The following is a 60,948-nucleotide window of genomic DNA, read 5'->3' as shown; positions in this document are numbered from 1 at the left end:
TTTTAGCTTTAAAGCTTTTCAATTTTAATTTTTAATTTTTATCAATTTTAAAAAATTGTTAATTGATATTATTATCCTAACAAATAAAAAGTCATTTTAGGAAATAAATATATAATTTATGAAATAATGTATATATTTTAAAATATTTTTAAATAAATAAAAATAAAACTTAAAGTTGAGATTTATATATATATATATATTTTAATTATCTTATGTATCTTGTTTGCCTTTACAGACCATCATCGCTCATGAGTCATAAGCTTATTTTCAAACAAAAGAAGTGCTTTTAAAGTAGTAAGACGGAGCTCTAGTCATACTCCCACCACTTGTTGCATTACATATATAACATATCCTTTAATTTGGATTTTTAAAAAAAAATTAAATTAAATTTTTTTTTTTAAATTTGTATTAATCTACGAAGTTCAATTAAATAATTTAAACTGAAGTTATGTTTTAAAAGACAATTTTAATTCATATTTGAAAGAGTGATGTGGATTTGCAATTGCCATATTTGAATAAATATTAAAAAAATGTTATTTTTGTTACATATAATAATTTTTTTTAATTGGAATTTGTTCTGGTAGACATATATTTTATATTATTAAAATATCTTTTAATTAGTAGAGAAAAACAAAGATGGGAAAAAAACAAAAATAAAAGTATAAAAAAAGAAGAGTAACGTTGCTACATACATAGAATAGGTCGAATCACATGATCAACATGGTAGCCGTTACATTCCAGAGTGGGCCCCAGTTTTGTAGAGACTTTTAGTAGTTAGTGCCTTTTGTACACGTGTCGGTTGGCACAATGGTTGGGTTCTGTCTCCGGTCGTTCAGACCAAAAGTCTCTCCGGCTCAACCGTCAACTCCTCTATACAAACTCAATCATTTCGATTTTCTTATTTATTTATTTTTTATTTTTTTCCTTTTTAAATTAAAATTACCAAAACGTAAGCTCTGTGCATGTCGCCATGAACATGAGTTTAATTGAAGCTTCAATTTGTCCATATTGGATGTATTGATGCAAACTAGAACAAATCGTCTACTTAGACTTCATCTCCAAATTAATTGCCTCTTGTACTACGATCAATTGCATTTAGACACCTCTTACACTAAACTCCATCTCCTTCCTCTAAAGCCTCTGCCTTCCTTCAAATTCCAGTCCCCCTTCCATGAACAGACACACCAACATTTCACTCCATTCGGGCAAGGTTTTCGCCGGGCCGTTACAAATTCCATGAACTCAAATCCTACATTACTTTCTGTCGATAATTCACGTAACATAACTGGATGCCGAGGAGCAGCTTCCTTAAAGTCCGCCGTGCTCATGGGTGAGCGGCATATTCATATCCCGCTATTCTGCTATCCGGGTATTTTTGCTTTCCTTCATCAATGAAGAGATGGTATCTAGGATCATGGGGTGGTCAGTTTTACATTATTAATTACTATAACGACGTGTGCATGGCATAGGCCACAAGTTAATATGCGGTCAAGTCAAAGGATTTAAACCTTTGATTTATGGTCTGATACGAGAATATAGTTTGGAGGGTCACATGCGTCCATGTGGAATATTTTCGAAGTTGTGGTGTGATGAAGGTTTGGGCATAATCATTCACGTATCAACTGCAGTGGAATACCTAAGGGGTGTGTGGGGGGGAACATTAGACATCGTTCCCTATATTTTTGTCTAAATTTAAGTACTTTTTCTGGAGGGCTGTCCAAATCTAAATCAGCCCAGACTTGATTTGGATAAGCAACAAATCCTCTAGGATGATTGAATTTGGGTTATTTTAATTTTTATACTTGTGATTTTGTGGTCTAATGATTGAAGAAGATCCTGTTTAATTATATAATAATTATTAAGAGAAACAATCCTATTTAATTTCAAATTTCAATTACTTGTGTGGTTGTGCAGCATTCCTCTAAGCAGCTGTATCAGATTGGGGCAATCCGGCCCACCGAGCCTCATGGAGAAGTCTATTGTGGGAATTTTGGGCTTCACAGTGAATGAAAATTGATGGGCCCCAGGGAATGCCAAGCCCACAAGCTAGTTCAAGGCCCAACAAGACGATTGCTGCCTTAAGTTGTCAAGCACGTTATATGTTTGAGAAAATGTCAGGGAGTCCCTCCGTTTAAAAAAAATGGTAAAAATACGTAGATATTTTAGTATTTTGCCATTTTGTGGTGTAAGAAGAGGGTCCTATTCTGAATCGTAAGACACATAGTCCATAGACAGCATCACTGCTTCTCAAGTAGTAGAATATATATCTATGTCCTTGGAGCCAGCCAGCTCTGGGCCGAATCTTCAGACCTGACAATTATGCAGAATTTTGTGGACATGTGTATGTCAGTAACTGTCACGCTACTCACAGGGACGGTGTCCTTAGGTTGGGGAAGATAGGAAAACTTGGGATATAGTTTTCTAGCAGAGAAAATGGGAATTATTACTTTGGAAAGTAATAAGATTATAAATGATATAACCATTTTTGGCAGCAGAAGAAATAGTCATTCTCTAGCATAAGAGCTGTCACTAATTCCCTGTAGTGCAATGCTTAATGATTTCGTAGGAAGGAAAATGATGATTTAGTACTAAAGCGAGGTCAGCAAGTACTAGAATATGGTGCAGAATGTCTTTTGATATTGTATAAAAATAATATCACATGTAGCTGTACTATAATCAAAGAAGCAGTTCCACAAAGCGCTTGCACATGTTTGCAATTTTTCTTGCCTTTCATCCCAAATGTTTTGAAGTGTGGAAAAATCTAAGTAGTAAAGCAGTTCATCTTCCAGACAGGCAAAAGAAGAGAAAATGCTGAAGAAAAATACAAAGAAATAAAGATTTCAGTGATATGATTTTGCAAAAAATTTTGAACTGGCATGACATATTCTATGAAGAAGTTTTTCTGAAAAGCAATTGGGAAAATCATATGTTTCCATTTTTACAGTGATTTGAAGGTGGAGATCATTCTTAAGTACATTATCCAAGGCCTAAATCAGAAGTATTGGAACAAAAATCAACACACTATACCAATCTTTCATCAATATTAGATCCCTAGACTAATTAGAATGAGATTACACAACCAAGCTATCTGGTTATATAACCCTAAAATGACACCCAAGATCTTGCTTCTATTTAAATAAATCAGTCATCAATAAAACCCTTGAGCTCTATCTTCCTTTCACCTTTGCACTCAACCACAATTTGAGATTCAAATCCAAGGAACGTTCATGCCTGTATGATATTTACTTGAAAAGACCAATATAGCAAGAGTGTGAGAGACCTCTATGGTCACTATTGATAGATTGATCAACAGCTTTAAGGGGGCATAAATCTCATCATTGTGTAAGAGAAGATCACACATAATGGTCTAATTGATCTGCTTAAATGATATTAAAATGTAACTTTACAAGACCCTCAAGGAGCCAATATCAGAGTGAGTGCTTCTCCTCACACCTACACACTTCATACATGAAAACTGCAGATCTGATGGAAAATAATTGCCTTGTGAAAACAAGGGAATCCAAAACTTTCCCACATCTTCCCAAATAGCTAAATAAAGAAGTTAGTGAGGGATCCTCTTAATGTAGACTTTCAAAAATTGTTGAAGTGGAAATTGGCATTTTGGAAAGGAACTGGAAATCAAATCTGGGAAATGGCACATCCAGATGGGGTATAGTTGAGAGTCACATTCAAGTTTCCAGAAGGCAGTCAAAACTCCATGATTTTCATTATGTACGGCAGTTATAAAAATGATTGTATGTGAGACTTCATACGGATTCCAAACACATCAAATATATTTGTGAGAAAAGCTGGTGTCTGAGCTGAAAGCTGAAATAGAGAGATAAATAGGATTAAGATCTAGAGACAGAAAATGAAGAAGAAAAGCGAGGAAACTAAGAACCCTTAATGTCCATGAAATAAAAGCACACCATGATTATCTCATTTGTCCTTGCACACGAGAGAGAGAGATAGTAGTACAGACATACCTACTGTGCCCAGGTGGTTCTAGTACAGCAAAACTTTTGAGGAAAGGTCAGAGAAGCCACTACATCCGTCATCACTGAAATAAAAACTCCAGTTAACACATGGAAAATACAACATACTACCCCTTGGATCATGACCCAAACAGTCTAGCTCAAACCTGGTGCAACTTAGGGTTAACTGACAAAAAACCCTAACCATATCTGAGTCTCGACTGCCTGTAACAGCATAAACAGATGAAACACTTCCAAGAGAAGCAGCAGTTTCGAGACCTTTTTTTTTTTTTTTGGGATAATATATAGAGATTTTAAGATAAAGAATAGGGTTTTTGCAGAATAATTAACAAGTTCTGCCTTCATTGTTCGAACCTGATATTGTCATGATGGGCACCGTCCTCGATCTTCTGCAACTGTTTTGTGGTTTTGGAGATGATTTATATAAAAATTAGCCATTTATTGCCGCTGCAGCATCATCAAGATTCCCACATCAAAGAGCCATCGGAGTGTAGGAAGGGACCACAAAAGTCACCATCACCACCACGCACTGAGTCTCAATACTTGTGAATCTTGATGATGCTCCATCCGCAAACAGTGACTGGTGTCTTGAGATCTTCTTTCATCATATGAATCCATGCAAAAGTAAAGGAATAAAGAAAGAAAACGAGTAAAAAGAGATGTAAAGGAAGAAGGAACCTAGCCCTAACCTCAAGACCACATTCTATGAAGGAAAAAGTAAAGGCAAATGCAAGGAAGGACAGCAGAACGCTTCAAAACCATATCTCAGCTTATCAAATAAACAAGACCCACTTGGTAGAAAAGCTATTCTACGGTACTCTATACATGTACCCACAATCAAAAACTTGAAAAAGATGAGAGAATGTGAAGAGAAAAGCTAATAGTATCTGAGCAAAGGACTAAAGGAGGGACAAGAGGGAAGAGCTAGAGAATGCGGTAATATTTGAGGATTGAAGGTGTTAAGGGTATAAATATATAGAGGTTCACAAGTGGGAAGAGATGATTATGAGTAATGAATAGGAGAGAGGAGGATTGGTTGGTACTGAGAGATATGTGAGGAGAGAGGAGTGCTGGTGTACCCACAACAGTTATACATCGCAATCCTAGGTACCAAATTTACCAAATCCTTTAATCCTCACTGACCTAGCTCTCTTCCACAGATGTCAAGGGAATAATAGCATCTGAGAATGGAAAATGAAAACTTGCCCGGTAATGTTGGCGTTTAGGTTTGGAGGATATGTTGCGTCCCCTACAAGTATTTCTAGTGGGCGGAATTGACAGGGCCCTGACCGCCAAAATATCAAGAGAGGTGCCCTCTTCTAGGGTTTTTTGGTTCCTTGTCATCATCCCTCAGTTCCCATTTATGGCTCCTTCTTAAGCTTTTTCCTGGGCTAACTGTTGCAAGTTAATGGCCAAATATAGTTCTCTTTTAAGTTTTGGTGTCTCTCTAGCGCATTTTAGATTTTGTTTTGCCAAGACATGTACGCTATCTATGAATTTCTCTTAGAAAAACCACTCACATAATAACCTTCCTCCTCCCACATGATCAGGTTCTACACTCTTAATCCTTTAGTGCCTTGGATGATTGGATCTTTTTGTTATTGGAAGTAGCCCATGCATATGTTCCTCCCCATATAGCTAGAACACTTCAGATTTTCTTTTTAAGAAGAAATTCCATCTATTTTTTTTCTCTAAATAAGTCATTTCCTTTCATCATTTTATGCTTGTAAGTTTCTTCAGTCCTCATTCTGCAAGACAGGTAACATCCAATGTCCAATACAATGAATTTATAAAACCTTCCTGTAAGGTTACCCTTTGTTTTGTTGGCAACATTGACTCATTGGTAAATGATAATGCTGAGATTTTGGGATAACTGATCAATCTTCAGGACCATAATTCTGCTTATTCTCTACATTTCCTGCCTTTCTTCAAAGGCCAAAATAAGTATCTTGTTGGTGCAGTTTCCAATCATCTCTAAGTAATCCTTCTGTTTTTCTGAGAATGTGTTTGCTTGTAAACACATTTGAGCTAAGTGTTTTACTAGCTAGAAACTGTTTTTCATTTTTGTTTTAGATATAAACACCTCTTTCTCCTATAGTAAAGCCTATTATGCCTTAATTCTTACTGTTCAAACTACAATCCATTAATTTTCAGCCATACTTGTCACAATTAAATTTAGGTGATACACCACCAAATTTGAAGTGGTCCCTTTTCAACCTTCTCAAATCCTTATACCGTTCTTCTTTCGCTTCTTTGAAAGGCTAACTTTGCAGCATTGAAATTGAAGTCTCTCTAAATTACCTATTTGGTTTCTGCCACAGCAACACTATTTTATGCTTCCACAGTACTACCCTTCTTATAAATTACTGTGCAAATCACCTGACCTAAACAAAAGGGAAAGTTCTTTGCATTCAAATGTTTAGTGGGTTTAACATAAGATCACATGATTGAATCTTTTTATACAAATTCGTATCATGACTCGCTACTATTTGCATACGCCGCATGCGCACTACCTGCAAAAAGGCGCGACTTAGGAGAGACGCATTAATATTGTTATTTTCAACAAGAAAGACAAAATATGTTGATAATATAATTATGGCAATTAAGATAAGTTTGAATCATTAGGTTAAGCAAATATGATTTAACATGTAATTAAGAATGAGAATCTTAATTGTCCCTCCATAGTTAATAGAAATTAAACAAGTGAATTATACTTCAGATGACTTCTTTTCCCTTTTTGTTTTCTCAGTAATCAAACATATCTCCAATATGAAACATATTGTGATATTGGCTCCTTATCAACTTATTAAATGCTATTAGAAGCAAACCAAATTTAGTTCATCCAATTTCTTACTAATTACTATGGAAAATTAAAACACTTCCCCAGGGATCAATTGCCACATTGTTCAAAGCTAAATCCATGGAAACTGTTCTAAGCTTCACCTCAATAGTCTTCACAAAGTGATGAACAAAAGTTGAAGATTAATGTTCCGATGGGGTAATTTCACCAATTCCACTAATGTGCAGACATGTTAGGCCCTGGTTTAGGAGGAGGAAAGCGAAATGGCCTAAGGATGTCCGCCACATTAGGCACAAGATATAGCAATGCTCAAAACATAAATCATGGAGTGTTTGAAATGGAAGCATCCATGGCAGCTGGAGGAATATTATCACAAGCATATAAACATCCATTCTGAATTTTCAACAAATAGTCAAGAAAGCTTTTAGTGAATCTTTTTCCTTTTAGATACATATGAATGAGAATATCAATATACCCTTAATATATACTATTTGTACTGAAGGGGTGACCTGAAAAGCCCTTGGGGAGCATCCTTGGACCAGGAGGCCATTGGAAACTTTAATCTTTCATTCATTTAAGGAGACGCCCCTGGACAAGTTGGTAATTCAGAGGGTTCATAGAGGGTATTCACTGTAAATAAAAGCAGATAATATATAAACAGAAACCAGAACCACGCATGTAGATGGAGGGGAAAGAGATGAGGACGTGACATTGATGGGGCTGCAACTGTACGGAATGGAGGAGAAAGGCGCAGAAGAGTGACAAGCGTCGAACACGGAGTAGTGGAGCATAGCCCACACATCCTCCTCGTACAAACTGCTCTCCCTGGATTTACTTTGATGACCGTGTACCATAATAATACCACTACTCTTTTTTAGTCAGAAACTCCCCCCTTTTTCCACTATTCCACGCGTCAGGCCACTAACTCCTTTGACACTCCTCTCTTCAATCTTCGAGGCTTCGACAGCTTGGCTGGTTCATAGTCACACCCACCAATCCCCTTTTGAATATCTCCAACTCCGCAACTTGTTTTTAAATCGTGATGAGTCCTTCAAAATCCTATTCAAAATATGTATGCATGTTTTCTTTTGAATGCTTGAAAAAAGATTAGGTCAGAGTTCTTGCTTGGTTTGGAAAAATGGGAGTGAAGACAACCTAAAACAACCTGGGTAGAATTATTTTCAAACTGTTTCTTCTTTTAGGGTCAGAATTTTGTTTTTCTTCTCCTAAAATAGGAAAATTTTCTTTTTCAGTAAGGAAATATTCTGGCATGTGATGAAGTCCGGTGTGGGGTAGAGAAGGAAAAATGATATGGGTATCATTCCTAGCAGCTTTATCTACTATTAACGGTAAGTTCTCTCATAGCAGAAAGATCTAAAACTCTTTCCATTGAATTGTTTGTTCTCATCAGCCCTCAATTAGGATAAGTGAGACTCAAAAACATATTATCAGGGGCATTTTCTGGATCATAGATAGAGGGTTTTATAAGCTACCTATAGTTTGCCATCAATTTGACCACCTTAGGAAACAATTCAGCAATCTCAATCAAATGAATAGGCAGCTGCAACTTGGGCACCAGAAAGATCCCATATTAGGATTAGAAGTATAAGGCTATATGATTATTGCAAGTGGATATCTCCTCATGTTAATTAAAAAAAAAAATTGCTAAGTCATGATAGAAGAGATTATCTAATGATTTGACTTAGCTTTAGTTGATATGCTGTCATTCCATTAGTCACATATATAACAAAATGAGCATCAGCAGCTATTGACTTTATTCTTCCAACATGCTACTCCCAACCTTTATGGTGCATATGATTAATTGTATTTTTAAATTCTTATGATAGGGCACAACACATGAATTATATTATGTAGAATTGTCTGATTTTATCACAAATTATCACCAAGGCAAGGGAAATTTGATTGTCATGCTATGTCCAGACAATTTAGTAAAGATAAGGCATGTGGATATATGTATAACTGAAATTGAGAACTTCAAAGTTGGGGTACAAGGAGGAGGCCTATGAACTTGGGGGGAAGGAGCTAATCTTTTGACAGTTACCATTGTGCTTTGCTTAGATGTCTAAAACAATAACAACTACAATAATTCTCTCCTGGGGAACCTTTGAGCCCTAGCCCTAAACAGAACTAGGTTTTTAAATCAGGTTTTACTCAAGTCTCCTCACTGGTGTGTCAAATCACACCCTCTTTTTCACTTTTGAAAACCCAATAATAAAAATACAAAAAAGCTTTAGAGAGAGGGGGGGTGACATGGATCGTCCTCTTCATCATCATCACATGCTCCCAGCTCAAATGTGGGAAAGAAACAAACAAAAGGGTCGATCATAAGTGTCTCTCTCAAGTTTCAACCAAGTTCATGTAAGCATCACTAAGATTAAGAGAGTGTAGAAGAAAACCTACTGTACCCTTAAGTCATGGATTTGCTTCAGATCTTCTTTTTACACGAGTGGGGGCTACGTGCTTTTCTCGTGGCCAACAGCCTTTTTCCTCCTTTCAAAACCAATTAAAAGCTGCTATTACTCCTTCACCAACACCTGATTTAGATATATAAAACCGGACCATTCTGATCTTCATCACCCTTGTGCTATTCCCAAGCAAGTTTTTCCATTATTTCCAGATAAATATCTCGTTCCTGTGAGTGGGTCATTGCTCGTTATCAGTTAGATATTTTCTAAATAATATCTAACCATGACAACTGGACTGTTCTTTTCATCCCCTTCTTTTTTTAAATTAAGGAAAATGATTATTATAATGCCATCACTATATATCATAGTGACATAGGCCCTATAAATTAACCACAGAAAGCCCTTATTCAACTAGATTGGACTAATTCTATTGCCTAACAACTTCATAAACACAATTATAAAAGTGCTCAATTTATTAGAAAGAAAGGTGCTGGGTCACTGTCATTCAACTGTATATACGTAGTTTTTTTTTTCAATTTTCAGTATTCAAATTGACTGATGCATTCACCCCTAATTAATTTCCTATCGAGTAACATTGCATCATCCGAGCTCAAGCTCCTTCTTCTAAATGCCTATTAGTGTTTTTAATGAATCAATACAGTTCATACTTTCTTGTCTTCTTCTTCGGGTAGAACCAGTGAAACCCTAATGTGCTTTTGTTTGGTCGTTGGGAAGATTAAACAGCACTGAAATGATTTGTCAAATATTACCCGGAAATTTCGCTGAAGACTGAAGATAGGCTTGGATACTACACAACAGGTGCTATGTTGCAGTAACTGCAACCATAGCTTACTCCAAATGGAAATTCCAATGTCCTCAGCCTACTGATGGTATAGCCTTCTTTCAGTTACTTTATTTCTCCCACCCACTCTATCTTAATGTCTTTCCCCACCCTTCTTTAAATTCGACTTTTTCTTTGCTTTCCTCGTCCTCCCTCACCACCTAAAGATTAATTTCAAAGGTGGTCAGTAATTCAATTCCAGTCTCAGTACCAGGACAGAGCTCCAAAGCATCCAAACAACCATTATTTCCCCAACTTGTTGCAGGGGTTCTGGGTTTCGTAATTACCGAGACAAATCCAAATCCAAGTTATGATTGTAAATAATGAAGAATTTTTGGGTATTCGTGTTTATGTCCTTGAGTTCAAAATAAAATTAACATCTTATCGAGAGAGGAGAAAGATCGGGTTTACTCGGAGGAATCTGGGTGGTGAAGTTGAGACTGAAAGATTGTTGAGGGCTTATGCGTTCGTGAGAAAAACAAGCTCCGTCTCATGCATGGTCCATGGGATGGATCGAGTTGCTATTTTGGTCCTCTCTCTTTCCCGTATGCCTTGGAGTAGGTGTAAGCATATGCTGTCCCCCTCTTTCAGTCTCACAAACTGCATCAATTGATGGGGTTTTAGTGTGTGATGATGCCATGCAACGCAAAAGGAAATGTGAGAAATGACTCCGCCACCAATTAAATTTCTTCTCTGATCATCTCCCTATCAGCCTGACCCCTAGAGCTCCCTTAGCTCCATCTGATGTGATGATCGATCAGTTGAGGACCACCAACTCATTTGATCTCATCTGATAAAATGTCTAATAAGCTGTCAGTTGAGTGAACTCTCTCTCTCTCTCTCTCTTAACGAGAGATGGATGATGTACATAGGCACGCGTCAAGATCCTATTGGAATAATATAAGAAAAAGTCATAGTGTTATACCTGCGGTTTGACTAATTCTCCTTTGAGCCCATGTATTCATGGCAATTTACTAAAATTTTACTGGCAAAACACATGCATGCATGCAAGGGTAGTGCCTTAAAAGAAACTGCCTTAAGTGTACCAACTTCCTTCTATTTTCTCACCACTCCTACCATGTGAAAGCTTGCTATTAACTTCTGTTAAAGCCCTAGCCAACAGCATTGAATACAAACCTATTTGGATGGTACTATTAACTCCTTTTTTTCTTTTTCTTTTTCAAAATATGTAGACGGTGTGGGCCTGTCCTGGAAGAAAATAATAATTTCAGAGGATTTGAGCTTGGGATTGAATTGATGGTATGAACCAGCCTGTTGATATGGAGGGTAACTTTTGGCATGGTTTCCATGGTGGTGGTCCCAATCACGCTGAAATAGTGAAAACATAGTTCATCCGGTACAATCGAACTAATAATAATGAATGTACTTCAAAGGGAAGAAGTGGTTAATAATAGAGAGATGAGATGGTCTTTTTGTTTTCTCTTTTGGGGAGCTTTTGGTTGAGAGCTGGACACAGGACATACATGAAGATTAAAAACCAGCAGGAGAGGCGTCAGCTAGCACTTGGTCCTAGCAGTTTTGCCAACAATTATAGCAGAAAGCTGAATCACCGGCAGGACACATCAAGTGGCAGCCCATATCATTTCACATTTAGCCATTTCTCGGTACCTTTTATCATTTCTCTCTAGTGTTTCAGGGCTGTCCTACAGACATTTAATTGCCTTTTAGTCCCTTTGATAAGGGGTTCATCTCTATTTAGCCTACCATATCATTACTACTGCATTTGATTGGATTGCCTTGGCCCAACACGAAGACCCCACTCAACCCCAAAAAAATATCAAAGATTCATGGTGTCTTCTTTATTCCGTGTGTAAATTTTGATTACCAAAAAAACTACCCAAATAGGTTACATGTGTGAATGCCTATTCTGCATGCATGTGATTTGGGCTGGCTGATGAAGCTAAAGGAAGCTGTTTGGGCCAGTGCATTGGGCGAGGCCTTTTCAGCAGGATGCGGGTACATAGTTGAAATCTCATGATGTTGCTATGGTGAAATGAGTTGGAGACCGTACAATGATGTAGCCATGGCCTAGGAACAATATAATAGGGTGGAGCCAATGGACCACCCCCTACCCTAGACCCTATCCATTAGGTCTTTATAGGGGGAATCCAATGTCCAAGTAAAACCACCGTACCCACACCCGTCAAGTACAAAAGTGCCCTTCGTTGAGTTAGTACAATAACTCAAATCCATCAGCAAGGCCTTATCCTCCAGGCTCTTACCAGTTACCACTTGCCATGACTTTCATAACATTTCTCGGTAATAATCTCCCACAGAATCATTACTCCCCAATAATATATCCTTCCCTTCCAATCATGAGCTCGGATGTTTTAAAGGGGGATGCAAAGTGGAGAGTTGTGGCTTGGGCATATCCAACTGGGCTACCCATATGCTGACAGCCCAGCCATTGGGCCTCTTCATTTTTGCTAGGGAGTTGATTCAATCAAAGTCCAGCCCCACCTCCCACATGGGCTGCTAATGGAGCGGGCTTTCTAATGGAAAATGGACCCTCAACTCTCAGACCCCAGACCAGGCCCGAGATCTGCTCAAAAGTTATAACATGAAAAGTAAAATCCACAAAGGGGGAGAGAAAGAGCTTCTGAATCTGAAAAAGCAAATAGCGATAAATAACCAACACGACAAACAAGAATTGCCTACAGGCTAGACATACACCATGCCCTTTTAACTTCATCAAAACAGACTACAATTATCGAACAATACTCTATCGTATATCAATCAATCCTCAACTACACTTGCCAAATCTGAATTATTTTCAGGTTTCCTGACCTCAAAGATAATAAATAAATCATATACGTAGATTACACTATCTACAATTCACCCAGTTACGCACAAGCTTCCCTCCTCGATGGAATCGCAAACAGAACCTCCAGATCCGGTGGCTGAAAATACCCATTCTTGGGCATCTCCTGCTTCTTATTATTCCCCTGAAATGGCTTCTTCTTGGGCGCCGGCGGGCACGCCAAGGCCGCCGGTATGCGACACCCACTGTGCCTGGGAGTCCTGCAGCCCTCCCCCGCTGCCTCATTCACCTCCATTGAGAGAGATAGATAGCTATGAAATGAGGATAGGTGGTAAAGTGTTGTTTTTCTGTTTTATACAGGCACCCAACAATCATGCAACAGCTGATATAGTGGAGAATTGTGGGTGGCTTTGGCTTCCTCCATAAGCCCATCCTTCAATTATCCAGGCTTGAGGTGGAAGCAACAGGAGGCGCCGATGACGTGGAGTCTATGTGGCCCTCTCAAAGTCATCACTTTGTGCCTGCGTGGATCATTGTGCCCCTACTTCCACCGACCTTCTTCCACAAGTCGGCGCGGGAAACTTTTGTGGTACCACATGCATTTAAATCTGGACCCTTCATTTTCCCTCCATTTTTCTTGAATGGGCTTTATGAAGATGCTTGTGGTAATGTACACGTGTAAAAGGTAAGGGTGGACTGCGTCGTTTTCGTACGGGACGTCACCGCCACGTGCAGTTGAAAAGTTGACACATTCTTTTCTCCGACCTGTTGGACTCATATTTCCTTGTAAAGATGTGTCGGCTTAAACCCAATAAACCTTATTTCATGCAACCAGGTAGGCCTCTGGATGGCCCAACTTTTCTTCGCTGTTCAATTAGTGAAATGGGCTGGCATCATATAAAACGGCCCATGAGCGCTCCTTAATAAGTGCTTTATTAAGATTTTTTATTTTTTATTTTTTATTTTGTTTACAAATTCTTAATTAGTATACATTTCTTTTTTATAAAAAATATTATATATAATATTTACAAGTTGATATATTATTGTAATATTATATATTTTTTTTTTATAGAATAAGAAAGGTTGTTAGAGATTATGAGATTAAAATGAGTTTATAAAGATTATACAAGATCAATAAAGATGTGAGAAATATTGAGAGATATCCAATATAGCGAGAGAGTTAACAGTAGGGTAGAGATACGAAAAATGAGGAAATATAGAATATTTCGAGAATTCAATGTTATATCTAATTATATTATTTGTAATGTTCTGGTTTTGATATCTGTAATATTTTTTATTATATAGTGAAATGATTTTCTTTCATCCATTAACGTAGATATGATTGGGTGAATTACGTTAAGGTACCATTTATGTTGATTATTTTATTTTTATGTTCGATTGCAATAAAGCTTTCATGGTCGCAACATTTTTTTTTTGCAGTTTTTTAATGAAATATATTTTATAGATTTATTTTGTGGTAGGTATAATCTTGGAGCTTGAAAGAATGTACTAAAATCATTGCGAAACCCGGTTCGACTCAGCGGTTTAAACAATCCGGTTCAGCACGGTTCGAGTTGCCCTTAATCCAGGGCAAAAGCAGAGGACAGTTGAACCTCAAAACCCCAGTGTCGTTCCACGGAGATAAAGAAAGAAAATGCCCTTCGTTTCCCAAACAAGTCTCCAGTCCGATTACACACTCTTCTCTTCCAACTGCCCCATTGTCATAGATAATGGTGGATCCAATTTCCGAATTGGGTATACCCTACACAGAGTCACACACTTCTTTTTTTCTTTTTAATTGAATGTATTTGTAATCTGGGAACGTTTGATATTTGGTTCAGATGGGCAGGAGAGACTGACCCGCGCATCATCTTCCGCAACATCGTTCAGAGGCCGCGTCACAAAGCTACTGGTACGCGATTATTCTTCGGTTTCCTATTTTACTTTTTTTGTGTACTTATTTTCCCGTTTGGTTCCTGGGAAAATATTGGAAAAGACGAATGAGTAAATTCTGTTTAGAAACGGCTCCTAGAAGCAAAAAAAACCACAACAAACATGTGATTTAGTATTTTATTTTATTCTTACTTAATTTTCACGGGAACCAAACAAACAGCTAGTTTAAAGAAATTTCCCAATCCACACCCCCGTCCTTAAATAAAAAATAAAAGATAAAAAAAGGGGAAAACTGGATGGCATAGATTGCATTCTGTCTTCTTTTTATAAAGGAATTCGATAGTTTGCAATAATTCTTTCCTTTCCCAATTACCAAACCATCTTTGCTTACACTTCTGGTTGCCTACTGGTTTTAGTGTTACCTTTCATTTCTCATTAGTGACCATGGTTCTATTTGGAAATTGTTCTTGGAAACAACTTTCTAACTTAGGAAACACGGCTGGCAAACTTCTGACAGAAAACAATTCTTATGAAGTTTTTTAAGATAAATTTTAGGTGTTTTTCAGCTGCTTTTGTAGTGTTATGAGCAACAATTGAAAATATAGATAACGCTATAAAAACTTTTGCATTTTACTTAAATGCTTAGTATTTTTATTGTGAATAAGCCCAAAAAACTGTTTTTCATATTTAAGTTTTCCAACATAACTTTGTTTTTAGACTTTGTTTTTGAAAACAATTGAGAATTAATTTAAGAGCTCTTCTTAAAAACTATTTTTGAAAATGTTCCTAAATAAACCCTATATTTCCAATTAATGCCTCCACAAGAAGAAGAAAATATTCCCTGTTCATAGATCTTGCAAAGTAATAAAGAAAGGGGAAAAAAAGAGAGAAAAAAAAGAGAGGGAGGAATCCCAAATTCTCTTATTTGCTTGACATGAAAAATACAAAAGTAAATTAAAAAACTGAAATTATTTAAAAATTTATGCATTTTTAAATTTTCATTCTCTATTTAAAACAGGAATAAAATCAGAGATTATGGGAAAAAATATTTATTGAGCTTAAACCTATTTTTTGCTTTCTTTCCCTTTCTCTCTCCTCCTTCTTTGCTTCCTTATTTTTTTCCTCAAACTTCCCATGATGCAAAAGAAGCATATAATCAAGGGAGAATTTTACCGCAGTATTTGCATAATGCAAACGCTTTTAACTTGGAAACATCTCATTTCTCTCTGTGTAACAGTAAGGACCTTTTGTAGGTCCATTCCTACCATAAAGCTCTCATGGGGTCTAACATTTTTGCCATTTGCTATTATTTCTTAGTGGTTTGAGACGGATTATAGTGTGCATTTTCTGCTAGTTTCCCTGTTTTTCAATGATTTTGAAACAGATATGAGGGTCTATTTTTTTAGTCTAAGCATTCTCTTTGGGTGTGTCTTTTTACTTGTGTAGAAGTAAAGATTGTTTAGAACCTAAGATTGTAGCTAAGATTCTGAATTTCCATTTTTGTGGTGTAACGTGCCATGGGCTGATATGTTTTTGGACGTCATAACTGGTAGTGTGGGTGGTCTGATATTGTTACAGACTTACAGTTGAATAAATTCCATCCACCTGGTTCAAGCTTTCTTTTTTCATGAATGAAAAAGTTAATACATCTTATACATTAAAAGTTATGAAGTAAAGCATTTTGTGGCTGTTGATTGAACTGATTCATATTTTATCATATGTAGGTGAAACTGTAACAATCGTTGGTGACCATGATCCTGCATTGATGAAATACTTTGACTGCACGCGCTCATCACCTCGCTCGGCTTTTGACAGCAATGTCGTTTATCAATTTGAAATAATGGAATATGTAAGTTCGTTTTAGTATCTAATTCTGACTACTTAATCACATGACTGTTCTCATGTTCTCAGTGTGCTAATTTGTTTTGAATTTTTCTATCCCCTGCAATTATCTGCCCATCTCGATCCTAATTCTACTTTTGGATGTATATTCTATGTTTGGTTCTAGGAAAGTACTATGGAGAGACAAAAGATACTAACAAGGAAAATAATTTTCTTATATTTGGTTTTGCTATGGAAAATCCAAAAGAAAATCAAATATATTTAAATTTAGTTACAAACTTATGCATTCTTAGATTATTTACTCTTTATATGGAAAAAAAAATAATGAAAAATTTGAAGTATCGTGCATATAAAAATAATTTTTTAACTTTAAATTTATTTTTTATTTTCCTTCACTTTTTCTTTCCTTCTATTTATTCTCTCTATTTTCTTTCCCCCACATTTTCCCTCAAATTTTCTAGGAACCAAACATATCTGTAAGGAGTTCCTGATTTATCTAGGCTTTCTATTGTCTCACCATTTTCCGTACAACTTTGAATTGTCAGGCGCTCACCCAAATAAACAAGAAAGGAAAATATCTACTAAAAAGAAAATGAACATCGGAGAGTAGAAAGTTTTACCATAAAACTTTAATCCATTTGCAATCTGGACAAACCACCCTAATTGTGGAACATCAGATCCAGGACATAAAATTTAACAATCTAGAAACGTTGCTATTATTTTCTCCCTTGCATTTGTTGTAAGGCATAGCATTGGAAGGTTGATTTGCAACCTTGCGAAATGTATTTGTTGAAGAAAAATAGAAGTCTACTGCATGCCAACTGCTCTGATAATTTAGTGCTTTTCAAAGATATCTTTTCCTTTTCTTTTCAAAGGTTGGATTTTTTGTGCTTCGCAATTTTACATAAATTATGCATAAGTCAATTTGCGATGGAGGATCAGGAGCATATGAGACATTGATTATTTTTGCATGTGTGCTTCCTGGTGTCTGTGTGTTGCTAATAAAGTAATCAATAGTATAGGTCTAGTAGCCTCACACATTATATCCTGCCTATTGCAGATTCTTGACTACGGGTTTGAGCGCATGGGCGCAGATGGATCACAGGTACAGAAAAAAACTGACAGTTTCTTTTCATTTTGATGTTTTATTGCTAAAAGAATATTTATCCAATGCCTAGGCATCAATTTTTTTTTTTTTTTTTGCACTTGACCGGGTCTGTTCAGCAGTTTCTGTTTCTGCTAAATTTTTCTTTAGCATTGTTTCTGGTTTTGGTTTTTATTGCATTGATTAATATAATCTCTTAATACAGTGCATTTTTCATTCTAAAAAGACTTACCTTTTGGATTCCTTGCAAATATGTTGAAATTTTATGGTTTGCAAGTATATCTCTGGACTGAAGTACGCTACTGAGGTAGGATAGGGCTATCAAATAGTTTATAATTTGACCCTTTTTTATTTATGTATAGTGGATTAAAAAAGATTCATCTTCAGAAAATATTGGAGTTTGGGAACTGCCTTGATGCAGTAAAGGCTGAGATCATGAGATTTAAGTTTATGCATGATAGGTTGTTCCATGGAGATGGTAGCAGTAAGTTTAATTCTTCAATCAATGGTGGAAGGAAATTAGTTGGTGATGATGGAAAAAAGGGACAACAAAAGGTCATTAAGGTAATAAGGTAAAACAAGGAATCGGCACCTAAGGTTCCATTAGGAATTGCTCTTTCAGAGAATTTGACATGCTACAAAAAGTCAAAGCACTTAATTTAATTCTAGCATATTTTTCCATGAGATCCCTTACATCCTTTTATTGCTTAGGTTGCTTTGTAACAAAGCAAGTACTTCCTTCTTAAGTAAAAATGTCTTATATAAGCTAGCAGTTCATAGTCAATTAACCAGTCTTACATCTAGTATAAGTAGCTATAAACAATTTAACTTGTAAAGGAAGAAGGCACTTTCCTTCTAATGAAGATAAATAGGGGAGTAAAATGTCCTAAAACTCAGCCTACACATTTTGGGTCTGGGCCCAGCCTAAACCTCCCTAGGTTTGGGCATGGCCCTCAATTTAAGGGCCGAGCCCCATTTGGTATGGTCTTTTGGCCTCGAATTGAAAAGCTGATCAATATCTGGCATTTCATGATGAGGTGGTGTCTGCATTTATAGCAGTGTTACATCCATAGGGGTGTTTGTATCCATGCCTGTCTTAATGATGCTGATTTAAGGAAAGAATTAGTTGGGAGACATGATGGCACACTCTCATGATCACCTTCTTCATTATAAAATGTTGGGAAACCAAATCATCTTAAAGGCTAGGGAAAGCAAAATTGAACTGTATGTATCAAATTGCCATCCAAATGTCCTTCTGATACAGGCATGACATCTATTACCATACTCTTACTTATGTTGCTATATTGATTTTGGACAGTTTTTAATGTCAATTTCTTCATGTTGGATACTTAAAGTTTCTGCTCGGTATTAAGTTGACAAGATTTTTTTTGTTTTTACTGTGTTCATTTGAGGGCAGAACAGGTTGATCATCCTGTCCTGATTACAGAATGTGTATGCAACCCAGTTCAGTCTCGCAGTAAAATGGCAGAGCTTCTTTTTGAAACTTATGGAGTTCCATCAGTAGGTATGAGCACTGATTTTCAATTGTATTAAAAAGTTTAGATTTTATAAACTTACTGATTGAGTATATAGGATGAGCTGTCTCAATAATCATCTAGCAGATGCATGGTCTTCCTTGTGCTTCTTCTAGACCATAAATTGGTCACATGTTTGGTTCTAATTGGTTAGGCCTGATCATTTAGCTATATCTGTTGCCCTCTTTATTTGGTGCATGAGATATGTGTGTTGAAAATAAAATTATTTGCATGGCTCTGGCCATGTATATTTCCCTTTTCTTTTTTTAATTTTTTTGGCTCTCTTTTCACATATCCTAATTTCCTTTCTTTCTTTTTCCTGAGATCACAGCATTTGGTGTTGATGCTGCATTCAGTTATAAATATAACCAGCAGCTTGGGATTTGTGATAAAGATGGTCTTGTGGTGTGCCCAGGATTTACCACTACTCATGTTATCCCAGTACGTCTTACTAACCTTGATATTTACTATAGTGATGGGATATTCCCACAATGGAGGTGGTTAGGATTAACTGTTTGGAACAAGTATAATAGCTTGTCATGATAGTAAGTGCAAATAGTCAAAGGATGACCTCGTCATAGCTGTTTCCTGCTTATATTGTTCTTTGACAAGTCTCATAAGTTATTATTGTTGTTGTTGTTCCTAAGACACGACCTTTTCATTTTATGTAGCATTCAGGCGTTAACCTTTTTTATTCTCTTTATGTTTTTCCTTACTTTTGCTGCATGTATGAGTGATACATAAGTTTCATGAGGCTTTATATATTTAGATGTAAAACTTTTACACTGTAAAATGTTTTAATGCTGTAAAACACTTTAGATGTAAGATCAATATGTTTTCATGATTCTTGTATGCCTGGTTGCCACTAGGATTTCAAATTGGACGGCTTCAACATGACTCAAATTCCACCCACCTTAAAGAGGAAATCTTGTGTTGAGCAGGGTTAATGTGACCTCAAATTGGGTTGGGCTTGGGTTCAAGGCATTGTTCTACTAATATAATACATGTGTTATCATTTCAAATATTTCCATGTAATTTGACTATATACTTGTGAGGTAGCAATTTTTATTTTTTATATTTTATTTTATTTTATCAAGGATAATGCAAAAATTTTAAGTTATGAGAGATTTCTATTGCATTTAAAATTCTTAGTAGCTATAAATATGATAACAAACCCAAATTTACATGATTCCTATTGTTTCTTCTATATAAAATTGTGATAAATTTCATTGTTCATTCTAAGTTTCTATATTGCTTTTATAACTTATGTCAACACCCCACTATTGATGAATTAGTTTGTCAAACAAGATCCTGCAGTATGTCTGATGAATTGAGGCTGTGATGGAGGTATTAAGGAACACTGAGTAGATTTGTAAAAGGAAGCACTGAGTAATCTAACCTGTCTGATCAACCTGACCTAACCCAAGCTCAGGTTGAAAAGTTGCAATTATGGTAGGATGGAGTTAAGCTTGGGCTGGCCTTCAACCTAATTCCATCCTTCCGAGTTGCAGCACTAACTTTCACACTGTAAGCCTTGTGAAATTTGGTCTTAGATGTTCTTACAATTGGGAAGAAGTCTGAACCAACTTCTATTTTCAGAGTCAGAGTTGAGATTTCCAACTGGACCTTTTTGACAAAGATGGATGGTACCAGAGGTTTTGGATTTGCCAACTGAATTTAATTATCAAGAAGAAATTCCTTGTAAATCCTCCCCATTTTTGGACACTGAAAACTCAGGAAGATTAGTACCCACCCACAAAACATGGAGAGATAACCAGGAATGAGCAGAGGTAGGTGACGTAGGTCATGACAACCAAAGGCCTAGTCAGCTTCTCTGTAAAGTGGACAGGCTTCTGAAGAACCAAGGGTGTCTTGATTTAAGGGCACACTGGACAGGTAGATGTAACCTGAGTTGTGCCAAAAGAAAGGAGAAGTAGTTTGCCCTATCCATCTACTGTTACCATTAAAACAATACATCTTCAGGTATTTTACTCCCTAAGACCTGAGATACAAGTTTTTATGCTTGATTGCTTTTACTTGGCTCCTTTTACTGTGAAAGAAAGGGAGACTAATGAAAAAAAGAAATATAAGGGGGAAAAAGAATTTTTCTCTGAAGAAAAAGAAGGGAAAGGGGAGGATTAATGCAACATGATAACCATAGTTGAAGCAAGGCAAGGTACTAGGAGGGTATGATGCCCTTTATGATCTTTTAAAGAATTGTAATGTGTACTATATTGATGGAGATAACCACATGTGCCAGATTAAAACTTGCAGGGGTTGACCTAAGTTACAGTTGCTAAATTAGCTGAAGATCTTTTGATTTTCACTATCTGTTATTGATGGATGTGCTGTTAGTAGGACTTTTACATTGGCCAGATGAAATGAAACAGTGCATTCACAATTTGTGTATTTCTTATCACACTTCTATATGTGTTCATATGCATAAATTTGGATTATCAATTTCCTGTGGGTTTTGTACCTTTACCCTATCATCAGCAAAAGAAGAGATACTCTACAGTGTCAATTTCTAATTCTACTTTCTAGGGTTTGCATGAATGCCAAGTTAAATCTATCTATATGCCATTTTTTGTATTGAAATAATATACAATTCCCATTTATATATTTCGTGGATGAAATAAAATTGATATACTGGATAAAACATATAGTCAAAGACTGTTTTGTAGTAATCCTTGTGAACGATGATGATGATGGTGGTTATGATAGTGATGTTTGTTGCTTCCAGTTTGTTGATGGCGAGCCTGTTTATAAAGCATGCTGCCGAACAAATATTGGTGGGTTCCATGTCAGTGATTACTTGAAGCAACTTCTTTCACTCAAATACCCTCATCACATGTGAGCATACCCATATTTGTTTCTTGCTTCTGTCAAAGGTGACCTTTCTATGTTTCAACTTCTAATTGTGTTTTTTAAAAACACTTTTAACAGGTCTAGAATTACATGGGAAAAGGTTGAAGACTTGAAGATGGAGCACTGTTATATTGCAACGGATTATGCTTCAGAAGCTCGATTATTTCAGGTACTAACTTGGTTCTTCCTCCAGTCATTTTCTTTGCCAATCATCCCTGAAGGTGATCCATTGTAATTCTATGACAGAAAGGGGGCAAGGAAGCTGAAGATAAAACCAGGTGTTGGCAACTCCCATGGGTTCCACCTCCAGTTGAGGGTCTACCTTCAGAAGAAGAGATTGCGAGAAAGGCAGCTATAAAGGAAAGACAAGGTCAACGATTGCGGGAAATGGCTGAGGCAAAGAGATCTTCAAGGATAAATGAACTAGAAAATGAACTTCAAGGTTTGGAATTTCTTCTTCAGCAGCTTGGAAATGTAGAAGAGAAAGACATTGCATGTTTCTTGGCGGAGACTGGCTATGTCTCTAAGCAGGAAATAGAATCTTCTCGTGCAAAAGTAATGCAGTCTTTACGAAAAGCAAAAGGTGAACCAAAGGGTGAACAAGCTGAAACTGAGGAGAAGGTTGATCCCTCTGCAGCTGAAAAGTATCCTCTTATCAATATCTCCGACAACATGCTGACCCCAGAGCAGGTAGGCCTTTATACTCAATGACTGATTATATGCTTCCCCATTTTATTACTGACACAAAAAAATTGACATATTTTTTTCCCCAAGCATCTTGGTTAGCCAAAGACCTTTATAAAGTTGTAATTGTATATATTCTTTTGCCTCTCATACATGAGATAGTTTTCAGATGTTTTTTCTTCCACATAATTTTGGGCTAGATTGCTTATAAAACCTTCTGAATGATATGCTGAGGAGCGCTGTGGGTGTGAGAATGCAATATCATGATTGGAATAATATCAACCAATTCAAAGCTCTTGTCAATGATGATATATCTACTCTTGGTTATGGTCTCTTGACAGCTCAAGGAAAAGAAGAAGCAGTTGTTTCTCAAGACCACGTCTGAGGGTCGTCAGCGAGCTAAACAGAAACGCTTTGAAGAAGAATTAGAACGAGAAAGGCAAAATCAACAAGATGAAGAGAAACGCTTGTATGTTGCATAGTTCATCAAAGTTTTCCAACCAATATGTTGTGGACCCTTTGTTTAGTGGTCAGTTGTTTTTGGTATTTTGTGGGGCATCTGCTATTGCCTCTGCATTTTTTGCTGTCAGATGTGGATGCCCTGGATCTATGAAAATGGTCTTAGTATGTTTTGGAAGATATTGTACACACTACTTATTTTGGTTTACAGGCTTGTTCCTTCTCTTGTTCATTAATTAATTTTTCTTTTAAATGTAGGGAGAACCCAGAACTTTATTTGGAGCAGCTACGTGCTAAACACAGAGAACTTTCTGAAAAAGTTGAGCAGCGGAAACGGCACAAGACAAATGGAAACCACACAAATGGAAATCATAATTTATCTGGAGGTGTTGGTCGTGGTGAGAGATTAAATGCTGCCCAGAAAGAAAGAATGCGCCTCTTAACAACGGCAGCATTTGATCGAGGAAAAGGTGAGGATACTTTTGGTGCCAGAGATGAAGATTGGCAACTTTACAAACTGATGAGCAAAGATAATGATGAGGACGAAGAGGGACCAGATGCATATGAGGCAGAGCTGGCCCGTATCTCCTCTAGGCTCCAGGTCAGTTATTCATTCTACTATTTTGATCTGGTACTCAATAATTTTTATCCTTCTTAGCTATAGGTTACTTTTGGATATGGGCTGGTTATCAATTTCTTGATCTTCATTGTATCAGGACATAGATCCAAATTTTGTTTCCAAATCAGAATTAGTACCCTTTCAACCTGTTGTTGAAGTCCCATCTTTCCGTCCTCTCAGCAAGGAAGATTTCCAGATTGTGTTTGGTGTTGAAAGATTCCGGTGCCCAGAAATTCTATTTCATCCCAATTTAGTAGGGGTGGACCAGGTAGGTGTGGATGAGATGGCTGGGGTTTCAATAAGGAGGTTGCCATCTAGGAGCCAAGGTTTAAACGAGCGAATGACCAATTCGATCCTTCTAACTGGTGGGAGCTGTCTCTTCCCTGGTATTCGTGAGCGTTTAGAAGCTGGAATCCGGATGATTCGTCCTTGTGGATCACCAATAAGAGTGGTCAGAGCATCAGATCCAGTTCTTGATGCGTGGCGTGGTGCAGCTGTTTATGCTGCATCCTTGCAATTTCCAGGGCAAACATTCAGTAAGACAGACTACTATGAAAAGGGTGAAGATTGGCTTCGTAGATATACATTGAGGTACACACTATGATTATTTTGGTGATACCACATTAAGAAATGCCTTGGACCTGGGATGACATTAAATACTTAACAATTTAGACAGACTGCTGAACTCTGGCAGTTCATGCCCTCATGCCTTTTTATGCTGTTGTCAAATATTACCACATATATCTACCAATATCATCCTCATGTCATTTCTGCTGCTGTCAAACACCAATGCTCGTAGTCTATTGACATTGTTCTTCAAAGTTTTTCCTTGTTTCTGCTAGGAAGGGATCACGTTAATTTTAATTATCATGTCGTTGCTTGAACCTTACCATTTCAATGGGAACGGTGCCCCCAGTTTGCTTCATACTTTTTTAAAAGAGGAGAGAAGTCAATCATGTGCTGATACATTCACCTTTTGCATGATGCTTGGGTTTGTTAGTAGGCATAGAATCCAGCAAACAGTGGAGGCCAAGTCTATGTTATATATAAGGTGCTGGTAAAACAATGAAGGTGGGTCCAGCATTGCAAGTACGAGTGCACCTAGTCTTGTGTGAAGTACCCTTTTAGCGAGGACTTTTGATAAGAGTACGGTAAATTAAAAAAATTATTCTTAAATTACGGTAGTAGGAAAAGCAATTCCAAATCTACGGTAGTTTTTGCCAAATTGGAAAGAGAAAAAAAAAAAAAAAAAACACTCAAAGAATCGTCTTTTGAAAAGATGATTTTCACTCAAAATAATGATATTTAAGTGGAAATCGTTTCTTCGAGACAATTTTTTTTAAAAAAATTTTTTTAAAAAAAATCTCAAATGGAAATCGTCTCTTCAAAACGATTTCTCTTAAAATTTTTTTTTTATTAAATTCAAATAATAATAAAATAAAATTTTCCATTTGAATTGTTTTATTTATTTATTATTATTTTTAATATATATATATTTTTTAGGATTTTTTTTGAATTTTTTTTAAGGAAACTATCTCTTAATTTTTTTTTTTAAATTTAAAAAAATTTAAAGAGACAATTTCCCTTAAAAAAATTTTTTAGATAAATTTTTTTTTTAATGGAAATCGTCTCTTGAAGAGACGATTTCCATTTGAATTGCTTTTATTTATTATTTATTTATTTTATTATTTTTTTTTTTAATATATATATATATATATATATATTTTAGGATTTTTTTTGAATTTTTTTTAAGGAAACCATCTCTTAATTTTTTTTTTAAATTTTAAAAAAAAATTTTTAATGGAAATCATCTCTTAAAGAGATGATTTCCCTTAAAAAAAATTAAAATAATAAAATAAAATTTAAAAAAAAAATTCAAAATGGAAATTGTCTCTTAAGAGACAATTTCCATTTGAATTGTTTTTTTATTATTTATTTATTTATTTATTTTATTATTATTTTTAAAATTTTATTTTTAAAATTTTTTTTAGGATTTTTTTTTGAATTTTTTTTTTAAGGAAACCATCTCTTAAATTTTATTTTTTTTTAAATTAAGAGACGATTTCCCTTTAAAAAATTTAATAAAAAAAAATAAAAAGAAATTTCAAATGGAAATCGTCTCTTTTTTTTTGAATTTTTTTTTGTAATTCAATTAATTACCACTAATCAAATTAATTTAGTTTGATATTGTTTTTTATTTATAAGATAAATAATATTTATCTATTTTTTTTATGTGAAAAATGATTTTATAAAAACAATTGTTATTAATTTATTAAATAATTATTTATAAATAAATAATCTTATTTTGTTTTAAATTTCAAATAAATTTTATTATATAAATTTTAAAATAAACTAATAAAAGTAAATTAACAACCAATAAAAATAAAAGTTAGTATGCATCATCAATACAAATAGATAAATTAAAAAAAATTTTAAGGGTAGCAAACAGTCAAAATTGGAAATTTTTTTATTTAAATTTTTTTTAAGGGAAACCATCTCTTAAAAAAAAAATAATTCTCAAAATTAAAAAAAAAAATTTAATTTTTTTTAAGAGATGGTTTCCCTAAAAAAAAAAATTTCAAAAAAAAAAAAATCCTAAAAAAGAATTTTAAAAAAAATTAAAAAAAAAAACAATTCAAAATTGGAAATCGTCTCTTCAAGAATTGTTTTTTTTAAGGGAAACCGTCTCTTCCATTTGAATTTTTTTAATTTATCTATTTGTATTGATGATGCATACTAACTTTTATTTTTATTGGTTATTAGTTTACTTTTATTTGTTTATTTTAAAATTTATATAATAAAATTTATTTGAAAATTAAAACAAAATAAGATTATTTATTTATAAATAATTATTTAATAAATTAATAACAATTGTTTTTATAAAATCATTTTTCACATAAAAAAATAGATAAATATTATTTATCTTATAAATAAAAAATAATATCAAATAAAATTAATTTGATTAGTTGTAATTAATTGAATTACAAAAAATATTAAAAAAAAAATTCAAAATAAAAATTAAAAAATCCAAATGGAAATGGTCTCTTCAAGAGATGATTTCCATTTGAATTTTTTTTGAAATTTTTTTAAGGGAAATTGTCTCTTTAATTTTTTTTTTTAAATTTTAAAAAAATAAAATTTTAAGAGATGGTTTCCTTAAAAAAAATTCAAAAAAAAAAAATCCTAAAAAAATAAAATTAAAAAATAATAATAAAATAAATAAAAAATAAAAAAACAATTCAAATGGAAATCATCTCTTGAAGAGAGGATTTCCATTTTGAATATATATATATATTAATTTAATTTTATTATTATTATTATTATTTTGAATTTTTTTTAAGGGAAAAGAGACGATTTCCATTTGAGATTTTTTTTTATTTTTTATTTTAAAGGGAAATCGTCTTTTGAAGAGACGATTTCCACTTAAATATTTTGAGTGGAAATCGTCTTTTCAAAAGACGATTTTTTCAGTGATTTTTTTTTTGTTATTTCTCTTTCCTACTTGGCAAAAACTATCATAGATTTTTACTTTTCCTACTACCGTAATTAAGAATAATTTTTTAAATTTACCGTATTCTTATCAAAAGTCCCTTTTAGCGACCAGGAGAGATGCTGTGTGGCTGTGAGATAAATGGAACTAAAAAGCTCGCAGAGTTTCTTTTAGGGTTCACCTATGCTAGTGTTATCTATCTAAATGGAGCATATTCAGCTTCCTTTAGTTTTTACCTGCTGCAGCTGCCTTTAAAGCCATGAATCCTAGTGAGCCTTGCTGGTCCTGCTATGTTAGACCAGCTCAACAGGGCCTTATTGCATCTCAGGCGTATCTCATCCTCAAATATCATTTGCTGTGATCACAAAATCTTGACGTACAGCTTGAGCGACTCTCATCACCAACACAAGTAGGGTTCAAACCCATTTGCTATAGATTCAGTTCATTTATGATGGTGATACCTTTTTTGCTGAGCAGAGAGATGCATTCTTGACCGTGCCGACCTAATACAAGCATGGGGGACTGCCCCTGTATCTCACAGGACAGAATATAGGGTTGCCCTCCCAACATTTGTTTTGGCTTCATTATTGGTAATGAGGCCAGATAAGGCATAAATGTTTTGTTGGAATTGAATTCAAATTTGAAAATTCATATAAAAAAGGGTATATTATTGAATTCAAAATTGAAATTTACATGTATTTTAAGAGTATATTTGGTTTTTGGAAAGTATTAAGTAAATAAAAAATATTAAAGAAAAATGTTTTCTCATATTTGGTTTTATTATAAAAAAATAAAAAAAATTATATATAATTAAAATTAGTTAAAAATAATATATTTTAAATTATTTATTTTTTACATAAAAACGAAAAAAAAAAAGTAACCTAAATTTAAAATAATTTATTTTCTTTTATTTTTTCTCTACTTTTCAAAAAAAAAAGAAAAAAAGAAAAAAGTTTTAAGAAAGAATAACAATAAACTTATTGCACATTTTACATTTAGTGGATCAAAAGACAGTTTGAAAATTCTGCTTTCCATTTTTTTTTTTACATAAAAGGCTCAATATAACATGATTGAGCTTAAAAATTACTATGTTAAATGAGTTTAATTAAAAAAAATTACAAAATTAACGGGAGGAATAGATGATGTTTTAATTAAAATGATTAATTTCATTTACCTCTCTTTAGGTTTTAGTTAAATACATTTAACCTTATATGTTTGAAATTCATCGAATATCTTTCTTGTCTTTTTTATTTCTTATTTTCATTTACCTCTCTTTTCACTCAAAATAAAATAAATGCATGATGAAATTTCAAACATACGAGATTAGATGTATTTAACCAAAACATCATATGAGATAAATAAAATTAACTCTAGTTCAAATTAATCATTTTGAATATTAAAATATTTTCAAAAAGGAAAATATTAGCATTAAAAAGTCTATAATCAAACTCTTATGAAGACTTAATTAATGATACCATGTACTTATGCTTGACAATTATGGGCGAATCTCAGAGAAAGAGGAGCCAACTCCATGTTAATAACAAAATCATATAAAATGTGATTTTTTTTTTTAAATAATACTGAAAGCAACGGCTACTTCCAAAAACAAACTAACCGTTGGGAATTTTCCTTTACAAGCAAGACCTTCCTGATGCCTTATCCTTACCAAATTCGACCGTTTGGGAGCCTTTTGCAGAGAAAACCCCTCTTCCAATCCAAATACGAAGCTCCTCCCTAAAACCCTAGAAAACCCCTCTTCTTTTGCAGAGAGAGAGGAGAGGAGTTTTCAATATCTGTTCATCTACATTACGCCCGACAACTCGAGAACTCGAGCTCAAGCAAACCCAGAAATGGATTCCAGTGAAAGAAGGAAAAGTGGATTGAATCTCCCAGCTGGGATGTCTGAAACCTCTCTGCGCCTTGAGACTTTTTCGGGTTCCTATCGGGCGATATCAAACTTGTCGTCCCCGTCGAAAGCCACAAGTTGTAGCGACCGATTCATACCCTGCAGATCTTCGTCAAGGCTTCATACTTTTGGGCTAATCGAGAAGGCATCGCCGGTTAAGGAAGGCGGAAACGAAGCGTATTTTAGGTTGTTGAAACAGGAGCTTTTCGGGTCTGATTTTGGTTCTTCTCCTGCAGGTCAAGGATCTCCGATGAGTCCCAGCAAGAACATGCTAAGGTTCAAGACGGATCATTCGGGGCCTAATTCGCCCTTTTCCCCTTCGATTTTTGGTCCTGATAGCGGGTTTTCTAGTGAGGCTTCTACGCCTCCAAAGCCGCCTCGGAAGGTCCCCAAGACACCCCATAAGGTTTCTAGATCTATTATCATTTTTGTTCTTGAGTCTGTTTGGTTTCTGAGAAAACACTCAAATACAACATCCGGAAGTAAATATAGGAAACGGTCGCTGACTGGATGCCAAATGTTTGCAGGTTCTGGATGCCCCATCACTTCAAGATGATTTCTACTTGAACCTTGTGGACTGGTCTTCACAGAATGTGCTTGCAGTTGGATTGGGCACCTGTGTTTATCTATGGACTGCATCCACCAGCAAGGTGAGTCTGATTATTTCTAGCGCTTTGAACAACCATGCATTTTAATTTTTCCTCTTCCATCACTGCAAAAGCTTATCTATTGCTGTTTCTGTTCTCAGGTGACCAAGTTGTGTGATTTGGGGCCCAGTGACAGTGTGTGCTCGGTCCAATGGACCCGAGAGGGTTCATACATATCGATTGGTACACATCTTGGTCAAGTTCAGGTACATAATTCTCTGATTTTAACCAAATCTGTTTATACAGAGTCAGTATTGTCATTATACACAGTCGAGACTAAACCAAAAATTACTGGTGGTGTAACAGGTGTGGGATGGAACTCAGTGCAAGAAGGTCCGAACCATGAGCGGACACCAAACAAGGACCGGAGTCCTGGCTTGGAGCTCGCGGATATTATCTTCTGGAAGTAGAGACCGCAACATACTTCAACACGATCTTCGTGTTTCAAATGACTTTGTTAGCAAGCTTGTAGGGCACAAATCCGAAGTGAGTGTTCATTAGAATTCAACAGAAGAACCTTGGATGCATTTTCTTTTTGGTGACTAAATCACAACCAATCTCAATCCTTGATTTTTAAATCCTCAGGTGTGTGGGCTGAAATGGTCCCATGATGATAGAGAACTTGCATCAGGTGGTAATGATAATCAGGTATACATCCATCCACCAGTACTTTTCCCACCTCATTTTTACAATCCAACTTTAGTGGAGTACTGAATGAGAGTGTATTAATTGTTGTGTGATCAGCTATTGGTGTGGAACCAGCATTCTCAGCAACCAGTTTTGAAGTTGACAGAGCACACAGCTGCTGTGAAGGCCATAGCTTGGTCACCTCACCAGAGCGGCCTCCTCGCATCTGGAGGTGGGACTGCAGATCGGTGTATCCGCTTCTGGAGTACTACAAATGGGAATCAATTAAACCATGTTGACACAGGAAGCCAGGTGTGGTTTCAACTTTTATGGCATGGCATAGAGTCTAAGTGCAATAACCAGGACCGCCATATATAATATACTGAATCAATTTTTGATGGGTTCAACTTCAGGTATGCAATCTGGCATGGAGTAAGAATGTGAACGAGCTAGTCAGCACTCATGGCTATTCCCAGAATCAGATTATGGTCTGGAAATACCCATCAATGACAAAGGTATTAATTATATGAACCTCTTGAAGATTCCGGCATCATTTTCCATCACAAACTAACTAAATCTGTATTTCCTTCGAAATTTGGATAGGTCGCAACTCTAACTGGCCATAGTTTGCGAGTGCTCTATCTTGCCATGTCGCCGGATGGTCAGGTACAGTGCTATCTTCTCCATAGTTGAAGCATTCTACTTAGTATACGGTCATAGGTCATACATACATGCACACACAGACGCACAAGTGAATTCTGTAAAGCGAGTTCAGCTACAATCGCCACATGCACACAATGCTGCTCTATATAAGAAAAACTTAAAGAGAAGTGAAAATTGCTTTTGCAGACGATAGTGACTGGAGCAGGGGATGAGACATTACGGTTTTGGAATATCTTCCCTTCCATGAAAACACCAGTAAGTATGACCAAACTTTGAAAACAAACAATCAGTGGTTAACTTCCGGTGTCTAACATTTTCATCTCTTTTCAGGCACCAGTCAAAGATACAGGTGTTTGGTCAATGGGACGGACGCATATTCGATGAAAACACTCTGCACATATGGAATTAAATTATTTTGTAAATCGAGAGATATAAGAGAGACCTGGTGTTCAGGGTTCCTTTTTTAATATTTTGAAATTGTGAATTTATGAAGTGTCTTTTGCTTCTCTTCTTCTAATACTTTAAAACACTCTGCACATATGGAATTAAATTATTTTGTAAATCGAGAGATATAAGAGAGACCTGGTGTTCAGGGTTCCTTTTTTAATATTTTGAAATTGTGAATTTATGAAGTGTCTTTTGCTTCTCTTCTTCTAATACTTTAAAAGGATTTCAGTGAATCTGTTTATGTTTTTGCGCTTCTCTTCTAAGAAATACATGCTTGTGTGCAATGAACAATCCTCACTAGGTTACAAAACTGTGTATTTCCTACATCCCTAAAAATGTGTGTTGCCCAAAATTTAATTCAATGGGAGATAACTACTTGAATTAATCACCTATGGCCGCAACCCTTGACAAATCAAATAAATCTCCCTGGATGAAGATCTTGTAGCTTTAGGCCTCAACCATGATGCCTTTCTGAAGAGTGGTTTGCAAATCCGGCTAAATCCTGCAACACAAATGACCAGAAGAGAGTGAGAAACATAAGAAATTCTACACAAAAGGGAAGAGCACTTGTGTGTACCCTGCAATAAAAATGCCCACCTTGCGCATCTTCACTCTCTAGAAGCTTAATGACAAGGTGGCCACCTGGCTGGAGGATGCCATCGTCATCTGGACCAGAAGTAGAATCATCATGATGCTCCCCCTTCTGAATTTCATCGCCTGAAGGAGCTAGGGCAGGCCCTCTAACAGCCAAATGGAGTGCTTGCATGCCTAATTCTGCAGATAAAACTGCATCTTTAGTTGTGATACCAGAAACCAAGGGACACATATCTGAAAGTATCACTGAAAATCCCTTCCGCTGCACAATACACAAAACCAAAACTCTGTGTAGTAGCTCCACTAGAGAGAAGATATAGATAAAGAATGATGCTAAAAATAGTTCAACCTTCGAAAAAAAACTACCTTTTTTTTTTTTTTTGGTTTTTGGATAGGATCAAAGACAAATTTGTACCAGTTCTTTTTCCCTTTTTTTTTTTTTGGTTTTTGAATTTATGAGCATTTTCTCATTAATGAATCAAACACGACCTAATGATGACATCAAAGGTTAATCAATATGAACATTCTCCCACTCTCTTACATAGTTTTAAAGAGGGCACTTAAACATGCAAAGTCACCCTAGAGCCTAGGCACACAAATTCATCAACAATAAATTATCATCTCCCTGCTATCAATAGTTTTCTTAGCTTATTTTCCATAAAAATGCTGTATACTTGTGTACAATACAAAAACTCCTAAAGTATTTTTTATCTTTTCAATTATTGCTTATAACATCCTAAAAAAAAACCTAAAAACACCTCAAAATTGTTTAAGAAACATGTTTTCAAATTCTTAAAAAATGATTTTCTGATATAAAGAACAGAAAACTGTTTTTAAGAACAATTTTCAAACAAGCCCTTACCAGGAGACAGGCTAGTGGGGCTGCATACTGAGCTGCTAGGCTGAAGCTTACTCATGAAGCCTGAAGTTTGGCTATCCAGTTCAATTTTCCAATGAACTAGGCAATTAATATAAGTTTTACAGCCAGAAATTGAGTTTGGGTTGGGTTTAGACATAGATTTAGTAAATGGTTTAACACTTCATATTATTGCTTGTGAGTTTCACATGCCGTTATGCAGTCAGTGGCCCAAGTACTTTGAAAACTAAGCAGGCCAACCCAAGCAATAGATTAACAAAACGATACGACTTTAATTAGTGAAACAATCTAGAACTTATCATCCTTGTATGCCAAAAATATTTGAGAAGTTTGATAACTTTTTTTTTGACAGAGATGTTTGACTACTATGTCATGAACAGATATATTTTCAGGCTTCTTAAGACTAAAAGGGGTGCACCATAGCATTCTAACCTTAACTAAAACTTGTTGTAGACTAAGAGCTACTCAGCCAAGGACTACTCAAAATGCTTAACCTTCTTCTCATTTATGAATGTCAACTAAATTCTTAAAATTGAAATGATGGATCAGAAGAGATAAAAAAAAAAAAAAAACAACAACATTCTGAAGCATTCAGCACAAACAAAAAGAAGGCAATTGCCCAGGGCAAGTTCCATTTGCAGGCAATCAGAAAGGCATGAGCTGGTAACAGACCTAGCTTTTTCAAATGCACATATGTTAAAGGTGTCAAATGAATTTATCAATCTTTTACCTGTGGTGAGAATGCCCTGATTTCGTCCTTGGGGAGTTTCATGACATCAGCACAAACAGTTTTAACCCTCGAATCACAATGCATAGAAGGAACCTTCACCTTCTGTTCTGCAGATACCACAGTTCGCATATTAAAACGTAGTAACAAAATGGAAAAGCCATGCCTCAATCTTCCAATCCACACCTTTAATTTGTTTTTATTTGCTTTTATAGGTTAATACCCTTGCGAGCAAGAAACCAATAGACTCATAAAAGAATCATGTGATAATCACCTTCAGATCAATGCCCACAACAACCCCACCATTCTTTAGAGGACCCAAGCTCTGACAAGCCACCTACATTGAGGTTATAACACCATGAAAGCTATTACATAGCTTCAGGCAGGTTTAATAAAAGGAAAAGAAGAGAAATACGACTGAACCTGAAGCCAAGCACCAGGAGCACATCCAAGATCAAGCACAGATGACCCTGGTTTTATCAGTTTGTATTGCTTCTGCATCTGAAGCAACTGCTTGCAATAGAGACAGAAAGAGTAAAGGATAAATAAACTATATCTTACTATCCACAGCCCTCTGGTTGATTTCAGGAAAGTGTGGAAAAAAAAAATTGAACCAAATAGCTACAGTGCCTGCAAGGCCTTCCTTTTTCTAAGATCGTGAATCAAGTAGCTGCACTGGAAAAATTGAGGTGGAGTCCTTTCCTTCTCTTTTCTCATGTCCCCAGTAACGATAAGGATTTCCACATTCTATTTTCTTTTCATTCCCTAAAGATTCCGTGTAACCAAACAGCGCATAATGAAATAGGAAAAAGAAGAAAGGAGGGGACCTTGAAAGCTGAGCGAGCCGCATAGCCGAGGCGCTGAGCTTCCCTGTAAAAGAAATCAGGCGTCCCTGCTCCGCTCATCTTCTTCTTCCTGTTCTTCCCCTGCAGAGAAACCCTAATGTTCCCTCAGGCGAATTACTGTCAAATCGGTCAAGTGTACCATGTTGCCACGTGTACAAAAAATATTTTCTTTAAAAAAGAAAAAAAAAAAGGCAAAAATTGTCTTCCATTGCCGGGATTTGAACCCGGGTCGCCTGGGTGAAAGCCAGGTATCCTAAACCGGACTAGACGACAATGGATTTGTGATATTAAGTCTTGGGCTTTTATAGATATACCTATGTTATGCCCTATTTTCCTACACCTACTCCTATTTTATTCTATGAAGGTTTGGAAAGTTGAACGTGAAAAAATAGTTCTTTTAACTCAAAGATCATATTTAAAATAATTTTGATAGGAATATTTATTCTAAAGACAAATTGTTTTTTTGAAGAATAAATTTTAGGTTTTTTTTTAAATATAGAGTTCGAAATGACAATTAAAAATATGATAAATAAGTTGAAAGTTTTTGTATTATACATACACAAATGATACCTTCCATGAGATTAAAATATTATTTTTTATATTTGAGTTCTCAATAGAATTTTGTTTTTTAAAATAATTAAGAATTGATATTGAAAACATCTTTTATAACTTATTTTGGAAACATTTCCAAATAAGCCTTAATATTTAATCTTTAAATTGAAAAATACTTCAAACTTTATTTAATTTCAAAATGATATATTTTATAGGTAGACTTAATTTAGATCCATCTGAATAAAAATAAGATTGATAAATTCAATTTAAGACATTCTTCGGTTCCATGCGTACTCTTATTTTTTGTCCATCTTCTTGTGTCTAACTTCTCTTCACCCTATCTCTTTCCAATTAGTTAGAGGGCTTTCCTTTATTCCAAAAATAAAAAGAAAGTGAAGTCAAGTGGGCCTTTTCTTTCTTTTTCATTTTTTCTCTCCTAAAAACTTCCATAAAGCTTCTAAAACATAGTTAGCATGTATTGGAATTTAGATGTATAATCATAGTGAACAAAATAACTATAGGAAAAATTAGATACACTTGCCAATCACCACCTCAAACTTTAAATCTTAAGTCCACCATTGTCTCTTCTTGAATATCTCTTAGAAAATCTTTCTTGCTTCACACACTCAAATATAACCATTAAATTTAAGCATAGTTTTATTATCATAAAAAATCTTGGTCTAACAGATGATAGAAGCAAGTATCTTCTTATCTAGTTTTCCTTAGTCAATCCTTGTTTAGTTCCATTTTCTTTAAGTAATTGTCTTCTCCTTTCTATAAAAAATGTAATGTAGAAATGAGGAAGATTGTGGGCTTAATAATATATAACAATGATAGCAAGCGTGTTTTTTCTTATATGATATTCTTTAGGTAATCCTTGTTTAGCTCTATTTTCTCTAGGTAATTTCCTTTTTTAGCAGCAAGTTTTTTTTCCCCTTTGTTAGCAGGGGTCAGAAGCAAGAGAAGAAAGTTTTTCCTCATCTGGTTTCCCTTGGCTAATCCTTGTTTACCTCTATTTTTTTTTAGATAATTTCCTTTTTGTGATAGCAAGCAAAGTTTTTCTTTATTTGGTTTTCTTTTAAGTAATCCTTGTGCCCAATGTCAAGGTCATTTGCTGGGATTCCCGAAATTGGGTATCAAAATTCAATTCAAAACCGAGTAGCGAATATGTTTCTGGAAATCCAAGGATACCACTGCCATCCCCATTTTCAAAGTCAGATTTGGAAGCTGGTTTTTCACGTTTTCTATTTCATGGGTCATTGCATCCATCTCCCTTTTCTTCTTTGCACAGGCCCACAACACAAAAGCACACAGATTGCCATTGATTACCCCAGCCTAATTGAATAATTCATTTTGCCAGTGCCAGTCCATCAGGAATTGGATCTTGATCATTTCTCTAAATTCAAGATTAGACTTTAAGATGAAATTAACACTATTATTTTGAATTACTTTCTTTCCATGATCCCCTGCTTCCTTTGACCCTCTATCCTAACCACTTATTAATTAAACTATACTAATAAATTAATAGGATGGCGACGATGACAATGATGATAAGTCAATCAAATGCACAAATAGATCTCTTCAGCAAATCCTCTAGAAGGGAAATAAAATCATAATGACACTATATTTTGCATGATGAAAAAAACTGAAAACTTCAGGAAGCATATATTTCTCATCTGATAAGAAAATGACGCCCAGGTTCCAATTAGAACAAATAACACCACATCACATACATCTTTTCAGCATCAAGCATGAAAACCTGTCTTATCATAGAACAATGAGAAACAGTCCTCACTAGAAGCCATATGAAATGAACCAAGATAATCAATCACACAAGGACATGAAGCCCACAAGCACCCAAGAATTAACAGCAATGGTAAAGCCATAACCAAAAAAGAATTAGCTTTTCTAAATAATCCTTGAAGTATCACTTACATGTATACAAACTGTACAACAGAATTAAATCACTTGTTATAAACATGTGTATGTCAAAGCTTACCATACCCTAGAATGTCATGAGTTATTCGTTCAGTGATTCACAAAGTAGAGACCGTTGTCTTGAGATACATGAAATATCTTCTCCTACATTATATTTTGCAATCTGTCATCTCTTTCTTCGAACAACTAATTGTTGTCGTTGCTGACTCCATTTGAAACCACATTTCATAGCATGATTGCAAGAAGGTATCAACTAAATTCAGCTCCCGTTTAATCTGTGAAATAAGCAGAACCAAAGGCTGGAATTCGTCTGTGATGAGAATTCCATGATCTTGACCATTCATAAGCGATAAAGAACATGCATTTACTGAACAGCCTTCCAAGAAGAGATTGCAAAAATAATGCGCCCCTTCCATCCTTGTAGCAACCACTGGCCATCTTGGTCAACCGCAAAGTCTTTGTGATACCATAATTTGACCTTCTCTTTTGCAATATTAAAAATCTCCTGGTCCAAAGGGAGCTGCCTAAACCCAGCCCTCAGGTTACGAATTTGCCACTGCCTGTATGTCTCTGGCCTCTCAATCCTTTCTGAGCCCTCACATGCGATGACGTTCATTGCATCCCAACCAAATATCTCTCTCTCAATCAGCGTCCTCTCCAAAGTCTGACGAGGCACAGTAGCCTCAAGTATATCAAACAAGGCAGAAAAGTGAAAGAGAGCCTCTCGGAATCGTGACAGAAAGAAGGGAGCACCATAGCCCCCATTCACAATTCCCTGTATGAAAATATCAGGATTCATCTTCCTGATCAGATTCAGAACAATATTCCTAGGACTCTCCACAACTACAGTTTCATCAAGTAGGTTTCTAAATCTACAATTACAGTTTACAACAAGCAGCTCATCACTGTCAATTTTAAGATCCTCAACTTGAATTGTTTCCCACTTCTGCGCTATAGCATTGAACTCAAATGGAACGTTGAAACTCCTCGCATAATTTGCTAACCGATGTCCTGTCTCCTCAACCCTTTCTGCCGGTCGGAAGCCTGGTTGTGGAAGATCAATTCCAGTAATCCGAAGCTTGGGAGGTCCACCAGGCCTAGAAGCGAGACGTTGTATGAGAGAAGGCCATTGGAAACCATAGAGAATACCAAAATCAACAATGTGGAGCCTTGCTGCTCTCTCTGCCACTTTTGTAATTGTCTTATTTGAGAAGAAATTAGGAAGCTTCTTAAACGGGCACACAGCAAGAAGTAGATGGTAAGCTTTCAAGACAATAGCAGCTGATGTTGGCTTAGTAATGACTGCTTTATAAATCCGAGTTCCAGAGCCAGCCATGCGTGCCTCAAGACCATTGGCAAAATAGTGAGCCATTCTTTGCCTTCCATCACCCGTAGGAGAAGCATGCTGTCTGATCTGCTTTAGTTGCTCATTTGCTGTCCTCCAATCATCAGCAGCAACTGCTTGAGCGCAAAGAGTCAGTAGAGTTGTCAAGTCCACCAAGTCCTTGCCGCCACCTTTCTTCCTACCACGGGATTTTCCAGTATTGGATCCTTTTGATTGACCATCCTGCTGCACAGTTTTGTTTGCTTCATTTTGAAAAGACTCACGAAGAGCAGCTTCACCTTTCCCTTCGTTACATAGCAAGACCAGATCAAACATTTCTGATGTCACAGTCATTTCATTATAAACCGCTGACTGCTTGCTATTCCTCTCTTCCTCTGAATCCAAATCCTCTGGATAAGGATTCTTCTTTCCCCTCGACACACCTGTAAAGTACTCATTTCTGTGTTTCTTCTCCATCTTAACAACCACATCCTTAGGATCTTGCTTCACTAACCCCCTACTATTCTCTGTCACCAAATCAACAAACAAGCCAGTACTATTTGGAAGGAATTTACTAGCTTCCTCAACCCCCTTCCTGAACAGTGAAGCAGCTTCATTGTCACTAAATATGTCCGGAATCCTCAGGGTACTCATTGGAGAATCCACATAACCATTTGCAATATTACTGGCACCATTTGAAGAACTGGAAAAAGATTGAGAAGTGGACTGGGAAGCACTATGAGCTGACTTACACTCTCCAAGATCACCATTCCACACATGTTCCACCAAGTTACCATCACTAGTAGAACTAGTGATACTACTATAACTACTGCATTTCCCACTACTATTTTCAGACGAGTTTTCTTGATTTTCCTCCACATAAGGTGAGGATTTCATCAAACGGTGATCAATTGGAGGAGGATACTTCTCCCCAATAACATCATAGAATGATTTCTCAGTGGTTTGAAGTGCTGAAGACGCCTGAAACATGCAAGTTTTTTCTTCTATTTTTTCCTCCATAAGCATCTCGTTTATGTACTTAAGAACTACATCACTAAAATCACAGTCCTCATGAGGATCTTCCTCCCTGCGCACACTCGACCACGTGGCTTTATTGCTAGAGCCTGGATCAGGTGGGAATGGTGGAATATCTACACAACCAATCGGCACCTCCGATCCCGGTCCATTACTAAGATTCTGATCAGATAAAATTGAAACAGAGTCTTCACTGAACTTGATTCCATTGATTGACCCGTATAATCGACTCAAAGATCGATCCATGACCATCTACGTTCCAAAAGTCACAACAACAATACCTGAACCCTAAAACAGCAAATTTCCAATTAACGGTTCCCTCTCAAACAAACAAAAAAACATCCCAAACTTTTCAGTTTTCTTTAAGCAAACTAATATTAAACAAGCAAAAAAACAAACCCTAAAATTACGCCAAACCAAGAACATTAGAGTCAACAAACATGAAATCTTGACGCAAAAGAATATATTACGAGAATACATATACAATCAAACAGAAAGAAAAATAAACGGAAAAAGGAAAACCTGGAATCGAGAGAGACGACAAGTAGTACGTGCTATGAGGTCTGAGACAGGAGGCGATGAGTTGTAAATTATGGAGGACCAGCGACAGACACACAAAAGAAAGAGAAGATTCTGGCAATTCAGGATGAGGCGGAGCAGGAGAAAATCCTGGCCGCCCAAATGCCCGCTGTCAACAGATTTTGTCCTGTTCTTTATTTCCTCTTATTAAACTCATCAGACGTACCCGCCCAAAACATTGATATAAGTTTTGAGAGAAAGCAAAAAGAGACATTTCCACACGCGGATAGACTTGGGAATTTGTCTACGCCTTCCACGGCTCTAATTGAAATTTCGAAGTTACATTCAAGAAATTCTGCGGGAATTGCTTCTCCAATTCTAAGTCATAGGAATATATTGTGTGTTTTTTCCATCTACGGAAAATTAAAAAAATTTAAAAATACATTTAAAACGTGTGATGAGAAAAATATATCAATCATATATTAAAATTTTGAATTTATATTAAATGTATCTTTTAAAAAATATACTTGAATTTTAGTTCTTTGTACCATTTATGGAGGTTTTAAAAAATCAATAAAATTAATAAATATGAATGAAAGTGAATCATAATAATAATAAATAAAAAATTAGAATAAGAATTGATTTCATATCAATCAATTTTTTTTTTTAATTCTTATTCCATTTTTAAAACAATTTAAATATACTAATAAATGTAAATGAAAATGAAATTGATGTCTCATCTCCATTTTCTATCTGAGTGTTTTAAATGTCATTCACAAAGTTTCAAAGAAAGTCATATTTTACATAAACCACTTTGGACATCCATTAGATCAAATTTTGTTAAGTCATTTTCTTTTAATTTCAATTAAATCTGGTATTTGTGATCTCGATTAGTTTATAAATATAATAAATATTTTTATTATATTTATTTATTATTGATGTTACATTTATTTTGAATCTGGGAAGTTAATTAATAGTTTTAATAGAACATATTTTTGTAAGTGTGTTTTCAATTACATTATCTTCTTTTTTGGAAAAAACATCTTTAATAATTATACACTTAATTTCCTATAAAAAAATTATAGGAAGAGATTTTATAATTTATTCTAACAATAGTGAAAAGTTTTTCTTTTTTCTATCTTTTTAACGTAGGCTTGAGACTGACGGAATCACGTAAATCATTATGTGTTTTTTTTTCTCCCAATTATTATTATTTTTCTGGTTTCACACAAAGATTTGATCAATGATTTTGTTTTTCCTTTTCTACTATTAAAGTTGACATCTATGCATTTAATTGCAATATAAATTGTGCAATATTTTTCCCCCAAATGAACAGGAATAAAATCCTTCCATTCTATACTCTACTTCACATTCACTCTTGGATTTTCTCTCTCATTTCATTCTTCTTTTATTTTCATTCCATGTAGCAAACTGCCCGGACAGAACTAAAGAAGATCAGCAGCAAACAGGTACTGAGCTTCTTGATATAGAACAAAAGGCTCAATTTCTACGAGGAGAACCCATATCATCAATTTAGGAAGCAGGTTTCCAAGAAGTGATAGCAAAAATAATCCGTCCCTTCCACCCCTGTCGCAACCATTGGCCGTCTTCATCAATCATAAAATCTTTGTGGTAGCATGATTTCACTCTCTCCTTTGCTATATTAACAATCTCCTGGTCCAAAGGGAGCTGCCTAAATCCAGCCCTCTCATTACGGATCTGCCATTGCTTGTACGTCTCTGGCCTCTCGATCCTCTCTGGTCCCTCACACGCAATCATGTTCATTATCTCTCGGCCAAATACTTCTCTCTCGATCACCACCCTCTCCAAAATGTTGCGGGGCACATTATTCTCAAGCATGTCGAACAAAGCAGAATAGTGGAAGAGAGCCTCTCGGAATCGTGTCATGAAAAAGGGGGCATCGCAGGCCGCATTCACGACGGCGTGTATGAAAATATCTGGGTTCATCTTCCTGATCAGATTCAGAACTATGTTTCTTGGACTCTCTGCCACCACTGTTTCATCCAGGAGGTTTTTAAATCGATATCGACACCTCACTATAACAACCTCCTCGCTACCGATCTTGAGATCCCCAACTTGAACAGTTTCAAACTTTTGTGCAATGGCATTGAACTGAAATGGGACATTGAAACTCTTGGCATAATTTGCTATCCAACGCCCTGTCTCTTCAACCCTTTGTGCCGGTCGGAAGCCAGGTTCTGGAAAATCAATCCCGGTAATCCGAAGCTTGGGAGGCCCACCAGGCCTAGTTGAGAGACGTTGTAAAAGTGAAGGCCATGAGAAACCGTAGAGAACACCAAAATCAATAATATGGAGCCTCTCTGCTTTCTCAGCTGCTTTTGTGATTGTCTTATTGGTGAAGAAATTAAGGACTTTTAAAAAGGGGCACACTGCAAGAAGTAGGTGGTAAACTTTCAAGAAATGGGCACCTGATGGTTTGGTAATAACCGCTTTGCAAATCTGGGATCCAGAGCCATCCAAGCGTGCCTCAAGTGCATTAGCGAAATAGTGAGCCAGTCTCTGCATCCCATCACCCATTGGAGATGCATGCTGCCTGATCTGCTGCAGTTGCTTACCTGCGCTCACCTGATCATCATCCGCCACAGCTTGTGCACAAAGAGCTAATAGACTTCTCAAGTCCACCAAATCCTTTTTCCCACCCTTCTTCCAACCTCGGGGCTTTCCAGCATTAGATCCTTTTGATTGACCATCCTGCTGCAGAGTCTTGCTTGTTTCATTTTGAAAGGATTCACGAAGGGCAGCTTCATATGCATCTGCATCACAGAGTAATACTCGATCAAACATTTCTGATGTCAGTGTCATTTCATTATAAACAGCACTCTGCTTGTTACTCTTCACTTCCTCACATTCCAAATCTCGATGAGTCTTCTTCTTTCCCCTTGACCCATCTGTAAAATGCTCCCCTCCATGCTTCTTCTCCACTTTATTCATTACATTATTAGGGACTAACAGTTCTGTATTATGGTTTGCCGAATCAACTGACAAATCAGAACGATTTGGAAGGAATTTACTAGCTTCCTCAAACCCCCTCCTGAACTGCAAAACAGATTCTCTGTCATTAAATATATTGGGAACCTTAAGGGTACTCATTGGAACATCGACAAAACCATCTAAGACAATATTTGGGCTGCTTGAAGAACTTAAAGAATGAGAAGTTGACTGGGAAGCAATATGTGGAGACTTATCATAATTCCTCCCTGGTTCCACTAAGTTACCATCTCTAGTATCATTACTATTACAAGTACTAAAATCTATACTATCATTTTCAGATGGGTTGCCACAATTTTCCTCGCCTGGAGGAGGATATATCTCCCCAATGATGTCATGGAACAATTTCTCAGTGGCCTCAAGCGCCAAAGACTCCTTAAACATGCCAGTCTTTTCTTCTAGGTCTTCCTCCATTAGTATCTGGCTTAGGTACTTGAGAGCTATATCACTAAAGTCAGAGTCCGCAAGAGGATCTTCCTCCACACCCGCACACGGCCACGAGGCTAAATTACTACCACTCGGGTGCAGAGAAATTGGTACGGTATCTATATTATTTTGATATAAAAACGGCTCCTGAAATTTCAACCCACCGGGAAGATTCTCACCCGATAACAATGGAACTGAGTCTTCACTGAATTCGATTCCCCTCGAGGGTCGATCCATGGCCAACTATTTTACAAGAATCCACGACAATAATACCCTGAAACTCAAAAGCGCAAAATTTCAATTACTGGGTTAGCTTTGAAGAAGAAATTGAACTCTGGAAAGCACAGCAAAAATGATCTTGAAGCTACAGAATATAATGGGCAGGAGGAATTCAACAGAAAAAAGAGTTGAAAATATACAAATATACAGAAGGAATTTTAAGATGAAGATGAAATACCTGAAACCCCAGAGAACTCAGAGATGGAGCAGGTATGAAGTGGTGCTACTTCTCCTTTTCAAAGGCCTCAGGGTGGCGCAATTTTAAAATCACAGAAGGAAGGTTGGAGGAATTGAGACTTCCATCGGTCAGAGATTCTAACGTGTTTAAGACTTTTTACCAGCTTGTTCGTCTTTATTTAGTAGAGCATGTCCAAAATTTGAGATTTTTATATACTATATTACCATCTTCATATCAAATAGCTGCTATTTCAAAATTAGTGTGGAGCGGAAGCACAAAACTTAGTACTTCAGAAATAATAATTCTTATTGGAGCTACCAAAAATTCTACCACCAAGATATTGGTCTACCTTGAAACCTGATCTCAACCAGCACATTTGGAGATAGGTGCTATGGTGGAAGACCACATTGAAGCTACCAAAATTTACCTTACTCACAAATGAGCACCGTAAGAAAAGACAACCTTCAAACTTACAGGTCGACTTGACTAATCGACCTGCACCTAAAATGTAGAGCACAATTGTTTTTTTCCTCGTATGCCCAAAGGTCAATGAAGTATACAAAAAGCACGCAAAGCCTGTAACAACAATGGAGTAATAGCCAATAAAATGCTCTCATCATGAAGCAATGGAGCATTCGATTGCTCTTATACCTACTCCAAATTCGTGCAAAAATTGTCAATGAGGTCTTCTCATTAAGAAAGTCATTTTCCGTATCTAGCAAGTGGAATAATAAAATTTCCAGTTATTCGGGAAGAATTTTATTTTTTTCACCTATATTTTCTCCCAATTATTTATTTAAAAACTTAAAAAAATTTCAACTCGCCAGCGAGGCCTTTTCTTTAACCCAATACGTGTCTTACCTAGAAGTTTAAATAAATAAAAATTTAAATATTATTTTCCTTAAGATTTATAAGTATTTGCCTTTACTTGGAGTTGATGGCTGTTTTTTGGTATATCAAAGTAAGGAAAGTGAATTCAAAAAAGTATTAGAAAAAGAAAAAATAAATAAATATTATAAAATTTTTATCCTATTGTAATGTAGAGGAAAATATCTTAGAGAGAAGATTCAAATTATTGAAAAATACATTTTGGAAAGAGGATTCTTTTAATTTTTTTTTTCCTTCTTTTTTCCCTTTTTTTTTTATCCTTTCTTTTTTACATCCAAATATAAGAAAAATTTTCTTGTCGTATATGTTTGATTTGCAAAAAAAAAAAAATGAGAAAAAGGAAACAAGGAAAAAATTATAAAAAAAAAAAAATTAGTTCTTATTATTTTATGTTTGACTTTTTTTCCATGATTACAAAAATTTTAAAAAAATTCATTTTTTAGCATTTTTTTTCTTTTTATTAATTAATTCCAAAAACCACATACAACTTAAGAATATGTTTAACAATGTTTCTAGTTAAAGTGCTTTTAATAGAAATATTCTCTGAAAATGTTTATTGAAGAAATCACGCAATTTTTTTAAAATTAAAAGTAATTTTTAAAAAATTTTAAAACCTTTTTTAAAATTTTATCAAACATCAAAAATATTTTTTAAACTAAAAATGGTTTTTAAAAATATTATGAAATAGACTTTAAAATTCTAATTAATAAATGTTCAAAAATATTTCATTAAATACTATAATCGGCCTCAAATGAGACATGCATTAGTTGAAGTGACCCAAAATTACTCATACAAACCTATTTGACTTGAAACCCATGGGCACAAAAGGAAAAATAACACTTGTTCTCCTTAGGAACAAGATAAGGGGTACTGCAAATCCAACATATAGAAGACTCTTTTCTTTATCTTTCATTCATTTCAAAGCATGCACGTTTACTTTTGTTGCCACAGAAAATGTTATTTAAATTGACCAAAGTTATTTTTGTATTCTTTATAACAAAACTTTGGACAATAACGTGGCTGCTACCCTCGTTGGATGTTGAAAACCACAAGAGACAATGAAGCAGGTTATGACCAAAACCTGGTCCTAAAATGAGGATGATGGCCACGTTAATTGGTCTTTGGTGCTTTTCAGACTCTGAAAATGAAAGGCATTTGACCCAGTGATGACTGAAAATGAAGTTTAACATTTTTTTTATCATGTAAAAATCCTCTCAAAATATATAAAATTTTGATTTACAATCAGTTTGCTTAAGATTTACGACCTCCTACTTCAAAAATCTGAGTTGTCGGAAGAACCGAAGTTGCAAAAGTAAAGCTAAAACCAAATCAAACTACAAAAGCAAGCACTTGATTTACGAAAAAGAGAGGCCACCTCTTGAAATGGTCCATAAGGCTTACAATCAATTGCCAAGATAACTAGCCAATCATACAAGAAACTAGTAAATAATCGGAGTTGGCTATTGGCATGCAACACGGGGACTATTTTAAAATAGGTAAGATAAGTTGTAGAATAAATCAATAAAAAGACCCATGGAGGTAGACTATACTTAAAAAGCTCAATAATTTGGAAAATGAGGGTTGAATTACTAGGATCAACTAATGATCCCTTAAATTCACTAAGTTTAAATCTTAACTAAGAATTAGATATAAAGGATAACTTCAAGGATCAAAAAGTGAGGTTATTTCAAAACTACCCTCCAATGAGATAAGTACGAAGAAACCAAATAAGACTTTAGAGTAAAAAAAAATAAAGTGGTAAGTGCATGAAGCTTACATAGAAAGAAATAGTTGACTACCATCATCATATAACTATTTATAATGTATTTGATATAGATTTTAGGAAGTGTTTCTAATATCTTTAATGTTTGACAATTTTTATCTTTGAAATATTAAAAAAATTAAAAATACTTTATAAAATTACTATCAAACGCACTTTTAATTTAAAAAGGATTATGAAAAAGCCACGTACCGATGGAGGAGAGAGACTTTTGGGGAATAAAAAGGAGATGACCTAGTGCATAGCTAAGAGACAAAACAAATAGTAAGGCAGGCACCATACTTGAAAACGTAGTCAAAGAATACCTAAAATGGAACACATTATTTCATCTAATCCCAACAAACCATCTAAACAGGATTTCTAGAAGGATAACAACATGACCTGTATAGGTAGTAATGAATGTGAATTTAACAAGCAGGCTTCCAAGAAGACATGGCATGAGTAATGCGTCCCTTCCACCCTAGCCTCAGCCATTGCCCATCTTCATCGATAATAAAATCCTTGTGGAGGCATGATTTCACCCACTCCTTTGCCTCCTCAACAACCTCCCGGTCCAAAGGGAGCTGCCTAAACCCAATCCTCTCATTACGAACCTGCCACTGCTTGTATGTCTCTGGCCTCTCAATCCTCTCTAAGCCCTCACATGCAATGATGTTCATTATCTCTTGACCATACACTTCTCTCTCCAACAGCATTCTCTCCAAAATGTTGTGGGGCACATTCTCCTCAAGCATATCGAACAACGCAGAATAGTGGAAAAGAGCCTCTCGGAATCGAGTCATAAAGAAGGGGGTATCACAGGCCGCATTCACAATGGCAAGTATAAAAATATCTGGGTTCATTTTCCTGATCAGGGTCAGAACACTATCTCTTGGACTCTCTGCTACCACGGTTTCATCAGGGAGGTTTCCAAATCTATACCGGGATCTCACCGCAAGAACCTCGTCATTGTCTAGCTTGAGATCCTCAATTTGAACCGTTTCGAACTTTTGTGCTAGGGCGTTGAACTCAAAAGGAACATTGAAACACTTGGCATAATCTGCTAACCGACGCCCTGTCTCTTCAAGCCTTTCTGCAGGTCGGAAACCGGGTTCTGGAAGATCAATCCCAGTAATTCGAAGCTTGGGAGGCCCACCTGGTCTAGATGAGAGACGTTGTATGAGTGAAGGCCATGAGAAACCATAGAGAATGCCAAAATCGATAACATGGAGCCTCTCTGATTTCTCAGCTACTTCTGCAATTGACTTATTTGAGAAGAAATTAGTGACCTTCACAAAGGGGCTCACCACAATAAGTAGGTGGTAAATTTTCAAGACATTGGCAGCTGATGGTTTGGTAGTTATGGCTTTGTACATCTGGGCCCCGGAACCAGACAAGCGTGCCTCAAGGGAGTTGGCAAAATAGTGAGCCAGTCTCTGCATCCCGTCACCCATTGAAGAAGCATGCTGTCTGATCTGCCTCAGTTGCTTATTTGCGCTCGTCCGATCGTCAGCTGCAACTGCTTGTGCACAAAGAGTCAATAGACTTCTGAAGTCCACCAAATCCTTTTTTCCGCCCTTCGTCCTACCATGGGACTTTCCAGATCCTTTTGATTGACCATCCTGCTGCAGAGTCTTGGTTGTTTCATTTTGCCAGGTTTCACGTAGAGCATCTTCATCTTCCTCTGGACCACATAGCAACACCCGATCAAACATCTCTGATGTCACAGTAATTCCATTATAAAAAGCAGCTTGCTTGCTACTCCTCTCTTCTTTGGATTCCAAATCCCATGGATGAGACTTCTTCTTTCCCCTCCACCCGTCTCTAAAATACTCATCTGCATGCTTCTTCTTCACCTTATCTACCACATTATTAGGGCCTTCCTTCAGCTCCAGCTCTGTATGGTGGTTTGCCAAATCAAGCAACAAGCCATTACCATCTGGGAGGAACTTCCTCAAACCCCCTCCTGAACTGCAAAACAGACTCACTGTCATTAAATATATTAGGAACCCTTTTGGCACTGCTTGAAGAACTGAAAGAAGACTGACAAGTGGGCTGGGGGGCAACATGAGGGGATTTATACTCTCCAACATCAAAATTCCTCCCCAGTTCCACGCAGTTACCATCACTAGTAGCATTTCTACTATAAGTACTGAAATCTATACTACCATTTTGATCTGAATTGCCAGAATTTTCCTCAATGAAAGGGGCTGTCTGGTGATCATCTGGAGGAAGATACTTCTCCCTAATAATGTCATAAAACAATTTCTCAGTGGCTTCAAGCGCCAAAGACTCTTGAAACATGCAATTCCTCTCTTCTACGTCTTCCTCCATAAGCATCTGGCTTACGTACTTGAGAGCTGCATCACCAAAATCACAGTCCTCGTGAGGATCTTTCTCTACATCCGGCCAGGAGGCTAAATTATTACAACTTGAGTGGGGAGAAATTGGTAGAATATCTATATCATTTTGATCTAAAATTGGTTCCTGCAATTTGTCTCCCCCATTAGTAAGATCCTGACACGGTAAAACCGAAACAGAGTCTTCATTGAATCCAGTTCTATCCATTGACCCGTACAATCCACTCGAGGATCGATCCATGATCATCTATTTTCCAAGCAGCCACAACAGTAACACCCTGAAACTCAAAAAGTGCAGAATTTCAATTACTGATTCTCTCTCAAGCATACACCTCAGAGCTTTTTACCAAACAAACTAGAGTCCCTTGAAAACAAGAAGAAATTAACCCCAGAAGCACAACAGAACTGATATTTTCAAGCAAGGAAAATAATATAGGTCCGTTCATATGATGGGCGGTAGGAATTGAACAGAAAAAAGCGTTCAATTCAAGTAGGCATAAAAAGACTTTCTCATTCAGAAGCAGTCAATTTAAATATAAAGATTTGGGTAGTGAGGAAGCTGAGAATGCAAATGGTATACCTGAAACCCCAGAGCCAGAGGACTGAGAGATACAGTTGGTGTGAGATGGTGCTGCCTCTCTTTCCAGGCCTCTAGATAGCGTTGTTTTAATATTACAGAAGAAGGGTTCAAGGAATAATTATGCATATGTTTCTCTAAATTCTTCATTCAAAAGTTTAAAGGCCTTTAAGCTCATTAGTGGTTGATAGCCTGTTTGAGCTGATTCAGAATTACCCATTTAAACCTGCCTATTTGATTTGAAAGTTGAAACCCCTGTGTGTAAGTTCTATATTCTTTACAGTACAACTTTGGACGATAACCTGGTTGATTGCCTTCTTGGATGTTGAAAATCATAGAAGAGAACGAAATAGGTTATGACCAAAGGCGGGTCATATATCCTACCATTAGTACTATAACATAAAAAATATCATCCCGACAAGTTAATTTTCGACAATTGTCGTTTATATGTACTAAAATAATGATAATTTGGGCAGCTTAGTTGGACAGCAATTTTCTTGGACAAAAAACAAGGTGTGATTAGGTTTTTATGCAACGTCAAGAAAGCAAATAAATGTTATATTGGTCAAACTACTATGTTTGCCATATCTCGTCCGCCAGCCTATTATATTCCAAAATGATACTGATCATATTATATATAATGAAAACAAAGACAGGGGTCAGGGGCTGGTGAACTTCACGTGGTTTTGTGTCTGTTCTCTTCTTACAGGGGGCTAAGCTCCGCCCAAGGATGAATGTCTCTTCATTAATTTGTTAAGCGAACCTATCTAGTTGGACTATAGCCTTACGATTTGCACTGAGTCCTTTTGGAGCTTGGCAGGCCAAGGAGTCTTTTAAACTTTTCCTTAACATATGGGTCGTCTAAGGGCCTAGGGCTTTAATCTTGTTAAGGAGTTTCTTAGACTCTTGTCCGATGTATGGGCCGTCTACGGGCCTTAGGCATTAAGTTTGCCGAGGAGTTTCTTATTCTTTCTTGACGTAAGGGTTGTCTAGGAGCCTTGGGCATTAAGCTTTTAACAATAACTTAACTATGATCTGGGCTTCTTGAGTGTTTTCATCAACTCTTTGTAGGATCAAGTCTTCTATTTGAAAGCTTCGAACATAGATCTATTTGCCCAAACACGATGAGAACCACTGAGACCGAGCATGTGCTTCTTCACCTCCTTATCGAGGGTGACCTGCAATTCCAGGAATATCTTAGGAGCCCTTGGAGATCCCCTCTGATGATCAAGTTAGTGCTCAAGTGGGAGGAAAACGAAGCAAAATTTCTACAAGTCTTTAGTTAACTTACCCAACAATTCAAAGTTTATAGATGATAGGAAGAAACTTCTTCAATGCTTATCAAAATCAATTTGATGTATGAATTTACAAGAAACAAGAGGGTTAAGAGTTTGTGAAATACAGACTTGTGCTAACTTTAATGAGAGGGAAGTTGGTACCATAGCTTAAGATATCAAAGATCCCAAGCAAATTCATATACAACAAAAGGCTGTCACTCTACAAGGTGAATCCAATGACCTTAACCATTCATAAGTAGAAATGAATGTGTATTTAATAAGCTGGCTTCCAAGAAGACATGGCATAAGTAACACGTCCCTTCCTCCCTTGTCGCAACCACTGACCATCTTCATCATCGATCATAAAATCCTTGTGGTAGCATGATTTCACCCTCTCCTCTGCTACCTTAACATGCTCCTGGTCCAAAGGGAGCTGCCTGAACCCAGCCCTCTCATTACGAACCTGCCACTGCTTGTATGTCTCTGGCCTCTCAATCCTCTCTAAACCAAACCCTCACATGCAATGATGTTCATTATCTCTTGGCCATACACTTTTCTCTCCAGCAGCATCCCCTCCAAAATGTTGCGGGGCACATTCTCCTCAAGCATATCGAACAAAGCAGAATAGTGGAAGAGAGCCTTTCGGAATCGTGTCATAAAGAAGGGGGAATCGCAGGCCGCATTCACAATGGCATGTATAAAAATGTTTGGCTTCCATTTCCTGATCAGGGTCAGAACACTATCTCTTGGACTCTCCGCACCACGGTTTCATCAGGTAGGTTTCTAAATCCATGCCGGGATCTCACCGCAAGAACCTCGTCATTGTCTAGCTTGAGATCCTCAATTTGAACCGTTTTGAACTTTTGTGCTAGGGCGTTGAACTCAAATGGAACATTGAAGCTGTTGGCATAATTTGCTCACAGACGCCCTGTCTCTTCAAGTCTTTCTGCAGGCTGGAAATCAGGCTGTGGAAGATCAATCCCAGTAATTCGAATCTTGGGAGGTCCACCAGGTCTAGATGAGAGAGGTTGTATGAGTGAAGGCCATGCAAAACCATAGAGAATACCAAAGTCGATAACATGGAGCTTCCCTGATTTCTCAGCTGCTTTTGCAATTGTCTTGTTTGAGAAGAAATTAATGACCTTCATAAAGGGGCTAACTGCAAAAAGCAGGTGGTGTAGTTTCAAGAAATTGGCAGCTGAGGGCTTGGTACTTATAGCTTTGTACATCTGGGATCCCGGGCCAGCCAAGTGGGCCTCAAGGGCTTTGGCAAAATTGTGAGCCAGTCTCTGCATTCCATCACCCATAGGAGAAGCATGCTGTCTGATCTGCTTCAGTTGCCTATTTGCGCTCATCCGATCAGCAGCTGCAACTGCTTGTGCACAAAGAGTCAATAGACTTCTCAGATCCACCAATTTCATTTTCCCACCCTTTTTCCTACCATGGGACTTTCCAGATCCTTTTGATTGACCATCCCGCTGCAGAGTCATGCTTGTTTCATTTTGCCAGGATTCACGTTGAGCAGCTTCACGTTTCCCTGCATCACTTAGCAACACTTGATCAAACATTTCTGATGTCACTGTCATTTGACTCATTTCATTACAAACAGCAGCCTTCTTGTTACTCCTCTCTTCTTCTGGCTCCAAATCCCCTGGATGAGAATTCTTCTTTCCCCTCCACCCATCTCTAAAATACTCATCTGCATGCTTCTTCTCCACCTTATCTACCACATTATTAGGGCCTTCCTTTCACCTCAGGAGATAACAGCCCAGTATGGTGGTTTGCCAAATCAAGCAACAAACCATTACCATTTGGGAGGAATTTACTAGCTTCCTCAAACCCCCTCCTGAACTGCAAAACAGACTCACTGTCATTGAATATATTAGGAACCATATTGGCGCTACTTGAAGAACTGAAAGAAGAGGGCAGGGTGGCAATATGATGGTTGTAACACCCCAGCTGTTTTTTAGGGTAAATTAGTAAAACTAGGTTAATTAATTAATTAATTAATGAGGGTAAATAGGTCTTTTCGTGTTTTAAAAAGCCTTAAGTATAAATAGTGACTTTCTTTTGTTCTCTGAATAAAAAAAAAAAAATTATTTTTCACAGAGAACGGAGGGCTGGAGATTTTGGACTTTAGGGATTGAAATATCAGACTTTTTTTTTCAGGTAAGTTTTTAACTTTTGGATCATTAGTTTAGATTAACGAATTAGTTTGAAATCATTAGATGTTTTTGAAAAAAAAAAAAAAATCAAATCTAGATTAGGGTTTGTCTATTTAGTTTTTAAATCAAAACATTGAAAATTCATGAACATAAATTATTTCATTGGTAAAAAAAAAAAAAAATTGGAAATTTTAGAACTTAGGAATTTCCTAAATGTTTAGAAAAAAAAATAAATTAAATTATGAACATGGGACAGTTTATTGTTGGAAATTGAGATACTTTGAAATTTAGAAGAATAAATCTAAGTAAAAAAAAAAATGAAGGAAATTTCTGGGCGTGTTGTGGCGGCAGGTGATAGTTAGAGAATAATAAAAAATAAAATAAAAAAATAAAAAAAAGACTTGTTGGTTATGTCGTGTGCAGTGGGAATGAGAGAGTGAGAAAATAATATTTTACTAATAAAAAAATAAATTCTCATGTGCCGGAGTGGTAGAGAGTGTAAAAAGAATGTTTTTCATATGTATATTATATTAATAAAGTAGTAATGGGTAGAAAAGAAAAAAAAAAAAAATGAGGTACAGGTGTTAGGAATGGATAGTAATGCTGAGTATGAAGACTAGTATAATATGGAACTAGGTGTTGGAACTTTTGATGAGATACAGGTTCTTGCTAGTAATTGTTAAGTAATAATAAACCAGATTTTTTTTATTATTAAGAAATGAGGTAGCAAATCAGATAATTAGGAAGTGCAATAATAATAATATTTATATATACAGGTTTATGTAAATAAAGTGAAGTACAAGATTAGTTGGTAAAATTAAGCTAATAAATAGAATAAAATTTAATTAGTAAAATAAATAGTAAATAGTTAAGTTATGAGGTGTTCTTTGACTTAAATTAGAAAAAAAAAATTATAATTAAATAAGGAATAGAGTAATTAAATTATTACTTTGTTAATAAAAAATATTAATATTAACACTTAGAAATTTTAGGATTATCATATTTATATTTTGAGGTAAATAGTAATAGTTGTATTTTTATTGTGTTAGGTGAGGAGTAGACTTTTCAGGGTTATTTTTCCTTCAAGGTCTTTGCATATTTTGAGGTAAGGGAAGTTAATGCAATATTTATAAAATTTAAATTATTTTATATGTTATTTTGAATTGTGGAAAAGAAAATGATATTTTGTTACCATGCATGGATCAAATTGTTTTGCACTAAATATTATGTTGGAATATTTTGTTTTATTTATGACACAAAATATGGAGATATTATGTTGTGTAAATTTGAATACTTGAACAAAAACATCACTCTGGTTTATTTGGCCCTTATCAACGGGATATAATAGTTGACTATTCGACCCTGTCAACAGGATATAATAGTTGACCTTTACATTTCATGGTGGGAATGTAATTGATTTGGACTCTAGCCTCTAGGGGTTTGGTTAGAGGTTACTAGTACTAGTAGTATTTGGTTCCGTCCACCAGGAACAATTTGAGGTTAGTCACCCATTTGAAAAGTCCCACCTAACTGGGCATTTGATATTTGATAACCAGAGTAATGAAAATTGAATGGATTTGATTGAATCTTATGTGAAAGTGTTTGAATTTGATATGAAAATGGTTGGTTGAATTTTGAATATATTGGTATTTTTGAAACTTTGATATTTGATGAAAAAAAAAATGATATCTCCTATTTGAAATGAAAATATTTGATTCATAAACTGCATTAATATTCCTTATTGGGCTGTGAGCTCATTCCCAATTGTTGAAAATTTTTCAAGTACCCTTAGTTCGGGCGAGGAGTGATGGCTAGGTCGGGAAATGGTCATCATTAGGATTTTTCTTAGGATGTTATTTTTGAACATTGTTAGCTTATAAGTTTATGTTCATTTGGATTATTTAGTTTTTGGAAGCTATTTAGATATTGAGCATTTAAATATTTTTTTTATGATAGTTTGAAGTTGAGATTTGGAGATTATAAAAATTTGTTAGTACTTGATTTGTTGAGTTGCAATCTATTTGGATAATGGATTTTTGGTTGATGGATGCTTAGTTCTAAAGTTATGTTTGAAGATTTTAGAATTTTGTTCCGCTACTCTGAACAGGTATTTGGTAATTGGTTACATCCAATTACAATATGATTGTTTAGGTCAGATTATACTTTAAGCATTCGGGTTTGAGGTGTAAAATGACCGTCACGCCCTTGGAGTGGGTCTTGGGGGGTGACAGAGTGGTATCAGAGCACTAGGTTTTGATCTTGATAGGAACTTGAATTGGTTTAGATTGGGGATAGATGAGTGACGCATTCGTTTAAGTTTTAGTTTCATTTAGTATAAATTCCAATTCTTTCTTTATTTGTAAATTTTCTAATTGGTTCCTTAGTGACTAATTTAGTTATGCCTTATTATTTTAGGACATCATGCCACCAAGAAGAGCAGCTTCTTCACAAAACAGTCAGGCTAATGATGATGTACCTCCAGTTGAGGGTTTGCCTCCCGTGAGTACAGAAGGGATCTATAGGTATCTTGGGACACTAGCTGGTTTAGTTGAATGCCCAGCTCGAGCTGCTGGGACTAATGTTCAGGGACAGTCTTCATCTTCTAAAGGTAGCTCTTTTGATGACTTCAAGAAATTGGGTCCTCCTTACTTTTTTGGTACTTCAGATCCAATAGAGGTAGAGGCTTGGATTATGAAAATAGAGAAATTCTTTGATGTCATTGATTGTTCTGAGGAACAAAAAGCCTCTTATGCAGCATTTATGTTAGACAAAGAGGCAGACCATTGGTGGCGCATGACTAAAAGGCTTTTGGAGGATCAAAGGCCTATTGTTTGGAGTCAGTTTAGAGAGGCTTTTTATAAGAAGTACTTTCCTGACAGTGTGCGGTGACAAAAGGTGGGAGAGTTTGTCTGTTTGGAATAGGGGAATTTGACTGTGGCCCAGTATGAGGCTAAGTTTACCGAACTATCACGTTTTGCCCCACAGTTGATTGCTACAGAGGAGGAAAAAGCAGTAAAGTTTCAAGATGGATTGAAGCCTTATCTGAAGAATAAAATATCAATTCTGAAGCTTAGTGTTTATTCAGAGATGGTAGATAGAGCCCTTATTGCAGAGAAAGATAATGAAGAGTTTCACTAGTATAGGGAACAACAAAGGAAGATGAATAGGAATGAGGGTGCTCATGGTAACCAAGCACAGAAAAGGTATGCTCCAAGTAGAAATCAGAGTAAAGGAAAAGCAGCACAAAATTTAGATGGGATTTGTCCTACTTGTGGCAAGAAGCATGGGGGTAGGCCATGCTATAGAGAGACAGGAGCTTGCTTTGGTTGTGGAAAGCAAGGACATATGGTTCGGGATTGTCCAGAGAGTAAGAAGTTTGTATTTGGGAAGCCTAATGAGGAGAATAAAGAGGATAGACAGAAGCCCAGGGCTCAAGGGCGGGTATTTGCTATGACTCATGGAGATGCTCAGGTTACTTCTGATGTAGTGACAGGTACTATTCGAATCCACACCTTATTTGCTAGAGCCTTAATTGATCCTGGTTCAACGCACTCTTTTGTTTCCGCATCTTTTGCTAGTTTGTTGGGTATGTCAATTGATAACATGGACTTTGATTTGTTTGTTGCTACTCCTTTGGGAGATTTTGTTGTGGTTAATAAAATACTTAGAGACTGTTGTGTGATGATTGGGTATAGAGAGATGACAGTTGACTTAGTACTTCTTGACCTCCAAGATTTTGATGTGATTTTGGGGATGGATTGGTTAGCTTCATACCATGCATTTGTTGATTGTTTTGGGAAAAGAGTGACGTTTAGCATTCCTGGTCAGCCTGATTTTAGTTTTGAGGGGAAGCATGTGGACAAACCATTGCGTATGATCTCAGCCTTGCGAGCTAGTTCTTTGCTCAAGAAAGGTTGTCAAGGTTTTTTGGCTTATGTTGTGAATGAGGAAAATGATTTAAAGTTGGAAGACATACCCATTGTAAGAGACTATCCTGATGTCTTTCCAGAGGATCTACCTGGCTTGCCATTAGAGAGAGAGGTGGAGTTCACCATTGATGTGACACTAGGGACAGCTTCTATCTCTAAGGCCCCTTACAGGATGGCACCTTTAGAGCTTAAGGAGTTGAAGATTCAACTTCAGGAGTTGTTAGATAAGGGCTTCATTAGGCGTAGTGTTTCACCTTGGGGAACCCTTGTTTTATTTGTAAAGAAAAAAGATGGATCTATGAGACTCTGCATTGATTATAGAGAGTCGAATAAGGTGACGGTGAGAAACAAGTATCCTCTTCCTCGGATTGATGATTTATTTGATCAACTTCAAGGTGCATGTGTGTTCTTTAAGATTGATCTTCAGTCTAGTTATCATCAGTTAAGAGTTAGAAGTGAAGATGTACCCAAGATTGCTTTTCGAACTAAATACAAGCATTATGAGTTTTTGGTTATGCATTTTGGTTTGACTAATGCACCTGCTGCTTTTATGGACTTAATGAATAGGGTATTCAAGCCCTATTTAGATCAGTTTGTGGTGGTTTTTATAGATGATATTTTGGTGTACTCAAATAGTAGGGAGGAGCATGAGCGCCATTTGAGTATTGTATTGCAAACTCTCAGAGATAAGCAATTATATGCCAAACTAAAGAAGTGTGAGTTCTGGTTAGATAAAGTCTCTTTCCTTGGGTGTGTGGTAACCAAGGATGGCATCTCTGTTAACCCTGGAAAGGTAGATGCCATATCAAATTGGAGGAGACCTAATACTGTGACTGAGATTCGAAGTTTCTTAGGACTAGCTAGTTATTATAGGCAGTTTATTGAGGGGTTCTCTAAGATCGCCCTACCTTTAACCAGGTTGACTCAAAAAGGGGTTAAGTTTGAGTAGTCTAATGATTGTGAACGTAGTTTCCAAGAGTTAAAGAACAAATTAGTGACAGCTCCTATTTTGACTATCCCTTCAGGCTCAAGAGGGTTTGTGGTGTATAGTGATGCCTCTCATCAGGGTTTGGGTTGTGTTCTTATGCAACATGGGAAAGTTGTAGCTTATGCTTCTAGACAGTTAAAGCCCTATGAACGAAATTATCCTACTCATGATTTGGAGTTAGCTGCAATGGTTTTTGCACTTAAGATCTGGAGACATTTTCTTTTTGGTGAAACTTGTGAGATATTCACAGATCATAAGAGTTTGAAGTATTTATTTTCCCAAAAGGAATTGAACATGAGACAGAGGAGGTGGATTGAACTACTTAAAGACTATGATTGCATTATTCAGTATCACTCAAGGAAGGTGAATGTTGTGGCTGACGCCTTGAATAGGAAATCTGTTGGTTCCTTAGCAGCTATTAAAGGTTGTCAGAGACAATTATTGGAAGATTTGAGAAGTTTACAAGTCCATATGAGAGTTTTGGACTCGGGAGCTCTTGTGGCTAACTTCATAGTACAACCAGACTTAGTTGGGAGAATTAAGGCCCTACAAAAGAACGATTTGAATTTAGTGCAACTTATGGAAGAGGTTAAAAAGGGCAGTAAGCCTGACTTTGTTCTATCAGATGATGGGATTTTGAGGTTTATGACTAGACTTTGTGTCCCAAATGATGGAGACTTAAGGAGGGAGCTTTTGGAAGAAGCTCATTGTTCTAGGCTTGCGATCCACCCAGGAGGGACAAAGATGTACAAAGATTTGAGACAGAATTATTGGTGGTCAGGTATGAAGCGAGATATTGCACAATTTGTGGCTCAGTGTTTAGTGTGTCAACAGGTGAAGGCTGAACATCAGCGATTAGCAGGGTCTTTGCAGCCACTTGCTATTCCTGAGTGGAAGTGGGAGCATATTACCATGGATTTTGTGATAGGATTGCCAAGAACCTTAAGGGGTAATAATGCTATTTGGGTGATTGTTGATTGGTTGACAAAGTCTGCTCACTTTTTGCCTATGAAAGTCAACTTTTCTTTAGATCGTTTAGCTTCTCTTTATGTGAAGGAAATTGTGAGAATGCATGGAGTACCAGTTTCTATAGTGTCTGACAGAGATCCTCGTTTCACTTCTAGATTCTGGCATAGTCTACAAAAAGCTTTGGGCACTAAGTTGAGTTTTAGTACTGCTTTCCATCCTCAAACTGATGGCCAATCAGAAAGGGTAATTCAGGTTTTGGAAGACTTGTTAAGAGCTTGTATTTTGGACCTGCAAGGTAATTGGGATGATCATTTACCTTTAGTAGAGTTTGCCTATAACAATAGTTTTCAAGCTAGCATTGGGATGACACCTTTTGAGGCATTGTATGGTAGGAAATGTCGATCTCCTATTTGTTGGAATGATGTTGGAGAAAGGAAACTTTTGGGGCCTGAACTTGTGTAGTTTACTGTTGAAAAAGTTGCTTTGATTAAAGAAAGATTAAAAGCAGCTCAAAGTAGACATAAGAGTTATGCTGATAATCATAGGCGAGATTTGGAGTTTGAGGTGGGTGATCATGTGTTTTTTAAAGTTTCACCTATGAAGTCTGTGATGAGATTTGGGAGAAAAGGAAAACTTAGTCCTCGTTTTGTGGGTCCGTTTGAAATATTAGAAAAAATAGGCACTTTGGCATATAAGGTAGACTTGTCCCCAAGCCTGTCTAAGGTTCATAATGTGTTTCATGTTTCGACTCTAAGGAAATATGTTTTTGACCCCTCTCATGTTGTGGAGTTAAAGCCTATTCAAATTTCTGAGGACTTGACATATGAAGAAGTGTCCGTTCAAATTGTAGATGTAATGGATAAAGTACTACGACATGCTGTTGTCAAATTGGTAAAGGTTCAATGGAGCAACCATAGTGTTCGTGAAGCTACTTGGGAGTTAGAGGAGGAGATGAGAGAAAAACATCCATATCTTTTTCAAGATTCAGGTATGTCAAGTTTAGAGGACTAAACTTTTATTAAGGGGGAGAGGATGTAACACCCCAGCTATTTTTTAGGGTAAATTAGTAAAACTAGGTTAATTAATTAATTAATTGATGAGGGTAAATAGGTCTTTTCGTGTTTTAGAAAGCCCTAAGTATAAATAGTGACTTTCTTTTGTTCTTTGAATAAAAAAAAAAAAAAAAAATTTCACAGAGAACGGAAGGCTGGAGATTTTGGACTTTAGGGATTGAAATATCAGACTTTTTTTTTCAGGTAAGTTTTTAACTTTTGGATCATTAGTTTAGATTAACGAATTAGTTTGAAATCATTAGATGTTTTTGAAAAAAAAAAAAAAATCAAATCTAGATTAGGGTTTGTCTATTTAGTTTTTAAATCAAAACATTGAAAATTCATGAACATGAATTATTTCATTGGTAAAAAAATAAAAAAATAAAAAAAATGGAAATTTTAGAAATTAGGAATTTCCTAAATGTTTAGAAAAAAAAATTAAATTATGAACATGGGGCAGTTTATTGTTGGAAATTGAGAAACTTTGAAATTTAGAAGAATAAATCTAAGTAAAAAAAAAAAATGAAGGAAATTTCTAGGCGTGTTGTGGCGGCAAGTGATAGCCAGAGAATAATAATAATAAAAAAAAAAAAGACTTGTTGGTTATGCCGTGTGCAATGGGAATGAGAGAGTGAGAAAATAATATTTTACTAATAAAAAAATAAATTCTCGTGTGCTGGAGTGAGTAGCAGAGAGTGTAAAAAGAATGTTTTTCATATGTATATTATATTAATAAAGTAGTAATGGGTAGAAAAGAAAAGAAAAAAAAAAGTGAGGTATAGGTGTTAGGAATGGGTAGTAATGCTGAGTATGAAAATTAGTATAATATAGAACTAGGTGTTGGAACTTTTGATGAGGTACAGGTTCTTGCTAGTAATGGTTAAGTAATAATAAACCAAATTTTTTTTTATTAAGAAATGAGGTAGCAAATCAGAGAATTAGGAAGTGCAATAATAATAATATTTATATATACAGGTTTATGTAAATAAAGTGAAGTACAAGATTAGTTGGTAAAATTAAGCTAATAAATA

General features: G+C 36.0%; 8 protein-coding genes, 1 long non-coding RNA gene, 2 other non-coding genes and 1 pseudogene across 13 annotated transcripts; 3 read left to right on the top strand and 9 right to left on the bottom strand.

Annotated features, from left to right (window-relative positions):
• Positions 1–3,360: 3,360 nt before the first annotated feature.
• On the bottom strand, positions 3,361–4,999 carry LOC132254986 (uncharacterized). Its single transcript, XR_009467465.1, has 2 exons — positions 4,350–4,999; positions 3,361–4,060 (listed from the first exon to the last, which is right to left on the bottom strand). It is a non-coding gene; the product is annotated as an uncharacterized LOC132254986 (long non-coding RNA).
• MIR172C (microRNA MIR172c) lies at positions 4,433–4,570 on the bottom strand. The gene has a single exon (NR_127792.1). It is a non-coding gene; the product is annotated as a microRNA MIR172c (primary transcript).
• A 9,426-nt stretch (positions 5,000–14,425) lies between the features above and the next one.
• On the top strand, positions 14,426–24,633 carry LOC100258127 (actin-related protein 5). 2 transcript variants are annotated; one of them, XM_002283216.5, is made up of 12 exons: positions 14,426–14,599; positions 14,686–14,756; positions 16,462–16,586; positions 17,640–17,684; positions 19,107–19,209; positions 19,551–19,660; positions 21,963–22,072; positions 22,166–22,256; positions 22,334–22,777; positions 23,113–23,240; positions 23,489–23,831; positions 23,947–24,633. In XM_002283216.5, exons 1-12 carry the CDS (start codon positions 14,499–14,501, stop codon positions 24,451–24,453), a joined length of 2,178 nt encoding a protein of 725 aa, XP_002283252.1. In that variant the 5' UTR covers positions 14,426–14,498; the 3' UTR covers positions 24,454–24,633. The 2 variants fall into 2 exon arrangements, with proteins under 2 accessions (XP_002283252.1, XP_010658545.1); XM_010660243.3 differs by lacking the exons at positions 14,426–14,599; positions 14,686–14,756 and having other exon boundaries at positions 16,522–16,586; positions 19,102–19,209.
• A 4,355-nt stretch (positions 24,634–28,988) lies between these two features.
• On the top strand, positions 28,989–31,789 carry LOC100252996 (protein FIZZY-RELATED 3). Its single transcript, XM_002283228.5, has 10 exons — positions 28,989–29,651; positions 29,773–29,895; positions 29,994–30,098; positions 30,199–30,378; positions 30,478–30,540; positions 30,637–30,831; positions 30,933–31,034; positions 31,123–31,185; positions 31,369–31,437; positions 31,513–31,789. The coding sequence occupies exons 1-10, from the start codon at positions 29,190–29,192 to the stop codon at positions 31,564–31,566; spliced, it is 1,416 nt and encodes a 471-aa protein (XP_002283264.1). The 5' UTR covers positions 28,989–29,189; the 3' UTR covers positions 31,567–31,789.
• Positions 31,790–31,852: 63 nt separating this feature from the next.
• Positions 31,853–34,822, bottom strand: LOC100247875 (uncharacterized). The gene is made up of 6 exons (XM_002283240.5): positions 34,655–34,822; positions 34,251–34,337; positions 34,102–34,164; positions 33,831–33,932; positions 32,227–32,485; positions 31,853–32,131 (listed from the first exon to the last, which is right to left on the bottom strand). Exons 1-6 carry the CDS (start codon positions 34,730–34,732, stop codon positions 32,019–32,021), a joined length of 702 nt encoding a protein of 233 aa, XP_002283276.1. The 5' UTR covers positions 34,733–34,822; the 3' UTR covers positions 31,853–32,018.
• Positions 34,823–34,875: 53 nt separating this feature from the next.
• On the bottom strand, positions 34,876–34,950 carry TRNAE-UUC (transfer RNA glutamic acid (anticodon UUC)). The gene has a single exon. It is a non-coding gene; the product is annotated as a tRNA-Glu (tRNA).
• Positions 34,951–37,101: 2,151 nt separating this feature from the next.
• Positions 37,102–40,401, bottom strand: LOC100241120 (scarecrow-like protein 14). 2 transcript variants are annotated; one of them, XM_010660248.3, is made up of 2 exons: positions 40,044–40,401; positions 37,102–39,809 (listed from the first exon to the last, which is right to left on the bottom strand). In XM_010660248.3, the coding sequence occupies exon 2, from the start codon at positions 39,771–39,773 to the stop codon at positions 37,527–37,529; it is 2,247 nt and encodes a 748-aa protein (XP_010658550.1). In that variant the 5' UTR covers positions 39,774–39,809; positions 40,044–40,401; the 3' UTR covers positions 37,102–37,526. The 2 variants fall into 2 exon arrangements, with proteins under 2 accessions (XP_010658550.1, XP_002278317.3); XM_002278281.4 differs by having other exon boundaries at positions 37,102–39,802; positions 40,044–40,389.
• A 1,172-nt stretch (positions 40,402–41,573) lies between these two features.
• LOC100263396 (scarecrow-like protein 14) lies at positions 41,574–43,733 on the bottom strand. Its single transcript, XM_002278297.1, has one exon. It carries the CDS (start codon positions 43,731–43,733, stop codon positions 41,574–41,576), a length of 2,160 nt encoding a protein of 719 aa, XP_002278333.1.
• Positions 43,734–46,925: 3,192 nt separating this feature from the next.
• Positions 46,926–48,562, bottom strand: LOC132254944 (scarecrow-like protein 14). The gene has a single exon (XM_059742057.1). The coding sequence runs from the start codon at positions 48,313–48,315 to the stop codon at positions 47,029–47,031; it is 1,287 nt and encodes a 428-aa protein (XP_059598040.1). The 5' UTR covers positions 48,316–48,562; the 3' UTR covers positions 46,926–47,028.
• LOC100258258 (scarecrow-like protein 33) lies at positions 48,563–49,698 on the bottom strand (the record flags this gene model as incomplete). The annotated part of the gene is made up of 2 exons (XM_059741475.1): positions 49,541–49,698; positions 48,563–49,238 (listed from the first exon to the last, which is right to left on the bottom strand). A coding segment is annotated over exon 2 (645 nt), but the record flags the coding sequence as incomplete, so codon positions are not given.
• A 1,235-nt stretch (positions 49,699–50,933) lies between these two features.
• On the bottom strand, positions 50,934–52,726 carry LOC132254954 (scarecrow-like protein 14; annotated as a pseudogene).
• Positions 52,727–55,400: 2,674 nt separating this feature from the next.
• Positions 55,401–56,117, top strand: LOC132254850 (uncharacterized). Its single transcript, XM_059741474.1, has 2 exons — positions 55,401–55,859; positions 55,923–56,117. The coding sequence occupies exons 1-2, from the start codon at positions 55,401–55,403 to the stop codon at positions 56,115–56,117; spliced, it is 654 nt and encodes a 217-aa protein (XP_059597457.1).
• The last annotated feature ends 4,831 nt before the right edge of the window (positions 56,118–60,948 follow it).

This window comes from Vitis vinifera, chromosome 13 (genome assembly GCF_030704535.1).
Source record: "Vitis vinifera cultivar Pinot Noir 40024 chromosome 13, ASM3070453v1".
Classification (NCBI taxonomy): Eukaryota; Viridiplantae; Streptophyta; class Magnoliopsida; order Vitales; family Vitaceae; genus Vitis; species Vitis vinifera.
This window is presented reverse-complemented; position numbering and strand designations above follow the sequence as displayed.

What these genes read in the sequence shown, in the direction of transcription:
- LOC100258127 (XM_002283216.5), top strand. Translation starts at nt 14,499, where the DNA reads ATGCCCTTCGTTTCCCAAACAAGTCTCCAGTCCGATTACACACTCTTC. An exon ending in CCACTACTCATGTTATCCCA is followed by an intron (nt 19,661 to 21,962) that starts GTACGTCTTACT and finishes TGTTGCTTCCAG; the next exon opens with TTTGTTGATGGCGAGCCTGT. An exon ending in GTATCTCCTCTAGGCTCCAG is followed by an intron (nt 23,832 to 23,946) that starts GTCAGTTATTCA and finishes TCATTGTATCAG; the next exon opens with GACATAGATCCAAATTTTGT.
- LOC100252996 (XM_002283228.5), top strand. Translation starts at nt 29,190, where the DNA reads ATGGATTCCAGTGAAAGAAGGAAAAGTGGATTGAATCTCCCAGCTGGG. An exon ending in TCCCCAAGACACCCCATAAG is followed by an intron (nt 29,652 to 29,772) that starts GTTTCTAGATCT and finishes AAATGTTTGCAG; the next exon opens with GTTCTGGATGCCCCATCACT. An exon ending in ATGTTGACACAGGAAGCCAG is followed by an intron (nt 30,832 to 30,932) that starts GTGTGGTTTCAA and finishes GTTCAACTTCAG; the next exon opens with GTATGCAATCTGGCATGGAG.
- LOC100247875 (XM_002283240.5), bottom strand. Translation starts at nt 34,732, where the DNA reads ATGAGCGGAGCAGGGACGCCTGATTTCTTTTACAGGGAAGCTCAGCGC. An exon ending in CTCCTGGTGCTTGGCTTCAG is followed by an intron (nt 34,165 to 34,250) that starts GTTCAGTCGTAT and finishes ACCTCAATGTAG; the next exon opens with GTGGCTTGTCAGAGCTTGGG. An exon ending in TCAGGGCATTCTCACCACAG is followed by an intron (nt 32,486 to 33,830) that starts GTAAAAGATTGA and finishes TGTATTGTGCAG; the next exon opens with CGGAAGGGATTTTCAGTGAT.
- LOC100241120 (XM_010660248.3), bottom strand. Translation starts at nt 39,773, where the DNA reads ATGGTCATGGATCGATCTTTGAGTCGATTATACGGGTCAATCAATGGA.
- LOC100263396 (XM_002278297.1), bottom strand. Translation starts at nt 43,733, where the DNA reads ATGGATCGACCCTCGAGGGGAATCGAATTCAGTGAAGACTCAGTTCCA.
- LOC132254944 (XM_059742057.1), bottom strand. Translation starts at nt 48,315, where the DNA reads ATGTTTGATCGGGTGTTGCTATGTGGTCCAGAGGAAGATGAAGATGCT.
- LOC132254850 (XM_059741474.1), top strand. Translation starts at nt 55,401, where the DNA reads ATGCCACCAAGAAGAGCAGCTTCTTCACAAAACAGTCAGGCTAATGAT. An exon ending in AGAAGTACTTTCCTGACAGT is followed by an intron (nt 55,860 to 55,922) that starts GTGCGGTGACAA and finishes ACTGTGGCCCAG; the next exon opens with TATGAGGCTAAGTTTACCGA.